The 72,089-nt window shown below is 43.7% G+C and overlaps 1 pseudogene; it reads left to right on the top strand.

The window, feature by feature from the left end:
* Window positions 1-18,939: 18,939 nt before the first annotated feature.
* On the top strand, window positions 18,940-52,268 carry LOC147888702 (putative aldehyde oxidase 2; annotated as a pseudogene).
* Window positions 52,269-72,089: the final 19,821 nt, after the last annotated feature.

Genomic DNA, 72,089 nt, shown 5'->3' with positions numbered 1-72,089 from the left:
ATACTCAGACATTGCGGTTACCAATAAGGGAAGTACCATCTCTGATTGAACCATCTCTGGTCATTCTTAATTAAGGTACATGGAAAATAATCCATATACTCTTTTTCTATCGTTGCACCATTGCAATGACAGACACACAAGAAACTCTACAAATGCCTTCCCTTTTTGTATTAAACTTTCCATCGCTAATATGAATGGTGGTGTCAACATTGACTTCATTATAGTCTTCTATGATGACTTTCTTGTCATTGTTGCATTAGATTAGATCTGGTGATTTTCTTTTATCCTTGAATCAATATCATATTGATTGCATTGTTTGCATATTAAGAGGTAACTATGTGATAACTATGTTATACTGTCAATTTTGCATATATCATGTTTATATTGTCTTGGACTTTTTGAATGCACTTTTGTGCATGAGACACCCATGACACTGGACCACCTACAAAGGTGAACACATAACCAAAAGTGGATCTCCTGCTATCCACATGCACTACATAGTTTGAATCTGTGTACCCAAGTACTTGCATCTCTCCTCTTCCAAAGCAGATGCACATCTCCTTGGTACCCTTCATGTACCTCATGATGCACTTCACTGCCTCCCAATGCCTCTTTCCTAGATTAGCCATATACTGACTAACAACTCCCACTGCAAATGCAATGTTTGGTCTAGTAGCTATCATAGCATACATAAGACTCCCAACCACTAATGCATAAGGAACCTTGGCCATCATGGCCCTCTCCTCATCTGATTTGGGACTATCTGCCTGACTCAGTTTCACATATAGAGGCAATGGAGTACTTATTGCCTTCCCCCCCTCCATATTGAAATGTTGCAACACTTTTGTAACATACTCCTTCTGTGAAAGCCAAAGGAGTTTCCTACTCCGGTCACATGTGATGCACATACTAAGAATATGACCTACATGTCCCAAATCCTTCATGTCAAAGGCCTCATGCAACTTGGCCTTCAATGCATCTAGCTCATAAGTGTTCTTGCTAGCCAATAGCATATCATACACATAAAGTGCCAGGAGTATCAAGCTATTATCCTTAGCCCTTTTAGTGTAGACGCAATGATCAATCTCACATCTTCCAAAACCTTGGGACCAAATGAAAGCATCAAAGTTCTGATACCATTCTCTAGGTGCTTGCTTAAGGCCATAGAGACTCTTTTTCAGCTTGCAAACCAAATGTTCTTTGCCATTTTCTTCAAAGCCTTCCTGCTATACCATCTAAATTTCCTCATGCAGATCCCCATGCAAGAAAGTTGTCTTGACATCCATCTGCATAAGCTCCATATCCTCTCCTGCAACAAGTCCAAGTACACATCTAAGTGTGGCCATCTTCACAACAAGAGAGAAGATCTCATCAAAGTCCTCACCCTTCTCTTGCTTGAATCCTTTAGCAACTAAACAGGCCTTGTACTTAGGCACATCATCACCTATGACCTTTATTTTGTAGGCCCATTTACATGGCAATGATTTCTTTCCATGTGGCAAAGAAACCAAGTCCCAAGTCTTATTCTTCATGAGTGAATTCATCTCTGATTGCATAGCATACTCCCACTTGCACTGTTCCTCGTGCATCATAGCCTCTCTATAGCAAGAACACTCCCCGTAATCAGTAAGCATCACATAGTCTGCCCCTGGAAGAAATGTCTCGAGTGGTCTAAACACTCTAGCTAATCTTCTCAAGGGCATTTCAGCTTGTTATCTAGCCTGTATATCAACCACATTTGGCTCATCATTTCCACCAATAGATGATCCATCATCTGCCCTTGATTATGTACCTGTTGTTGAGATATCGAGCTCCACTCGTGATATGCCAAGGTGACCATTGTGCATTTATGTCACCGACTTGTTAGCTGTAGATGCGGTTGGTACACCGCTCATGAATAATAGCTGGATGACAGCTATCTTTATGTACTCTAGTTAGTGGCTCAGTTAGTATGCCACCTTAGTTAGCTAAGTTTGGTTTGAGACCTACATATAGGAATCACCTATTCTTTTGTACTAAGAGAGAGTTCTATTGGCTTTCACAACTAAGAAGAGGAAAACTGTTTTGAGCCTCCACCTTTGTGTATATTCCCCCATTGTGTATGTGAGAAGGCTGCAAGTGAGACTCCTTACTTCTCTCCCACTCTCTTCACATGGTATCAGAGCTCGTGGTAAGGAGCTCAAGAAAGCAAACCAAGTTTGCAGTGTCTTGGTAAGAGGATCAGTGTTGCCTTCCTTTTTCAATTTTGGGAGCAAATCTCTACAGGTAGCACTGCCGAAAAGTGCAAGAGTGCACTGTCTCAGATTGGGACGCCCTTTGCAGTGCGGCGAGAGGGCCTCAAAATTTTGGGGTTCGTTTTGGTGGCAGAAGTTTTCCGCAAGCACTTAGAAAAGCGCCTTGTTTTTGCTGTTCGACCACTGTTCTGCAGGTTGGTGAAAAGTTGCCACAGAAATTGCATTGTATGCTTATGCACTGAGATATTCGGAGTGACAGAATCATTCTTATTTCCTGTTGATGCTAAATCATCACTAGGAAGTGACTATATGGTCAAATACCACTTTCGTCAGTTTTGCAGATTTGCCCTTGTGAGGCAGAAGTTGTGTGACATAATATTTTTGCAGTGTTCTATAATGGCGTCTGATGCTCTTTCATAGATTGTCACTGAAAAGCTTGACAAGAATAACTTTCAAACATGAAAGTTTAGAATGACAAATTTCCTTAAGGGAAAAGGCTATTAGGAGTTCATTACTGGAGTTGAACAAGAACCAGTTATTCCTAATGTTCCCAATCAACAGGAGTTGCATGCATTTAAAGGCTGGCATGAGAGACCCAGAAAAGTTATATACTGACTATCTATTAGTATTTCAAATTCTATGATTGTGCATATTCAGGATGCAAGCATGCCGAAGGAGGCATGGGATACTTTGACAAAAATGTATAGCACAAATATGCAAGCCAGGAAAATGTAGCTCAAGCAGGAGTTGCATAATGTGCAGAGAGAAAATATGAGCATCAATGACTACCACATGAAGGTGAAGAAGATTGCAGATGCACTTGCTTCCATTGGGTCGTGAGTGGAAGATGATGATTTAGTTTCTATGACCTTGAATGGTCTAGGAAAGGATTATGCACAGTTCCGGACATCCATTGCCATCCATGAGAATTTTCCTGATTTTGGGGAGTTGATTTCTCTTCTAATTTCTGAAGAGTAGAGAAATGGTGGTGCATTTTCTTCAGGAGGAACTTCAAAAGAAACTGTCTTCTACTCAAATGCTGGAAGAGGTAGAGGTAGAGGAAGAGCAGGCCGATCTGGAGGCCATGGCAGAAATCAGAATATGCAGCAAATTCAAGAAAACCAGTCCTATGGAGGAGGACGTGGTAACTTTAGAGGCAAGGGGAGCCAAAGAGGTCGTGGTGGATGGCAGAGAGGCCAAAATGCAAACAGCAATGTTGAATGCTACTACTGTGGTAAAATGGGTCATATGGTTAAAGATTGCTATAAAAAGCAGAATGACATCATGATTGGAAAATTGCAGCAAGGCAATTATGCATCCTCTAGTAGACAGGGTGATGACAGAAATGAGCATTTGTTTATGGTGCAGCACATGACCAATTCTATGACAAGTGTAGAAGAAAGTAATGATGTGGTATGTTGATTTAGGTGCATCAAACCACATGACAGGTCATGCAGAATGGATGCAGGATGCAAGGAAAATGGAAAGACTAGGATTTGTGGAGACTGGTGATGATACTCCACATCCTAGTGTGCAGATTGGTAAAATTCCCTTGTCTATGCAGGATGGGAAAAAGAAATACATGTCTGATGTATTTCATGTCTCGAATATCACCAAGAACCTGGTTTCTATTGGTCAAATGGTTGAGCAGGGCTTGCAGGTCAGATTTTATCCTTATGGATGCTTTTTTGAGGATATGAAAAATAAAGGTCACTTTATAGCAAAAGGAAAGAAGAAGGGCAGGATGTTTATGTAAGAAAATAATACGACGTCTGTGCTTAACAGATAATAGGATCTCAAAAATAAAGGTCACTTTATAGCAAAAGGAAAGAAGAAGGGCAGGATGTTTATGTAAGAAAATAATACGACGTCTGTGCTTAACAGATAATAGGATCTCGTACGCAAGAGAGAAAACAGATAGTATGGAGAATCAAAATTTTGATTACTGTAGAACTGATACAATAGATGGGGCTGCCTCCTAACCATGCGCTCCTATGAGAGAAGCTTCGATGGCATGCTAGAAATAGTAGAGGACAGAGGCTGGATGCTAAGGAATCAGGGTTGCTATAGCCAGTGATTAAATGGGCTTCACAGGCTTGCTCTTATATAGCCACCAGTCCTAGTCGGTTGGGCTCAATTGGGTGACCGCCGACCCAGTCCGCCCAAAATGGTAGACTGGGGGTCGGTCTCGAAATAGGCCACCGACCACATGATAGAACTGGTGCGCAAAATAGAGCAACTAACCTAAGGTCTCCATTCCGCCCACAACCATCTGAGATCATCTAGAACTCCAAACGGGCCCTGTAACTCGAGAGTGGGCTACCTCAAGAAATGCGCCATCTACCCTCAATGCGGTCAATCATGGGATGCCTTCCTGCACTTGCATGTAGCCTAGTTGGCAGTGTGCCAACTCCGTCCAACCATCAAGCCACACATGGCCCCCATCTGGTGTCCAAACCAGGACCTATTGGATAACCGAGCTACTCAAATGCCTTCTCCTCATATGGGGGGCTTACAAGTAGAGTTAGTTGGTTCCCACGTAGTTACATGAGAGTGGAGCATTGATATCTAACACCCCCCCTCAATGTCCACCCGCAAGTGAACTTAACTTTTCGGTCCAATGCCAAGTCGATGAAGATGCCTCTCCAGCAAGTCTCTTCCAAGAGCCTTTGTGAAGATGTCCACAGCATTCTCTATAGTCGGACAGTACACCAAGTCGACCTCTTTATCCATGATGAGCTCGCGTACAAAGTGATATTGAATCTCAATGTGTTTTGTGCAAGCGTGGAACACAGGGTTCTTTGCAATCACCATGCAATTCTGATTGTCACATGATAACTGTGTAGGCTTGTTCTGCACTGCACCCATGTCCCCCAGAATCCTCCTCAACCACACTGCCTCGCAAGAAGTAAAGCATGGTGATTTGTACTTAGCCTCTGTAGAAGAAAGAGCAACTGTGGGTTGCTTCTTGCTGACCCATGACATAGCTCCAAATCCAAGTGAGAAACAGTAACCTGTCACTGATCTCCTACTGTCCACGTCTCCTGCCCAATCTGAGTCACAGAATCCGGTCAAGATGTTGCCCTTGGTATAGGTGATGCCATAATCAAGTGTGCCTTTGATGTATTTTAGCATCTGCATCCCTGCCCTCCAATGGTTCTCCTGAGGCTTATTGGAAAACCTGCTTAGTACACCAGTTGCAAAGCTGATGTCCGGCCGCGTGTTGCACAAGTAAATCAAGCTACCCACAAGCTTTATGTACTTCGCTTCGTCCACCAGTGGTGATGAATCCTCGTTTGAGAGCTTCACATCAACCTCCATAGGGGTACCAACTGTTTTGCACTCAACATGCCAAATGCCTTCAGTATCTCTCCAGCATACTTCAGCTGTGAAATGAAGATCTGTTTCGGCTCTTGCCAAACTTCAATCCCTAAACAGAAATGCATCAGTCCGAGGTCTATCATTTCAAACTCTCTTCCTAGCAAATACTTTGTCTGCGAGATCTTCTCTTCATAGTTCCCTGTTATGACAAGGTCATCCACATAAAGGACCACGATCATACACGTGCCTCCTTTGAAGAATTACAAATTTGCATCTGATGGGCTCCTCCTGAACCCGTTTTGCAGAAAGTAGGCATCAATTCACTGGTACCACGCTCGTGGGGCTTGTTTCAGCCCGTAAAGTACCTTCTTCAGTTTACAGACTTTACCTTCTGAACCGGGGATCACAAAACCTAGTGGTTGTTCCACGTATACCTCCTCCTTGAGATCCTTGGTACATCAATAGCAGTGCATCATCTCATATGACAAATTATTAGGAATGGTTCACAGAGATGAAACCATTAGAAGGTCAGAAGAATGTCATCTACACGGTAGATAATCCACCAAATCTAGTTCAAGTGACAGGCATTATCCCTATGAACAATTTCACTGGCACGAAAGGATTGGTGAAAGGTGTACTCTATGTTTCGAATCTCACCACAAGAACCTCTTGTCTCAGTAGGTCAAATGACAGAACACAACTATCGAGTCATCTTTGATGGAGATGAATGCACTATCAGAGATAAATCTAGAGGATTTCAGCTAATAGGAAAAGCAATCAAGGAAGGACGTTTGTTCAGAATGCTAGCTCCAGTACTAGATTCGCATGCCATGTCAGCTCAACCCCAACAGATGCCACTATTCGCAAAATGGCACAAGAGATATGGTCATGTCAATTTCAAGAGCTTGATAGATCTCAAGAAAAAGAATATGGCAATTGGGATTCCTAAGCTACACTTTCTGGGAAAAGTTTGCAAAGCATGCTGCTTCAGCAAACAAAAAAGCACCAACTTTGGCAGAAGCACCTCTCAAGCACGAGGTATTCTTGATTTGATACATACAGATGTATGGGGTTATGCCTAGACCCGCAGCATCAATGGTTCACTTTACTACTTGACTTTCATCAACAACTACAGCAGATATTGTTGGGTCTACTTTTTGAAAGACTAATCTGAAGTATTTTCCAGATTTCAAGAGTTCAAAGCCATGGTAGAAAACCAAACAGGCAGAAAGATCAAAGTCATGAGATCAGACAGAGGAGGTGAGTACATGTCTTTTGCATTCATGAACTTTTGCAGAAGTCATGGCATTCAAAGACAATTCACTTGTGCAAATACTCCTCAATAGAATGCAAGAGCTAAAAGGAAGAATGGTACTTTAGCAGACAGTGCTAGAGTAATGCTTAGTGAGAAGCATCTTCTGAATCAGTATTGGACAAAAGTAATAGCCACTGCAAACTACTTGCTTAATCGGCTTCCAACAAAACCGATTCAAGGTATGACACCTTGTGAAGCATTCACTAGACACAAGCCACGCATTGGGCATCTCCGCATATTTGGCTGCATAGCATATGCCCACATACATGACAATCATCATAGGAAATTGGATGCAAAGTCACGCAAATGCATCATGGTTGGTTATAGTGAAGAAAGCAAAGCATACAAGTTGTATGAACCCATCAACCGCAAGGTCATTATCTCCAAAGACGTAATCTTTGATGAGGAATCAAAATGGAAAACCTTAAATACACAGGAGATAGACGCACCGATTTCATAGTCATCTACAAAAAAGGTTGATGAAGAAGAGCAAGAATTGCTAGAAACACCTCAAGATGAACCACAACAACTCCAATGGTTTACTAGGGAAAGCAGACCTCCAACCAGATTGACATATGCTCAGAAAGGCAAAGCAATTCAGGTTGAAACCACCAACTATGCTCTTATGACTACCATCATGGCTATAGAAGAGCCAGTGTACTTCGAAGATGCAGTAGACAAGCCAAAATGGCAAACTGCTATGAATGAAGAAATGGATGCTTTATACAAGAACAATACTTGGGTATTATGCAACCTTCCACTAGGAAAGAAGGCCATAGCAAACAAATGGGTATACAAAGTTAAGTACAATCCAGATGGAAGCATTCAAAGATACAAAGCCATACTAGTTGCAAAAGGATTTGCACTGCAATATGGTCAATACTATGATGAGACTTATGCTCCAATAGCAAAGAAGGATTCCATACAGTTCTTGATATCACTAGTGACACTCAATAGATGGAATGTGTACCAGCTCAATGTCAAGAATGCATTTCTCAATGGTTACCTAGACGAGTAAGTCTACATGCAACAACTAGTAGCTTATGTTGAACCAAGAAAAGAGAATCAAGTTTTCCATCTCAAGAAAAGTCTCTACGGCTTGACACAAGCACCCAGAAGTTGGTACAACAGAATTGACAAGTATTTTGTTGATCTGGGATACATGAAATCCAATGTAGATCATACTCTCTACTACAAAGTTCAAGGGGAAGACATTACTATGTGTTGTTGAGTTTTCTCATAAGAGTCTTTCAAAAGCTGTCATTTTTTCCTTCAAATGAGTTTAGAGTTGCGTACATATATTGAATGAAAGAAATCACAAGTGTTGTGCCTCTCACTTGTAATGAAATGAAGTGGTCTTTGCCACCTTTTCAGTATCTAAGGATGTGGACTCTCCAATGAAGTAGATCCCAGTTATAGAGATCAATTGTGACTAGTAAAAGGAAGCCCAGTTCTTTGAAACTAGAATTAGAGGAGGCAGTAAGAAACATTGTCAAAATTGGTTCCTTATATTTTTCCAAGGGAGTTTCAGTTGAAGCTAAAAGCAAGAAGCCTAAAAATCTAGAAGGAAAGAAGAGGACAATTATAGAGTCTTAAGCAAGGGAAACTAAGGGGCCAAAGAAGAAGAAAAAGCCCTAGGGAGAGATTGGGTCATATCCAAGCTCTAAAGATGTGGAGAAGGTTGATATTAAGTTTCTTGAAAACTTCAAGTATAATCAAAACTCAACAGAATGCCTTGAGGGAAGAGATTCCTTAGACAAAGTTAGTGGATGTCAAAACCTTTTTACTTCAGGTGAAGAAGTCCACAAGCCTCCTGTGGATGCAAACACTGGACCCAGACACAAGAAGGATACCACTTGAGGCAAAGAGCTACATCATTTACATGAGACCAATTTATGGTCAAGAATGAAAATCAATCCATTTGCTAATGTGTTTCCCTTCCTCGTTATGGTGGATCCTTCATTTTATCTATACGAGCAGTTTTGACTTTACAAAGACAAACTCATATATTTGGTGATTGCCAAGAGGCAATTATGCACAAATTATTATGACTCTGAGCATTTCAAAATAGCGATGTGCAAGATATATGTAAGCCTGACCAAAAAGGAAAACACTCTTTTTTATGGGATCACAACAATGATAATGACTAATCCCAAGGTATGTCATTTATTCAAAGGATCCATTTCTTTCATAATGAGTACCTTGATATCATGAGGAAAAATGACAAGGTAAGTTTATAGTTTAGAATCTAATGCTGCAAAGAAATTGGATTGATTTTTTATGAATTAAAGTGCTCGGGTGTCATGAGACAATATGATCAATCCTTTTAAGCAGCATTCAAATCTAGCCCTATATATAGGATTTATAGGAATAAAATTTTGGGATGTGGAATGAGGCAAAGTTAAGGGACATAAGCAATTGGAGACAAAGGATGAAACCAACATCCTCTTGAAAGGCAAGAGCAAAAGTTGTGATGTTTCTTTAAAGGCACTATTGAAAGAGATCAAGATCATAGTCTAGAGATCAATGCAAGGGATTAAAGAAATTAATTCTTTATGCATTGAATCGTGTTAAGGAACTAGAGTATAGCCTTGTAAAAATGTCTCAATTATTTGAAGAGTAAGTTCTTATAGTCTATATATAAGTAATTTTGATATTATGTATGTTTTTATCATTCTATAAGATGTATATGAATAATTCTATGTTTCTCCTTTTGTATGCAATCACAAGACATATGCAAGAATAGATAATGGTTTGATTGAATGTACAATCATTGGAATAAAGAGTAGCAGATTATTCAATCTCTAGCTCATTTGAGTCTTTGAGGCCATTCGTATTGCTTTCTTTAAAAAATTGTAAGTATATAATCAAATATCTTTTTAAAAAATATTGTTTAATTGAATCTATGCATTATCTAAATTTTATTTTATTTGTTTTGTAGAAAACAAGAGAAAAATACAATAGCTAGGAATTCCCTTGTCCAATGTAACTTTTTGACTCATATTGTAGGGCTAAGCTTGAGAACGAGAGGAGAAATGGTTTGCAACTTTTAGAAAAGGATGAAATATGAAAAGATTCATTGTTCTCTCCGATCCTTTATGTATTAATTATCATAACCCGTATTGCTATGATATCATAGATTTTACAACTAACATCTCCAACTTAATTGTGATCTTTATGCATGTCTCCATACAATGACATGTGCACCTCCTTGTCACAAAATCCTCCACACAAGAGCCAATTAGCCTTTTTTGGATAGGAGGACTACCCCACCTGAGCAGTCTCCTTCTTGTCAAGGGATGCAACCAGAAGAGGCTCACCCCTGCCATTCCTCTTAGGACCTTTAGAGATCGAGCTCGTTGAAAAGCACACCTCTAGCTCCAAGCCACCATCTTCGTCACTCACAATGGGGTCCCTTGGCCGTCACTATGAAAGCTTGAGTGGGGTCATGACAATCTCTTCCCACAACAAACTCAAGCATGCACTACCCTCCTACCTTACCTTTTTGGCCTTTCTTTCCTCAGTGTTTTTACTAACCTTTTATACAAATGCTTATGTAGATTTTAGAGAAACTCCATAACCATATTCTAATTCTTTTAGCGATGCCTTTTGTTTTGGTAATCATTGGTTCTAAGCAATGTGTGAGTGTAAGGGGTATTTTGAGGGATGTGTCTGATGAGAGAGGGAGGGGGGACGTGAGAGGGGGAGAGAGAAAGGGGATTGTAGAGAGAAAGGGAAAATGATGACACGAACATGCGAATGGAATGTTATATTTATGAAAACGTCACATTGAAGAACCATAGTAAGATGATTTATGTATGGTTGAGAGAGAGAGAGAGAGAGAGAGAGAGAGAGAGAGAGAGAGAGGAGTCCCACTCAAATTTTTTGTAAGACCATTTCAAAAAAATAAAATAACAAATTTATACATAAATGTATTAAAAAAGAGTTTGAATAGGTATGCCAAACTTTGTAAAATTAAAATTCAAATCATTAATTGGAGCGTGCCTCATAGGGATTTGATAGAGAAGGGGAAGAAGGCTTGGTCTTGTAGATTTTAAAAAACTTTTAAAATGATGCATCGTTGCAATGCATTGAAAATATCTCATTTTTCAAAATAGCCTAGACTATGAGTAGAAAAGAAGGACCTTGCATGATAAATTGCAATTTATCATTTTTGGCCCCAACTTTTGACTTCTTCTTCTGGTTGCAGGTGATCAATAATTTTATTAAATTATGTTATCCAGTATATCTGCAGAATGTAAGAGCTACTTCCTAGTGGTAGTAATCACTATCCCTCTTACCTCCGCCTCCACACTCGCTTCACCATAAAGGGACACGGATGAGAGGGATTGGAAATGGATTTGTGAGAGAGAGAGAGAGAGAGAGAGGGAGGTAGGTAGGTTAAGGTCAATATGTAAAGAGTTGCACTTTTCGTTGTAGTAGAACATAAGTCAATAAAAGAGTTCCACTTAAACCTTTCCTTGTTGCATCCATTGGCCAATGTAAGGCCTAATGCCCAAAATGTAGGAGCCATAAGTCAATGTAAGGCCCAATTTGGGAATATATATATATATATATATATATATATATATATATATATAAATACATTTAAAAAAGTGAACTTTGAATGGGCACTCCAAACTTTACAAACATAAAACTCAAGTCATTAGTTGGAGCATGCCTCATAGGAAATCCAATAGATACTTTTGATTCCAATACAGAAGGGGAAGGAGCTTTGTTTGGGAGATTTTTAATTGGCCAGCACTAGGACGTTTTTTCAAATTCTAAAATCCTGTGCTTCCACATGGCACAATATACACCCTTAGATTTTTTAAATTCTGAAAGCCCAAAAGCTTTGAAAGCTTTTGAAAAGCTGCGTAAAAAGCCAACTGCGTAAAATCCTGTGCTTCCACATGGCACAATACACACCCTTAGATTTTTTAAATTCTGAAAGCCCAAAAGCTTTGAAAAGCTGCGTAAAAAGCCAACTGCGTAAAAAGCCAAGGCAAAACCTTTAAATATAGGCAAAACGGACGAACGAAATCCTTGCTCACGTTGATCACTTCGACAGGCGAAACGGACGAACGAAATCCTTGCTCACGTTGATCACTTCGACAGAAGGTGAAAGCATTGAAATAGTGTTCTGCTCGTTGTCAACCAGCTGTATTCGGGCTTAATTTGCTAGGTGTTCTGCTCGTTGTCAACCAACTGTATTTAGTTCATCGTATCGATTGATCGCTATTGAAGCCCGTCTCGGTTTGTATACCTTCGATACATACTCGACTATTCATTGCTCTCTTTCTTAAGAACAATGGTTTTTCAGCTCGTCTTCGCTTTCTGTTGTGCCTTGTTGTTGTTGCTATTGTTGCTCTTCTGCTCCTTCAGCTGCAATCAATCACCCCTCCTCGTGCCTCTTCCGCATTCATCTCAGTTTGCTGCCATCATAGTTTGTTGTGGAACTAGTCGCAGTTTGTTGCTCAACAGCCCTCCTGAAGCCTATAAGGCCTCCCTCCCTCCCTCCCTAGCCATGCTTCCTCGCAATCTCCCTCTCCCTACACACAAATCAAGCCTATTTGCTTCCCCCTTCCCTCTACCTCTGTAGCTTGTGCTTCTCCCTCAGATTCGGCCATGGAATTCCGCACCACCCATCTTCCCCTCTGACCTTGACAAGCCCACAGTAGGAGAGGATCATCAAACAGAGCTGCCAAGCAATCACAAGAAGAGAGAGATGTGCCATGGGCAACAGTGTGTCGCGCGTGGTGGGGTGCTTTGTGCCTGTTGCTTTGGACGAACATAGCAAACCAAAGGATCGTTTCTTCGCAAGGCATAGGCATCTCGAGCCACAGCGCCGCACTCGAAAACACGATACTTTTGGATACCTGCGAGAATATGGGCATGCAAGTGACTTACTAGAAATGCCAAAGCTACACACGGGATGCCCAGCGGAGCAGATACATTGTGCGGTTGATGCCACAGTACTCTCGGCAGTTGCTTAAAACAAACCACCTCCACACGCAACTGCTAAGCATCATAGATATATCCATTTCAGTTACCACGATTGCAAATGTGATTGCTCGTGGCACACTCGATCGAAGGTCACTTCTAGACAATCCTCTGATATCTTGGCGAAACGTCCCACTAAGCTCGGCTCAAGAAATCGTGACGAACGAGCTGTCAGGTGTGCTCGCATACAACATCGAGAACAATCCAATATTGCGCAAGTACAATTCTTTAGCAGAGCGTGCGGACATCAAGATGGGTATGTGCATCTTGAGTCCTCAAACCATTGCAAGTATCTTGGAACTACACGATGAGACAGCTCCCTTCGAGTTAATGTCAATAGCGGAATCTCAGCCTGAGCTCCTGCTTTTGCAAAACATGGTGGACCCTGCGAACCATCGCGCCTTTGATGCAAGGGACAAGCATGAGTTTGCCTCCATACAGCTACGGGGTACAGAAATGCTTTCAGAGAGGGTCGCTTCATTCCACGTCAACGGAGTAGCAGCAGCTGTCAGTGCGTGCGTTGACATAACCATGGAGTCAGCAGTGTTCCCCTTCCTGTTTCCTTTCGGACGGGGCTACTATGATGGCTGCATACAGTTCAGCAATATGTGAAAATGAGAATATGCACCTTATTCTCTATCTACACGCTCTACAAGCCGTACTTGTTGATCATGTTCCAGTTAAAACAGGCAGTGATGATTGCCAATTCAAGCAACTCTACATGCTTGCAATGAGACATCGACCAATATAGGAAAGCCAACCCTGCCACGACCGATGAAGACGCAATGAGACACGTGCTTCGCTATAGCATGCCATCAACAATGCCGGGGTCCCCATCGTGGCATCGACGGCAACTGAAGGACCTCATAACGATGGTCGATGCTTCGGGCCTCCCAGATTTCTTTCTGACATTCACTGCAGACGAGGTCACCGATACACGGTGGCAAGAAATTAATTTGAGCGAGAGCATCGCAACACATTATAATGCGCAATTCACTTGGAAGGACTGTCCTGTTGAATGCGTGGCACTTTTCCACGCACGCTTCCACATGTTCATGCGCAAGCATTTGCTTTCATCCGATGGTCTGCTTGGCCAAATACAACACCATGTCGTTCGTTATGAGATACAAAACAGGGGCTCCCTACACGCCCATGTCATATTGTGGGTCCACCATGATGACCGTCAGCGAATTGCAAATGAGATTGCAGCTTACGTCCCTAGGGACGAGGCCCTGGATCCTCGAAACAAAAGACTGCGAGAACTAGTTCTCAGGAAGCAGTTGCACGTATGCAGGAAAGTGTGCTATGTCGGACCGTCACACCACAGTTGCAAGCACAGCTTCCCTTTCGCAACACAGCCAGAATATGAACCCATCCTCGACCCTCTGACACAACGTTGGTTGTATTACCGGCCGGGACATGAGCACCGAAACATCGTCCCTTACCACCCTTCCGTGTTACTGTTGTGGGGTGCACACATGAACATACAGCGGGTGACAAACTCTTCAATCTCTCACTACCTCCTCAAGTACGCGATGAAATCTGAACCAATGGGAAAACTGAACATCCGTTCAGAAGACACGTCGCGTTTGGGGTTGCAACATCTCGACGAAGTAAAGCTGAAACTCATCGCCGCAAGCCTCCTATCAAAACCAACCTCTCCAACAGAGGCCGTGCTAAACTGCATGCAGAATACCAACAATCACAAGGAGCGAGACCGTTCACTATGTCGACTCCTCGCCACCATCTCTAAGACAACGCATCATCTCGCGAAACAACAATGTCACCCTGCACGTGGTCGCCATATACTGCGGGAGACCGAGCGTCATCGAGGATAGCACGTTCTACGATTACCATAGGCAATATGTGATCCGAAAGCCCAAGGAAACGCAACGTGGAACGGTCGGTCTTGACCTCTTAGGCAACAGGATCGCAAAATGTGAGTGAGTAGTCAGATTCACTGACTACCACCCTGGACATCAACCAGAGGGGTACTTCTACAACGTGCTCTTGCGAAAACTCAGCTTCAGGAATGAAACGGAGCTCATATCACCTGCCAACACAGCTGGATCCTACTTTGTCGAATGCCAAATGCGCGGCCTCATATTGAGCAACGAGGACCTCGAGATGTATGTGACCGAATACACGCAAAGGAACTTGCTAGCGACTGACCACATGGACCAGTTGATCAATATGATATTGCAAAAGGTTGCGATCATTCGAGACTGCCCGATGGAAGCGCCTAACATCGACTAGCAAACCGTCGAAGGGCCAACACGCGCGAGGATGTTGGAAAAAATGGCCGAGTTTCGCACCGTCGCCAATGCCGCATTGACAGTAGAACAACAAAGAGTCTTCGAAAGCCTAGCTTCAACAAGCTCGGGGCTGCACGTTGTTTGTGGAACACCAGGTAGCGGCAAAAGCTTCTTGATACGGTACTATGTTTCACATCTGGTAGCGCAAAACAAAACGGCAATACTCTGTGCATCAACAGGGGCGGCTGTGACGCGGCTGAGCGGGATTGCAACCACTGTACACTACCAATTCAAGATCCCTGTGCGCAGCAGTCAGTACCCACTGAACATCCATGAGACGGATGAGCGACACCTCGCAATCAAGGAAGCCAACGCGATCATCATTGACGAGATGTCCATGCTAACAAGGATGACTTTCGATCTCGTGGTAAGACAAATCGTCAATGTGACTAATGGCACATTGCATGAGCCATTCAGACACAAAATGCTCATAATTTTTGGTGACCTGGCGCAATTACCGCCAGTCTGCAAACACCGCGAGGATCTCTGCGAGCCGTGCCACATCACGTCCTCTGCGCACTGGGTTCAAGCGAAAATGTACCACATGCAATTCTCGGTGCGACATGCACGAGACATGCCGTTCCTGGCATTCTTGCATACCATAAGACTCAGGACGCCCACAACTGACGAGATTTCCGACTGTTTGGGGCAGTGCATTGTCGACAAGGAAGGTGCATGCCACTTCATCGATGCCGAAACAACCATCATTTGCACGCACAGAGTCGATGTCGCTACCTTCAACGATGAGCTTGTGGAGAAATTCAACACTCCCGAGATGATTGTGCATGTTCAAATACACAGTAACGCCGTGAGCGATCTAGCTCTCAAAGAATGGTTGGAGGACAAAAGCTTCAACGAGATAGGAAAAATTTGCGTGGGGGCGAAGGCAATGATAACGGAAAACATTGACCTCGCAATAGGTGCCGCAAATGGAGCAATGTGCAAAATCAAGAGCATCAATGCAACTACAGGGGAGAAATCAACGGTATCACTGTCGTCGTGGACACAATAGCGGCCGTGCTCACATTACGACGCTCGAAGCATCAGCGAAAGGCAATAAATGGAAAATGGTTCCACAAGTCCACATTTCCACTAACCCTAGCATACGCTATCACGGGACACAAATCCCAAGGCGCAACCATATCCAACAAAGCGTTGCTCATATTTCGAGGAGTGTTTGCCCTTGGCCTAGCATACGTGATGTTGTCCAGAGTGACTGAGAGAACGAGGATGCACATCTTACATTGCCCACATCCAGACATATTCAGACCAATTCCACGAGAGTTCTCACAGCCGACAACACAACCACGCGCATAAAGGTATTCACTACCAGAGATTGAAAAAGGCAGAGACAAGTCATGAATATGTTACGTCAAACATGCATGCAAGGAAAATGGTTTTAATATCTTGTCTGTTGTTGAGAACAGGTGCAGAGAATCAGAAAGCTCGAGACATTGTAGCATAAGACATGGACGCAGACAAGGTAAATTCCACCAGCATGAAAGAATGTTTTTTTCTTAAAGATTTAAAAAGACGGCTCATTTGAAAAGACGGTGTAATAAGTCGTGCCTGCAAGCAGCTATTTGAGCTATACAAAAGCAACGCGAAGGCAACAAAACCTCCACCAGCAAAGAGGAGGTTCTTCTTAACCACAAAGCAATTCCGGCTAGCAAACAATGCAGGAGAACGTCCGGGAGCTTACATCAACGGCTTCAACACGTATGCGGAACTACGCGACTTCATTGACAACTGCAATAGGCGTTTGCCAGCTAAAAGAGAGCCGGGAGGCTTGAGATTCGCAAATGGTACGTAATGCTTCCGAAAATTAAAAAAAACCGCAACAATTGAGAAAAAGAATTAACGAGATGCAAGAGCAACAAACTCATCATGGATTGCACTTCTCCTGCAGGACTCCTCAAAGAGATCCTTGTCGAGCTTGACATTGAGTTCGATGAGACCGATAGGATGATGGAAAGTTTGGAGGGGCAAAAGCTACTAGACACGAAGACGAAAGGGATCACAGCGTATGCATGCGAGCTGCTGCATTACGGGTACAACGTATCCTTGGAGTTGCTGAGGGACACGACGCGCGATCAAGGAACGGCTATACTCGAACAATTCATGGAACAATTTGGAGGGACGCACGACGCGATGCACCCGGTGACGACAATGGAGAAGCTTACGTATATTTTCGACAGGGACTTATACGAGGAGCGCTTCAGTATTGGAAACGATCCTTTAACGCCAACAGAGAAAAACCAGGGCAAGTAAATAAATGCATTCTTTTATGGACCTCAAACGAAAAAAAAAAGATCGAAAACCTCGATGACTAACGTAATTGTCAATGTTTACGCAGGTACGACATTGAAAGACGCGAGCCTCGAGATGAAGGAGGAGCCTCCACTGAAGCGCCCGCGCAAGGGAATCGTGCGAGCCTCGTCGTCTACTGCATCACGTGCAAGCCCAACAACAGAAAATACATAGGGAGCATGACGGACCTGCCACGGAGGATCAAACAGCACAATAAAAAACCACCGGCGAAAATGAAAGAGGACTTGCAGCGTTACAAGCCCTTCAAAGAAAATTTCGAAATCAAAGTTTTGGAAACAACAAACACTGTAGACAAAGCACGAACTTTAGAGCAGTACTACATAAGGAGCCACAACACAGTAGGTCCATTAGGTTACAACACGCTCGAGGGCCATCCGGCTAGAGCGCGGAAGTACTATTTTCTAAAGCGTAGGAACATAATTTGACCCAAAAAATAAACATTTGTGCCTTCGAAAAAAGGGATCCAATGAAGTTGCAAATGGTGCTGGAACTTTTGTCGTACATGCAATGCAGCTTTGGGTTTGGATTATTCCTGTCACAGTTGCATGCTTCTGTCTCAATTTGGTTTTCATTTATTATTTATACATTTCTGAAATACATCTCCCCGTCGTTTGCTCGAAGTGGAATGACAATAGATTTGCTTACAGTGCAAAGAATAGGAATTTGTCTTCCTCCGAAAAAAAGAAAAACTACGTTTTACTGTCGACATGAACAACATCAAGTGCAAGCAGGACTGGATGATAACGAAATCTCTAGAAAAGGTTGCATGCAATTGAACATCAATCTTCTGCATCATTTCTGACAACGTGACTCATGTGAACCTCAACAAGATAGCAAAAGAGAGAAGTATTCATCAAGAGCCCAGCTGGCCAAGCAATCTAGTTTAAATATGACGCCTTGTTGGAATGTGCTGAAGGTATGTACTTGTCTCCCTTGATGTTTAAAGATCTCCAAAGATCTCCCCTGCCCCCCCTAGTCTCTCAAATTTTCATACGATCTTGGAATGCATTAAAGGTATGTACTTGTCTCCTATAAAAGAGGGACCTTGCTTCTTAAATTAGGATGTGTAAAGATCTATTAATTTTTGCCGTAAATTTTGATGAGTGTGATGAATAATTTTAATAAATTGTGTTATAAGGGATGCATTTTCAATGGAGGATGCCTTAATACACATAAAAGCACTGGGCTATAATTGGCTAATGCTCCATAAGGAAAAAATAGCCGAGCTTAGCAACAATCACCATGGCCGACAGGAAATAGGTATATCCGGTATCCTCTTAAAGAGGGGGACACCTGTCCATGTTGGGCCAAGTTTTGTATAAAGTTTATCTCAGTCGGGCTCAGCTGCTTGGCTGGGCTGGTGGCCGTAACCCAAGCTCTTCACTGCAGCAATCGCCATAGCCAACCTCAAGCTCTGGCTATGGCGCTCCCACCTCCTCCTCCTCCTCCTCCTCCTCCTTCTTCTTCTTCTTCTTCTTCTTCGCCATCCCGCCCCCTCCTCTTCTCCGTCAATGGCTCCCCCTTCCTCCTCCCCTCCCCCGATCCCTCCCTCACCTTGCTCTCTTTCCTCCGCCTCCACACTCGCTTCTCCGGCACCAAACTCTCCTGCTCTGAAGGTAATTCCCCCCTCCCTCTCCTTTCCATCCAGCTCCAAATCTTTCTTTTGAGACATTCCTCTTTCCTTTACCCCTCACAGGTGGCTGCGCCGCTTGCCTCGTCCTCCTCTCCACCTACGACGTTTCCTCTCGCCGGGTTGAAGAGTTCACCGTCAATTCTTGCCTCACCTTGCTTTGCTCCCTCGATTGCTGCGCCGTCACCACCATCGAAGGGCTCGGCAGCACGCAGAAGGGATTCCATGCAGTGCAGGAGAGAATCGCCGGCTTCCATGGCTCTCAGTGCGGTTTCTGCACTCCTGGAATGTGCATGTCCATGTACGGCTGCTTGCGCCGTGCTCAATCGAAGAAATCCGATGGCCAACCTCACAAGGACCTGCGCACGCTGCCGAACCTTTCCGTGGCAGACGCACAGAAGGCAATCGTTGGAAACTTGTGCAGATGCACGGGCTACAGACCTATACTCGACGCTTGTAAGAGCTTCGCTGCAGACGTCGACGTAGAAGACCTGGGCATAAACACGTTCTGGACATCTGCTAAAGACGCCGATGTTAATCTTCTGCCTGCGTACTCTCCGGGGAGAGATCCTGTCTTCCCGCAATTTCTGATCGACGAGCTGAATTCGAGAGCACTATCGGCTTCCTGCGACCGTGGACTGGCTGCTCTGAATATCAAGTATCTAGACGCAGCTCCAAACGGCGGCGAAGAGAGGCTCTGGATTGAGACTCCTACTTTAGAAGCCGTTTTCGAAGCTTTGCGACTGCATCAGGGGCTCGATCACGGCAGAACTGGAGTGAAACTGGTCGTGGGAAACACGAGCTCCGGCTACTACAAGGATCAGAAGCCGAAGGTGTACATCGACATTAGCCATGTTCCCGAGTTGCTAACACTTGCAGAGACGAGCGATTCGATAGAGGTTGGATCTGCTGTGAGTATCGCGAAGCTGATCGATGCACTGGAGGACAAGTCGCGGACTGCACAATCTGCCAATGCTTCGGTGTTTCGAGGGATCGCTTCCCACCTGGAAAGAGTGGCCAATCCTCATGTGCGCAATCGCGCCAGCATCGGCGGTAACTTGATCATGGCTCAACAGTTGTCGTTCGACTCGGATCTGGCGACTCTGTTCTTAGCTATAGGTGTGACTCTCAAGCTGAGAAGTGCCAATGGAAAGGTCTCCGTTTTGCGCATGGATGACTTCTTACAGAAGGGTTCGCTAGAGCCTGGTGTAATATTGGAGTCGATTTCTATACCTTTATCGCGTGATGAACGTGAAGAATTGGCAGAAGTTCTTGGTGACAGAAATCCTCACGATAATTCCTGCACGACGCGCTGTTTCAAGAGCTACAGGGCCGCCCCACGTCAACTGGGAAATTCTTTGGCACTTCTCAACGCTGCTTTCCTTGCAGACGTCTCGGCCTCATCCGAAACAAATCCATCCGGTGAAAAGCATACGATCATCGACGTAAAACTGGCGTTTGGTGCATTTGGACAGAAGCACGCGATTCGAGCACTTACAGTAGAAAGTTTCCTCATCGGCAAAACGATGAGTTCGGAGGTTCTCCTTGAAGCTATCGAGATGTTAAAGACTGAGATAGCAGCTCCTTTGAAAGGAACAAGGAAAGCCAGTTTCAGGTCTAGTGTCGCCGTTGGCTTCTTATTTGATTTCTTCCGACCAATGTTGCCGGAAAAGCTGAGGCACCCTTTGGCCAATGGTTCACTCGATGTTTCCAATGGAGATGAAGTAAGGCTTTCCAACGGAAAGCAGAACGCCTCCATAGAGTCCAACCATTCAAAAACATGCACTGATGGGATTCACATATCTGGGAAACAAACTGTACCACCTTGTGAGGAGAACTATTCAGTTGGCAAACCGATACAAAAGTTCGAAGCTAAAATTCAAGCAGCAGGTAGATAGCGCCCTATGTTTTCTTTATTCTAGACTCTCCTCGGGCTTTGATGGCTTGTCTGTTCCTTCAAACAAATAAGCGATTCGATTCCTTTTACTCCAACGTAGCCACCCTGTATTTGGATCGCTTATCAGCATCTTTGACGCGGGACTTGTGAAGCAGATTATCCGGACACTATAATTTGTTTGTGCATTTGTTCAACGATAGGTCGTGGGATTGATGGTTCTTGTGGTTACAGGAGAGGCAGTCTACGTGGATGACATCCCTTCTCCAGATCATTGTCTCTTTGCAGCATTTGTTTCAAGTGAAAAAGCTTATGCCAAGATCAAAATTGTGGATCCAAAACTCGCACTTGCATCTCCTGGTGTAGTAGCATATATATCTGCTGATGACATTCCCAAATCTGGGGCAAACGTTGGAGCTACAATTTTTGGTTCGCCAGAAAACCTTTTCGCAACAGATCTGGCAGAGTACGTCGGCCATCCCCTAGGTGTTGTGGTATACATTCAATCCATCTTCTGGGTTTTCAATACGTATGGTAGAATTTCACAGCGTCTAATGGAAGTATGAATATGCATTTTGAGCTTCTTTGCCCTATATAAAACTAGAACGAAAACAAATTATGAAAGGAGTTGAAAGCACAGGCTAAAATACAAAGTCGGAGGAAAACATTTTCTGTGCTGTGAATTTTAAGAAGAAAGAACAATCTTGTTCGACCTAAGTTCTCTGTATCCAAAGTATAGAATTTCTGTGCATTTGGTTATCCAGATTGCAGATTCTCCACAACATGCAAAAGATGCTGCAGAAAGAGTGAAAGTGGAGTATGATTTGGATAGCTTGGGATCACCTGTGCTGTCTATTGAAGATGCAGTGGAAAATAATGCATTCTTTCCAGCTCCACCTTACTTTGACCCAAAACAAGTAGGAGACATTGATAAGGGATTTTCTGAAGCAGACCACAGAATCGAAGAGGCTGAGGTAATTGTTTTGTAATAAGTAACATTATGAATTTGCATTTCCTCAGAAGAAAGTGTCCACATTGATCTCTTTTGGAAATGCTCACCGCTCAGGAGGAAAGCGTTCATTGGTTGGGGCACATGCAACTAACACTTGATTTTTATAGGTGAGGACAGGGTCACAATATTTTTTCTACATGGAAACCCAAACAGCTCTAGCCATTCCAGATGAAGATGACTGCATGCAGCTCTATAGCTCTTGTCAAAGCCCTGATTTTTTACAAGGATGTGTCTCTGCTTGTCTTGGTCTTCCAGCTCATAACATCAGGGTAATAACAAGAAGAGTAGGGGGTGGTTTTGGAGGGAAAGTATTCAGGAACATTACGGTAATGATTTATTTTCATCTTTGTTAAATAAGCCATGCAATCTTAGTATTAATTTTCAAGACACTCCAACAGTCTTCCCTCTTATTTGACTTTTGGAGTCTCAGGTGGCAGCAGCATGCGCAGTCGCAGCATATAAGCTCAGATGTCCTGTGCGAATGTATATGGACCGTAACGCTGACATGAGCATGATGGGTGGACGACATCCAACTAAGACAATTTATTCGGTTGGCTTCACATCTAGTGGCAAGGTGACTGGTCTTCAAGCAAAGGTTTTTATTGATGCCGGCTGGTCAGCAGACTTCAGTCCACTTATTCCCATTTTGGTTCATGGGGGGCTAAAAAAATACAACTGGGGATCCCTGAATGTTGAGTACAAAGTATGCAAAACAAATCTATCTAGTAAATCATCTATGCGAGCACCAGGTCATGTTCAGGGATCATTCATTGCTGATACTGTGCTTGAGCACATTGCGGCCGCCTTGGGTTTAGATGTGCACACAGTGATTGAAAGGAACATGCACACGCTTGACAGTCTCAAAGTTTTCCACAGTGATTCTAATATTGATAGTTCTGAAGGATACACTCTACCTTCAATTTGGAGTACACTGTCAAAGCGTATGGAGGCAACAGAAAAAGCTGTTCGTAATTTCAATCTAACCAAGAAGTGGTTAAAAAGGGGATTATCAATGATACCATGTATATACAATGTAGAGCAAGCGTCCAGACCTGCAAGAGTTAGTATCTTTGCGGATGGTTCTGTGGTGGTTGAGGTTGGAGGAATCGAGATAGGGCAAGGCTTATGGACCAAAGTGAAGCAGGCAGCTATATATGGACTTTGTCAGCTGTTTCCAGCAGATAGAGCATTCTCAGAATCTTTGAAGGTACGCATTGTGCAGGCAGATAGCATTAGCCTGCCGCATGGTGGACTAACAGGAGGCAGCACTGCCTCTGAAGGAAGTTGTGAAGCTGTGAGTCGCGCATGCCAAATACTTGTCAGCAGGCTTATGCCACTGAAGTCAAAGAAAGAACAGGAGTCCTTGGGTGGGATTTGCTTGGAACGCGCTGATAAAGGCGGTATGTTTGAAAGCTCTTGATAAACCTAGTAAACTTCTACACTATCAACCATCTTGTGTCATATTTCTGCAATACATGTTCTTGAAAGAAAACAGAGTGGAGGCCCAGATTGTGATGCCCTCCACGCACATACTAATCTGAATTACTGAAATGAAAAATGCGAACGCTGCCTACAATGAAAGTACCAAAACTGAAACGCAGCAACTAACTGCAAAATGAAACAATGAACCCAATACATAGCAAACCCTATTGAGGAAGTGAGGATGTGTGAGGGTGAAGCCACCCGGAGGCTTCTCCCCGAGGCTAGGGCCTCAGCCACTTCTCCCTGAGGCTAGGGCTTCAGCCTCCTCATATGTGAGTTTTTTCAATCAGAATGCACTAACAGACATGCATAGATGCTGTGTGACACTTTGCAAAGCAATGAGCTAGATCATTGATTTAGTACCATGTGGCACCCATCCCCTCCATGTTGCGGGTACACCACATCATGTGGCCCCTTAAAACTCTAACCACCAGTCGATGACATCTCTAACCACCAGTCAATGACATAATATGGGTCACAAGGTCTAATGAGGAGTCTTTTAAATAATCCTAACCCAAAACCAGCCCAGGAGTGATTTAATGAATTATATCCAAGTCTGTCACAAGGTTTTCCAATACTCTCCCTTGATGAACAATGGATACGGTTTTACACCGGTCATGTCCTTTGGTCATTTGGACATCCTGCCCTATCAGTATGAGTTAATCATGATAGTTTTAAATCATTGCTTCTTTTATGTTCTATTAGAAAAGTCGGTCTTCCCTTGACATACCGAAGAATCTTGGCTGCCTTCCAATGGCATTTCTTTGGATCAGCTGTATATTGGGACACTGCAATAGCTAAAAAAGCTATGTCCAGTATGTTGGTGGTCGAATATATTAGGCTACCTAGGAGTTTCCTATATAAAGTTCTATCCACTCTAGGACTATCTGATTCTTCGATAACTTCTCACCAAGATTCATCAGTGTATGTATTGGCTTGTAAGCCTCCATGCTGAATCTTTTGAGGATTTCATTTGCATACTTTGTTTCGGATATGAATGTTTTATCCTTGACTCTTGAGACTTCTATTCCAAAAAATAATGCATATAGCTAAGGTGTTTCATGTTCAAAGGCTTTATTCAGGTCCTCTTTGGTAAGTTTCATCAGGTGCTTGTTATTGGTATTGATGACTATGTCATCAATGTGTAACACCACAAGGATTATATTGCCTTTGCCGTCAGCCTTTGTGTAGAGATTATAATAAAAAGAATTTTATTGAATCCCTTTTCTTGAAAATGTTTTCTATTGGTAGTACACCATCTCTTCTAAATCAGAACTTAAATCCCATCTTCAAGTTCTGATTTCTCTTGATGCTGAATATAATCTACAGTACGAAGGAGGAGGTGCTTATCTCAATCCATAAAAGAGATGACATGTATAACACCGCAAGGATTATATTGCCTTTGCCATCAGCCTATATGTAGAGATTGTAATAAAAAGAATATTATTGAATCCCTTTTCTTGAAAATGTTCATCTACAGTACGAAGGAGGAGGTGCTTATCTCAATCCATAAAAGATTTTATAATTTGCCAACATCCTTCTCCTTACCTTTAACCTCAAAGCAATGTGGCTTATCCATATAGACCTCCTCTTCCAGACTGGTCGAAAAAGGGCTATGATTCGAGAAGCTTTTGCCTTGTCAGTTGTCCCTCAAGTGATAACGAGTTTTCGCTATGTCTGTTCGAGGACAACAAGCCAAGTCCAGAATTTTGACATGGTATCTCCATGGTATCAGAATATATCATGGTTTCTGACATGATATTATAGCCTAGTTGCAAACATGGTCTCATAGACAAGTTGCTGAAATTTTCAAAGTCTACATCAACACTAAATGAAGGAGTTCGTCTTGAGTTGAGGAAGTTTGATGTTGAGTTAAGTCACAAAGCTCGTCAACTCACTAAAGGTTTACCTCAAGGTGGCTAGATCTCGAGGAGACCGACAAGCTGAACAAATCCAACTATCAACTATAGAAAATGAAGGTCCAAAGTCATCTTGTTGTAAGAGGCCTCTCGTAAATCACTATTGAAAAAAGTGGAGACTTGGGGAAATCAAGAACTATAACATGCTATGGTTAATGATTGTGTAATTGCAGCAAGACCTTCTTTAAACCTTTAGCGAGGTGTCTTCACTTATGCACCACAGAGAAAGAGAGAGGGAGAGTAGGAGATAAGGGTAAGCGAAAGAGAGCTGACAATTGATTGAGCCCCTCACCCACTCAGGGCCCCCTCCCAATGTAAGGGAGAATTGGCTTTTAACTTGGAAAACTGGAAATACAAAAGACACTCTTCTAGAGCGCACGGAATGCAACTCTGAAGAGAACGCTGTGAACATGAAAAGACCTGAGAGGTAGCTCCAATCAATAGCAAGACCTCAATGCTGCTCCCATTGATGATGGACACGTCTACGAGGCTAGTGCTGTCCACGTGCATGGAGAGCTATGGAGCATATGGCTAGTGTGGCAGGTACAGTCATCCCATCAGGTGCTAGAATTTCCTATGCTCAGTCACTTGTTGGTACAGGTGTTACGAGAGTCAGACTCACTTCAGAGTTCCCCCCTCCTCGACCTTTGCCTACTTTGATTTCGTACTCCACGGGAGATGGGGTCCAGATTCAGCAGAGGGTTTTGTATGAGGGTCTTCCTGATCAGTGTCTTTCCTGTCGGAAGAGAGGTCACTTTATTAGGGATTGCCCCAGTCGTCGGCCTCGTTCAGGGACTCTGGATCCATCTCATCCTACGGGTGACCCAGAGCCTACAGTTCAGCCTTCAGGGGTCCCTGAGCCTGCTTCAACTCATTCTGCAGAGCGATAGGAGACTCCTCCGGGAGAGTCTACAGTGGACTCGGAGGGCTTGGAGGTGCCCCCAGTGGTATAGCTTTCATGGAGAGCCCGGAGGAGACGGAGATAGAGGGAGAGCCAGCAGCACGAGCAGCCCCAGGTACGAGGTCAGAGATGGCAGAGAGTTGAGACACATGTGCAGGAGACCCCGGAAAGGGGAGATGTAGAGGACCATATGCAGGCAGGTCATGACACTGTGCATGAGACGGTAGCCTAGGGAGTTGAGACACTTGTGCAGGAGACCTCGGAAAGGGGAGATGAGGAGGACCATCCGCAGGCAGGTCATGACACTGTGCAGGAGATTGTAGCTCAGGATTTGATGACTCTTGACACTACTATCTCGGAGGTTCAGATATTTGTTCCTGAGACAGTTATCTAGCAGGAGATTGCTTAGGCTGCTGTTATTGTGATGGATGCCTCTTCCCAGCAGTCGATTGAGAGAGTGGTATTTTACGACACATGTCAGAGTCAGAGCCCGTTTTAGGATCTCACGCACTTGTACGAGGTTCCCTCGAGACCTCTTTCTCTTCCCCGTCGCACAGTACCTTCCTTTGTTGCTATGCGGAGCGTCCTTTTAGACACCCATCCTAGTATAGCCTCGTCCTCGCAGCTTTTCACTCCTGGTTTATCCAGATCTTTTGCGAGTGCGGTCACAGATTTCGCTCAGTACCAAGACAGGCGTGAGGATTGGGAGATCCTAGCAGATAGAGATCGAGCGAGATTATCAGTCACCCACGCTGACAGGCACATCGTCGCAGATTCTTCCTCTTCCTCTCACCTATTCCAGGAGCAGAGTTAGGACGGCTCAGCCCTTTTCAGCTCTTCTGGCTCCTAGACCTGACCCCAGGATGGTTGACAGAGATCTGCCCGTTGAGTTTTGGCCCTTCTTGGCTCGAGGGCTTACCACAGACTCCCTCACCCGATTGGAACTTCTCTCGGTGTTTTGCCGATGGTCAGAGGAGGTAGAGGAGTACTTGGGATCTGTTACTCTTTCCAGAGAGGGGCACATTCTTCGTTTCTTCGCAGGCAGCTTCCGATCTGGGGGGAGCGAAAGCTGGTCAGCTGAGTTACTTGACAGTGAGATTGCTAGACAGCTCATGAGCATGACTCAGTTCTCACCGGTTCACTGTATTGTCGGCTCACAGATTCATTTATGCCCTAGGACTCTCCGACCAAGCTTCGATGGCAAGCCTTTTTGTTTCTGTTCTTTGAGGTTCAAGGAGATTTTGATGTGCCCAGGAGTGCTGGTTGGTTTGACTTTCAGCTCCTCAGTACGCCAGAGTACTATTCCCTTGGATGGAGCCATTTTACATGAGTTGGGGCAGATTTGGAGTTTGATCAGAGACCGACTTTGGATTGCGCCGTCAGAGAGAGATTTGTGTCGTTGCCACTGGCACCCCCTCACTTCCATCCGATGTCTAGGTTGTCCATCATTTCATGGAATGTGAGAGGACTGAACGGCGGCAGATTTACCTCAGATGCAGATGGTCGTAGATCGGGTGTTCCTAGATTGCAGTTGCTTAGGGACTCCCTTCGGTTTATTTCCTCAGGGTCCCCTCCAGACATTGTGCTTATCCAGGAGCATAAGCTCTCCTAGGACAGGATTGACAGATGCAGATCCTTACTCAGAGGACAGAGCCGGACATATTGGAGCCCAACGGATGGCAAAGGGGAGGAGTTTGCATTTTAGTTTCAGCCAGGTGGGCCTCAGAGATCACCCAAGAGGGTACACTAGTGGAAAGCAAGGCATGTTATGTTATTCTTCAGATTGAGAGCATAGCAGTTGGTGTTCTCAATGTGTATGCTCCCACGGATCCAGCCCACAGACGTGCTTTTTGGAGACAGCTCAGAGAGTCCCTTCCTCAGGCCGACACCTGGAGTGTTGGAGGAGATTTCAACATGGTAGAATTCTTTGAAGAGAAGTCGGGTCAGATAGAGGGTGGCCTTTCTGACAGGGAGAGAGTGGAGTGGGATAGTTTTGTTTTGCACGCTGGACTTCAGGATGCAGCTCGATTGGACGACTTTCGTCACTTGGCTGATAGTCTTCAGCTCTCTTGGTCCGGGGTTTTCCATGGCTCTCTTTCTTTGGTCAGATTTGACAGACTTTATGTTGGCCAATGGGGCCAGGTCAGAGGAGGATGGATTGGGATCCCCCCGGGTTATGTTTTATCTGACCATGCTCTAGTCCTATTGCAGATTTTCCCTACCTCTCGTTTGGAGAGCACAGGCTCTGTGAGAGTTCCGGACTTTGTTTTTCAGGATGCAGAGTTCGTGGAACGGTTGAGAGGAGACTTGGTTGTAAGAGGACACTCCTGTGGATGAGGGCTGGTTGATGTGAGTAGAGAGGGCTTTGGCTAGAGTCAGCATGGCCTACCAGTTGAGGGCAAAAGAGAAGGAAAAGCTCAGAATCAGAGATCGGAACTCAAGAGCGGGGTATCCAGAGTTACAGAGATTGATTCAGAGTTTTCCTCATTCTCTTTTCATTAGAGGGCAGCTTTTGTTAGAAAATACCCAACAGAGGGTACACGCAGCGGAAATAATGCCCAGGAGCTCACACAGTGTGCGGTGTGGGTGTGGAATCACAAACTTCTTTACTTATGTGCATTCAATAGGTTTGCAGAGTCATCAATATGAACCAAACTAGATAGAGAAACCACCATATAATATATTTCCGTCCACAACTATGAACACAATACAAAAGAGACAGATCCAGAGCCCCACCAATGGTGTGGTCCTCTGATCTTACCACAAGTCCTTCTCCTATCTGCTGGCTATCTCTAGACTGAGGACTGGAACTGAAGGCAGAAGAGGCGGAGGATAGAGATGTCATCATGCAGGATATGGAGCAGCAATTTGTGGGCAAAATGACGTCATGTGAAGGAGAAGAGGGAATGAACAGCAATGGCACGCATAATGATGCCAATGGTCGATGTAGAAGCAGCTCTCTTCAAGTAGGTTGTTTCTTCAAAAACGGGTTCCAAATGAGGTCGTTTTTAGGATGGCCAGTAGTAGAAACATCTCCACGATAGTAAGCAACGATTTAAGCAAAAAATGGGCTGTCCTTTTCCTCTATGAAGACTCCCACAAATGCCCACAACTATGGTGACCGAGTTGCTTCTTTTCAGTGGCTTAGCGATAGGTTCGAGAGTGCTCGCCTTGAGCTTCAGGACACAGAGATTTGGCGGGTTGAGTTCTCCTATCACTCTTCCCGGGCCAGGTGGGTACCGCAGGGGGACAGGATGACGTAGTTTTTTCAGACCACTGGGGTCCAATCGGCAGGCACACGGCTGCAGCGTCTCCGAGATCCGCAGGGCATGATGCACACTGACTCGCAGGAGATTTTAGACTTGACCACAGGTTTTTACAGCTAGCTCTTTCAGACAGAGAGGATGACTCCAGTTGGTCTTGTGGCCCGAGAGGTAGCTTAGAATCACGTTCCAACAGTAGTCTCGCAGGATTTTGCAGCAGATTGGAGGAGCCTTTCACAGATGAGGAGCTCTGGGAAGCCCTCAAGGCTCTCCCGACCCAGAAGTGTCTTGGCGAGGATGGTTTGACTCTGGCATTCTTCCGGAACTTCTGGGAGATTATCTCCACCCCTTTCCGACTAGCTTGCCAGGAGATATTTGACACGGGCTCCCTTCCTCTGTCCTTGAGCAGGGGGTGGGTTTGTTTGATCCCGAAAGAGGGAGATAGGTCAGACATTCGGCAGTGGAGACCGATCACTCTGCTTGATACTGCATACAAGATCCTTGCCAATGTCTTGAGCTTGCGGTTACGGCCCCATCTTACTGACATCATCCACGACACGCAGACCGGGTTTGTCCAGGAGTGCAGCATCGTGGACATCTTCACGTTCTGGGAGGAAGTGGATTGGTCTAGGGAGGAGTCATAGCCGCTGGCTGTCCTTTTGGATTTTGAGAAGGCCTACGACATGGTGGAGTGGTCCTTCTTGGAGGATACTATGTGGAGATTGGGTTTCTTAGACACACGGGGCAGAGGAGTTTCTGCGCTTTATGTGGGGAGCTCTAGTCAGATGCTTATCGGAGGACACACAGGTGAGGCCTTTCCTCTCTCTCGCTCAGTCTGCCAAGGCTGCCCACTCGCTCCCTTCCTCTTCTTGTTCGTGGCGGAGGCTTTGGGTTATTGCTTCAGATCAGAGGGGGCGGGCCTCACAGGGTTGAGGCTTCGAATCAGACAGGAGAAGGAGTTGCTTGATTGGGAGTTGCAGATGACATGGCCTTGTATGTTGAGGGTACCACAGTGAATTTGGAGAGAGTCAGGGGCGTCCTTGCTATTTACAGCAAGGTCTTGGGTGCACGGATCAAGTGGATAAAGTCCATAGGTTTCTTCATAGGCTATGAGGAGGCACATGAGATTCCTAATTGGGGGAGTGACTTTGGCTTCAAATGGATACCGAGGGGCCAAACAGCGAGATACCTCAGATGCTAGGTTGGTATTGACATTATAGTAGAGCAACAGATTGCCCCGGTTCTTGAGTGTTCGGCACAAGCTTCTCTACTGGAGCTTGGCCAAACTCTCCCTAGCAAGTCGTGCCTTAGTGGCAAACCAGGTCTTTCTTGCCACGGCGTGGTATATCGCCTCCTGCTGGTGCTTTCACAGAGGATGCATTGGGTAGCTTCGATGGTTGGTTCGGAACTTCCTTTGGGCAGGTTCGGACGGCACGAGGAATACTAGAGCTCGGGTTGCTTGGTGGACGGTGATCATGCCGTTGGCAATGGGAGGCTTGGGTATCATTGATCCGGAGATGTAGACCAGAGCCCTCCTGGGCAAGTTGGTTGTTTGCGGCCTCACCCCAGGTGCAGAGCCTTGGAAGCTCCTCTTATAGCGAGGGCTTCTCAAGAACACCCCACACACTGGGGGCAGTGGCAGCTTTCACACAGATGGATCTTCTTAGAGGCCTTGCTTACGGGGAAGGGTTCCTCCTTAATGAGGAGCCTTCACAGGGTCTGGCAGAGACTAGTAGGAGGTGTCATTCGTGCTCCGTCTAGATGCAGAGAGGAGCCCCTTATGTGGCACCCAGAGATCAGAGATCAAGAGGGGCGTATGCTCGAACAACGGACTCACATTGATTGCGCACAGTGGGATAGTGGTCCGGCCGGGTCTTTTGGTAGATGGAGCAGATGATCCATGAAGGCAGAGGCGAGACTTGACACCGTAGTGCATCTCCGAGGGACAGGGCAGTGGATGGGAGAGATTGACCTAGCCATCCCTGAGTCCTCGTGGGAGGGACTTCGCGTATGGAGGGACAGCAGATGGTTGGGGCAGTTTTCTCGGACTGGTGTTCCCTTAAGGATGATGATGCAGCGAGGCAGCACGCACCTCGGCTTCTTCCGTGTAGGACCTGGAGGCCTACTTCAGCCACTCACTGAGAGAGACCCTGAGATGGATGGGAGTCTTGATGGGATTCAATGGTAGATGGTCAGAGTGGTGGGACGTTTAGGGAAGGAGTGGCACATTGACCCTCCCGGTATCTCAGAGCAGGATGCCCCCAGATGGCGCCTCTGGCTGTGGGAGGGTAGACCCTTGAAGGAGGTCCAGTGGGATTCGGGAGAGTGGTTCTGGCCCTAGAGGGGTGGCCTATCCGAGCAGGTGGACGAGGTGCCTTCTTTTCCTACATCACACGGATTGATAGGAGGCTTCAGATGGAGTCTTTGAGGTGGACCCCCTCGAGGGAGAGGCATTGGTGGCCTAGAGAGTGCCTCGGGATGTCCGTTCCAAGTTTTGGACGCAGTTATGGTCCAGCTTGCGGTTGAGGAAGATATCCCACTTCTTCTGGCTGGCCGTCCACAGAGGCTTGCCTATCGGACTATGGTTGGAGCAGATGTGAGTGGAGAGGCAGTGCCATTGTTGCTTTGCTCGTCTCCTGGAGACGATCCCGCACTACCTTTGGAACTGTTGTAGCGCAGCGAGGATCTGGAAGCCCTCAGGGTCATGACCCATATGTAGTCTTCAGAGGGACTACACCTTGGGGATTGTGGCCTAGTTGACTGAGGGAGGACACGCATTCCAGATTGATGAGATCTCCCCAGCCTACCGGATACAAGGCCAGAGCATTCAGAGGATAGCTCTCCATGAGGCAAATCCTCCTGATAGCCTAGCTTCTCCTCCTCCGGAGGATAGTGTTTGGGAGGTGGTAACCAGTATCACTGCGTGGAACATTTTGGTGGCTCGTTGCAGTCTTGTGATGGGTGAGCACCCGGCTCCACCTTGGGCTACCTTGGTCGCCATTTGGTAGGATATCATCTACACACTATGCTCCACCTGGGAGCGTGGGACTCCAGGCTCTAAGGTGACTATCGAGAGGCGTGCTCGATTCTATAAGGCTTGGCCTGCAGGAGTTTTCTACATCTTCACTCCGCGAGGGATTCGCTAGTTGTATATTCTCTCTACTTGGTTGTTAGCCCTAATACTAGAGATCCCCTAGGCAGTGAGCTGGGTTTCTCTGGAACAGGCCGGTCTTTTCTTTAAGCCTTTTATCGTTTTTTCCATACTCAGTACCTTTGGGGCTGCTGTTTTGTATGAAGTCTTTCGAGCGTTAATAGAAGGTTCCTTTCTTTGCCAAAAAAAAGAAAGAAAGAAAGAAAGAAAAAAAAGCCTTGTAGGCTTGATACTTGATTATACAAGTACAGGTCTTATATAGAGCACACACACACATGACCACCAATGCATATGGGATAACTCCCAATGTGACACGTGGCATCCATAAGACACACTAGACTAGAACTCACACTAGAACACACCAAACTGACTCATCTTGACTCCATTTCCTAACACCCCCCCATGGAGGAAAGGTGAGTGACTATTGGAATGGAACCAAGAACAAAACATGGCAATGACGGTCATCAAACTGTGCAGTGACGGTGTAGAACTAGACATGGATACCATGCTAACTTAGAGGCAAGTGAGCATGGCATAGATTCAGAGGCTTAACTAACATGGCTTAGAGGTTCATCATGCATGGATGCATGGCCAACTCAGAGGTCTAGGAGACTAATGTACCAACATTTTGGAACTCACATGCCGGGCCTAATAAATAGACCTATCAAAGTCAATGCCTAGCTCCCACAATACATCCCCCTCTTGGCTGGAGGGACTAATTAGGGACATGGATTCATCGTCACTTTGTGGCGGCTGCAACCCAACTGGCATGGCCCTTAGTTTGCTGTTTGGCAAGCTTCTAGTAGCATCTATCCTTCGTATGACCAAGCTTGTTACAAAAGGTGCACTTGAGAGGCTTGAATGGCTATGACTTTCCATGTGCTGGTGCAGGCTTGGGCTAGTGGAGGCAAGAGCCTCTGTATTATCTAAAGAAGAGATCGGAGAATCTTTGTTCCAACAATCTTTTTGAAGAAGAGGAGTCACCATATCATCAAACGTAGTTGTGGCAATTCTAAGTATTTCAAGAGTATGCTCAAGGCGAGTGACTCCTTCTATACTCTTCATGAGGACAACCATTTTGTCCTCGTTGTCTGGGGGACACTTCAGGCACAAGAGATTGCATTTTTGCTAAATGTGCACTCAAGGTATCACTATTGTCTGTTTTCAATTTATAAAATTGGAACTTTAAGAAAACCTTGGAGTTTGTGATTTTGTTACCAAAAAGATTCTCGAGATGCGCCCATATCGCCTTGGCTGTTGATTTCAAGTCGATGTGATGAATCAAAGTATCATCGAGGCAAACTCTGATGATAGCAATAATGCTTGAGTTGTGTTGCTTCCATGTCTTGAGTTGTTGAGGATCTGTTGTGTGAGCGTCATCCTCAATAGCATTCCATACATTTTCTTTCATGAGGAGCAACTGAACCTTAGTTTGCCAAGTAGGGAATCCTTCCCCCTTGAACTTCTCCACGAGCAATGAGTTTGAAGAGAGAGATCTCATTGTTTACCTTGGCAAAATGCAACTTCAGCGTTCAGCACTTTAGGAGCGGGAAAAAGATGAAATTGAGGACTGGAGCTGAGGATAGAGATTTCATCATGCGGGAGATGGAGCAGCAAATTGTGGGTCAGCTTATGTGAAGGAGAAGAGGCAATGAGCAGCAATGGCAGGCATAGTGATGCATATGGTCGATGTAGCAACAACTCTTTTCAAGTAGGTCGTTTCTTTATAAACGGGTTCCAAATGAGGTCGTTTTTAGAGCGACCAGTAGTAGAAACATCTCCACAATAGTAAGCAACTATTTCCTTCACAAAAATGCCCCCAAAACGGCAAAAACGAGTGTTTTTAGCAAAAAATGGGTTGTCTTTTTCCTCTATGAAGACGCCCACAAATGCCCACAAGGGTGATCGAGTTGCTTCTTTTCACGTGGGCAACAAACCAAGCTCCATAGCTTCCGAAGATGAGGCCAGGGTAGGACAATAGAACAAGATGGGGAGAAAGGAGTGGAAGGGAGCTCAATCATGGAGGATATGATGGCTTCCATTTGCGGGCTTTCCTCGGTTTCTAGATTGAGCATGGAGAAGGGAAAGGTAGGAAAGGAGACTCTGTTACCACATGACGGTGCATGGTGGAGAGGGAGAGAGAGAGAGGGTAGGCTAGGGAGAGAGAATAATACTCAAAGAGAGACATAATGAAATGGAAATGAAATAGCAAGAGCAATGAACAAAATGAAAGTACTCACTTGTAGACCAAAGGGCTTGTAGCCTTGATACTTGATTGATTTGACACTAAACAAGTACTACTCCTATATAGAGCGCACACACACATATGAACACCAATGCATATGGGATAACTCCCAATGTGACATGTGGCAACCATAGGACACCTTAGACTAGAACTCACACTAGAATACACCAAACTGACTCATCTTGACTCCATTTCATAACACCCCCCAATGGAGGAAAGGTGAATGACTATTGGAATGGAACCAAGAACAGAGCAGGGAAATGACGGTCATCAAACTGTGCAATGACGGTCTAGAACTGGACATGGATCCCATGCTAACTCAGAGGCAAGTGAGCATGGCTCAGAGGCTAGTGAGCATGGTATAGACTCAGAGGCTTAACTGACATGGCTCAGACGTTCATCATGCATGGATGCATGGCTAACTTGGAGGTGTAGGAGACTAATGCTCCAAGATCTTGGAACTTACATGCCGGGCTTGATAAATAGACCTATCAAAGCCAATACCTGGCTCCCATAATACATCGCCGTCTTGGCTCTAGGGACTAATTCGGGACATGGAGCCAAACACCATAAATATAAAAGCAATAATCATTTTAGAAGGACTATCCAAGATAGAGAACCTTATTGACTCAACACACATAATTTATTCCATTCATTTTTTGAAACAACTCAAGGCAGAGTACCCAAAATAGACCATGCTTAGAAAATATATGGATCATCATCTCCATCGTCCTCCTCTAGAGGGAAAGAGAGATGTGGGTTTTCAGCAGTAAGAGCGTGACCTTGTATTGGAGGGCCATCATCTTCATTGTCACTTGTGGCGGTTGCAACCCAACTGGCATGGTCCTTAGATTGCTGTTTGGCAAGCTTCTGGTAGCATCTGTCTTCTATATGACCAAGCTTGTTACAAAAGGTGCACTTGAGAGGCTTGAATGGCTTTGACTTTCCATGTGCTGGTGTTGGCCTGGTTTTCCATCTGATAGTGGAGGCAAGAGCCTTTGTAGTATTTGAAGAAGAGATTGGAGAATCTTTATTTGACGATCTTATTCGAGTAGAAGAGCCACCATACCATCAAAGGTAGTCGTGGCAAGCCTAAGTATTTCAAGAGTATGCTCAAAGCGAGCAACTCCTTCTGTACTCTTCATGAGGACAACCATTTTGTCCTCGTCGTCTAGGGGACACTTCAGATTGGAAAGTTGTTGCACAAGAAATTTAATTTTTTCTAAATGTGCACTCAAGGTATCACTATCCTTCATTTTCGAATTATAAAATTGAAACTTCAAGAAAACCTTGGAGTTTGTGATTTTGTTCATATCGCCTTTGCCGTTGATTTCAAGTCGATGTAATGAATCAATGTATCATCGGGGCAAAGTCCAATGATAGCAATAGCTTTTGTGTTGTGTTGCTTCCATGTCTTGAGTTATGTAGGATCTGTTGTGGGAGCGTCATCCTCAATAGCATTCCATACATTTTCTTTCATGAGGAGCAACTGAACCTTAGTTTGCCAAGTAGAGAATCCTTCCTCCTTGAACTTCTCCGGGAGCAATGAGTTTGAAGAGAGAGAACTCATTGTTTACCTCGAAAAATGGCAACTTTAGTCTTCAGCACTTTAGGAGCGGGAAAAGAGACGAAACTGAGAGTTGGAACTGAAAGCAGAAGAGGCAGAGGATAGAGATGTCATCATGCGAGAGATGGAGCAGCAATTTGTGGGCAAAATGAGGATAGCTCAGTTCATGTGAAGGAGAAGAGGCAATGAGCAGCAATGGCACGCATAATGACGCCAATGGTCGATGTAGCATTAGCTTTCTTCAAGTAGGTAGTTTCTTCAAAAATGGGTTCCAAATGAGATCATTTTTAGGGTGAGCAGTAGTAGAAACATCTCCACAACAGTAAGTAACTATTTCCTTTACAAAAATGCCCCCCCAAAATGTCAAAAACGAGTGGTTTTGAGAGAAAAACAGGTTGTCTTTTTCTTCTACGAAGACGCCCAGAAATACCCACAAGAATGGTGACCGAGTTGCTCCTTTTCACATAGGTAGCTCAATCATGGAGGAGAGGATGGCTTCCATTTGTGGGCTTCCCTCATCCTCTAGATTGAGCATGGATAAGGGAAAGGTAGGAAAGGAGGCTCTGATACCACATGAAGGTGCATGGTGGAGAGGGAGAGAGAGAGGGTGGGCTAGGGAGAGAGATAATAATACTCAAAGAGAGACATAATTCAATGGAAATAAAATAGCAAGAGCAATGAATAAAATGAAAGTACTTACATGTAGACCAGAGAGGTTGTAGGCTTGATACTTGATTGATTTGACACTAGACAAGTACAGCTCTTATATAGAACACACACACACATACGAACACCAATGCATATGGGATAACTCCCAATGTGACACGTGGCGTCATAGGACACACTAGACTTGCAATGAACAAAATGAAAGTACTCACATGTAGACCAGAGAGGTTGTAGGCTTGATACTTAATTGATTTGACACTAGACAAGTATAGCTCTTATATAGAACACACACACATATGAACACCAATGCATATGGGATAACTCCCAATGTGACACTTGGCATCCATAGGACACACTAGACTAGAATTCATCCTGGAACACACCAAACTTACTCATCTTGACTCCATTTCCTAACAGTGTGAAGGTGCCCTTACAACTCAGGACAGGAGCAAAGGCAAGGAAAAGGGTAAGGCTAGCAGTTGCAGGCCCAAGAAGGACCAATGATGGAGGGGACTCTTCAGATGAGGAAAACAAGAAGAAAAGAAAGAAGAAGAAGAATTGTTTCAAATGTTATACGCCGGGACATTTTGCAAAGGATTGTAGAAAGAAGAAGGCTGATAAGAAGAACAAGAAGGGGTCCAACTCACATTCAAAGGATATGGCTAATGTCGTAATCAATGGAGAGTTTTTCGTGGTGACATCTCTAGATGTTGCTGAGGTAAGGTATGCAGATCTCACTGTCACAATCAGGATGTCTGACATTGAGGTGTGGTTAGATGAGGGACAAGGACTGGTAAGGCATGTGCTTGACATTGGTTGCTTGTCCTCCTTGCTTCTTTGAACCACACCCCAATGGTAACGGCCAAGCTTCCCCTTTGATCCGTCCTTGTTGCCTTAAATGCTAGCCCAGGATGAAGACTTCTTCTAAGGTCTTTGTCTGCAACAATCAGCCTCCTATGCTCCAAGTATCGTGGATGAAGGTTTGTATGCTGCTCAATCTGCTGCTGAAGTGGTGCTTCCAATGGATAAATGGAAAACCTCAAACACATAGGAGATAGGTGCACCGATTACTCAGTCATCTACAGAAAAGGTTGATTAAAAAGAGAAAGAATTGCCTAAAGCACCCCAAGCAGAACCACAGCAACTTAGACGGTCTACTAGGGAAAGCAGACCACCAGCCAGATTGACATATGCTCAGAAAGGCAAAGCAATTCAGGTTGAAACTACCAACTATGCTCTTATGACTACCATCATGGCTACAGAAGAGCCGATGCTCCAAATGCTTCTAGCAGCTCACAGCCTCCTTTTGCAGCCAATTGATAATCATGGCATTGATTAGGCAGTTGATGAGGAGCAAGCTGTCATTAGACAACAGAAAAGAGTTCCAAGGTGGATCTTGGATACTCAATGGGATAGCCCTTGGCTGCCCGCAACAGAGGTGCACAAAAACAAATGCAGGGCAATTTTCTTCATGTTGCTTTGATTGCTATTGCTTGTAACGAGGAACCTCTCTGTCATAAGGATGCATTTGATAGCAGAGAATGGATGGATGACATCAAAGCTGAACTTAATTCCATTCATGCAAAGGGCACATGGGAGTTGTATGACTTGCTAGTAGGCAAGCATGCCATAGGCACTAAGTGGGTGTACAAATTGAATCGTAATGCTGATGGCATTGTTGACTGCTACAAAGCCCACCTTGTTGCGAAAGGCTATGCTCAACAACATGGCATTGACTGTGTATACTCCCATGTCACATATTATGACCATTCGGTGTGTCATTGCTCTTGCATGCATAGGCATTGGAAGGTATACTAGCTGGATAATAAGGCTGCTTTCCTTCATGTGGATTATTGGAAGAGGTGTAAGTCAATCAGCCTCCAGGATTTGAAATGGCAGGTTCTGAAATTAAGGTATGTGGGCTGAAAAAGGCCCTTTATGGTTTGCAGCAGGCACTGTAGGCATTGTATGCCAAGATACATACTTTTTTGTATATTTCTTGGGTTCCAAAACAGCCCTACAAGGGCCACTCTTTATGTCCGGAAGAGACACGCAGAAAATTGCAGATTTCAAGGCAGATTTGCAGAAATAATTTGCAATGTCAGATGTGGGCAGGTTGCACTACCATTTGGGCATCCAGTTTGCTAATGTTGAGGGGGGCATAGTGATGAGTCAGTCCAAATAGCTCTTGCTGTGCTTCCAATTCGACGATTGCAAGACGGTTTCTACTCCATTGGAACTTGTCTTCCGTTTCTCCTCCGAAGATGGGACCCCATTTGATGCCACTCTTTATCAGCAGGCTGTGGGCTGTGTTATTTACTTATGTCATGCCCAGCCTAATTTGCAGTCTTCCAGCTAAGTAGGTACATTCCGTAGCATTGGCAGGTAGTGAAGCGAGTCTTCTATTACTCGAAGGCCACACATCATTTGGGATTGTTCTATAGTGATTAGTCTTCACTAGATTTGCATACATTCACGGACAATGATTGTTGCCAGTTGTTGCGACATGAGGGTGTCACACATTGACAACTGTTTCATGCTTGGCTCTTCATGCATCTCTTGGTTCAACAAGAAGCAGCCTACAATTGCTAATTCTTGTTGTGAAGCTGAGTACAGGGCAGCCTTCACAGCTATAGTAGAGTGTGTTTGGCTCCGTAAGTTACTCTCATAACTTCATGTCAGCCAGGACACTTCTGCGATCATCTACACTAACTGCCAAAGTACTTTAGCCGTTGCACGTAATCCAGTGTTTGATGCACATATGAAGCACATGGAGGTGCACTATCAGAGCGCGTGTTAGCCGGAGTATTCAGTGGTCCTACATGATAACTTAGTAGATTTCTTCAGGAAGGCTCTACCACGACCTAAGTTTGAGGTTTTTTGACATGCCTTTCACTTGGCACCATTTATTACATGATGTTGATCTTGCTGTACCATCATCAGCTCATCTTGGACAAATATGTGCAACTATGATATAGTTTCCAGGTATACTCGAGATGTATCCAAGATACTTAAACCATACCATGGAGGGGGGTATGTTAGCACTTAGCCCTGGTATGGCCTTGTAGTTGAGTTAGGATCAATCAGCCATTAGGTTGAATGAATTAGTCAACACTTATGGTTGACTTTGGGGCCTATATTGGCCACCACTTGTACTTTATCATTATCCATTTACAAGTACTTCGTGTTCTCTCAGTTCTTGTCTGCTCGTTCGCATTCTATTTGCATTCCATTGCTCCCCGCACCCAAGGTGCCACACCAAGCTTAGCGGTTCAACACACGATTGGCGCGCATGATTGCTTCCATCCAAAATTTGTGTGGCAGCCCCTCTGCATTAATGATGCATCTGGCCATCTCCACAAGTGACTGATTTTATGTTCAGCCATACCATTTCGCTTTGAAGTGTAATGTACAGTGCATTGATGCTTTATGCCCTTTGCAGCCAAGACATCCCCTATGAAAGCACCAGAAGAGGTGATACACAGGGCATAGCCAAAGAATGTGGTTTACTTCTAGGGCTCTTAATGCCAAGGAAAGTATGCAGAACCCTCTCTAGCACTAGGGAAATCTGCTGCTCTACTAAAATGTCGAGACCCACCTTGACAACAGTATGACGTGGTTTGTCCCTGGGGGATCCAATGGAAATCTAGGTCTGTCCTCCAATCTTGGATCATCTTAATCCTTGTGGGAAAGCCCACTGATTTGTTCCAGGTGATTTTGGCACTCTCGTGAGAGCCGAATCCTTTCTAGATTCTTGGATGAACCTCCAAAAACAGGGCCCTGTCATTTGTGAATTCTGAATCCAACAAGTACTCCTTGTTAAAAAAACAGAGGTGGAGGTTGCTTGCTACTACAGCAAACAATCAAGCAGTGGAATATTATGAAAAAGTATGCCCAGAAATCACACTAAGCTATTTCAAATCTTTCCTTAATGTGTACACAATTGGACAGAGAGAGATGCAGACTTACATCTTTGAACAGTACAACAACAGAGTTGAATAGTAGATCATGCATTATAGAATGTTTCAAACAAATAGACAAAACCTGACACAAACGAATGTGTTTAGTGTGCCACCATCTACCAGATAGGGTTCTGCCTAGATGTGGACCCCTGACCACTCATAACTGTCATCTACCTTCTGGCTGCACCCTGCAATCTCTGTCAGCTTGCATGCCCTCCTAAAGCTTCAGTGGGCTGCGTAGTGATGCCGTACAAACAGACTTTGCTGCTTCGGTGGACAGCCAATGGTGAGACACTATTTGTACCCTAGTCCTTGACCTCCTTGGTGCTTCCGTTTTTGCAGCCAAAGGTGAGGCTGTATCATTGAGACCTCCTGCTGCTTAAACTGCTGCCCACCAGAGGCTCCTTGACCAAATGGGTAACTGCCCCCGCAGGGCCCCTTAATCTCAACACTTCTGCCAGATCCGGCGGTTCATCCCAACTAGGTTTCGCCTTCGACGAAGGAAATACCCTAGTGTCTTTCTTTGTTGCAAAGAAAGGGGTGTGTGGGAGTCCTATCAGATCTTGTGGATCTCCCATCAAGGATTAAGGAAAGAGGGGAATCATGGAGAGGCTACCTATATATAGAACATCCTGGTGTCTTGATGCCACTCCCAATCCCCCTGCTTATTGCCCACATTCGTTGGTGTATAATTATAATTCAAATCAAATAGGAGCAACTTTTAGGATGAATTTGTATCACTATAAGAAAACTAGCAATGGCAACCATATTCCATGTTCTTTGCTTTGATAAAAACGAGATGAATGTCTGGCGTTTAGGCGACGTAAATAATATGGAGTTTGAAAGACCAAACTTGTGAGGTATGTCCATATTTATCCTATGGGATATCTTTGTTTTTTCTAAGACGAATGACAATGTCCATGATTGATTGTTGACCTGTCTCTCATATCTCTTCCCTGAGTGGTTCATCCTCAATTGCTTTTCTAAAAATGGTCAGAATTCGAAACAGATTAATCAAAGGCTTAGAGCACAAACACTTAGCTAAAGGCTTGTGATATTGAATGTGTTAATGAGATAGGATTATCTTCCTTCCTGAAATGCTATAAGTGAAACATCATTGGTACTAATGATGCTGATGGGAATCTTGTCGTTTTGCTAGTCCCTGCTATGTGTGAAAGAGTTTAATGCTTTTCAACTTTGTGAGTGACTATCATCAGATTCAAACTGCACTGTTTTTTATTTGTATTTATAGCTCATTTATACAGAACCTAAGAAATTGTTGATGTTATATTTCTTTATTTTGCAGGCAAAGTTCGATCAAATTGATTTGTCAGCACAGATTCACTGGTTTCCAGATGAAAGCACGAAAAGATATCTTAACTATGGTGCAGCAGCAAGTGAGGTAAAAGGTCGGATATTATCAAAATGGTATTCAAGATGCTGCATTAGTTTATAAATGTGGAATTTCTGCTGCAGGTTGAAATCAATGTTCTTACAGGAGAAACAAGGCTAATCCAAACCGATCTTATTTATGACTGTGGAAAAAGCTTAAATCCTGCAGTTGACATTGGACAGGTTGTCTTATTTTTCTTTATCATCCATTGAATCAGTGTTTTATATTCGGGCTCCGTGCAAATGTTCTTCTGCAGCAGGAATAAATGTTTAATGACCCGAATTTTGGAATGCATTTCATAATATGCCTCACAACATTGCTTGCAATAAACATACGGAAAGTGTTTCAGAAGTTTCTAGATATTTTACCAAAGTAAGATGCTCCATTGAGCAGATGCCCTATCTATCATTACACCTATGCGCTGCCAATTTTTCCAGATGAGAGGGATGCTTTATTCAGAAACCTAGATACTTTAAATACATCTACCACCTGCAAGAGGAATCGGGATGGCCCTCGACTGATGTAGGTTTTACTACAAGAATCATGGTATTATACCCATCCCTTAAGACGATATGTAGGGTGGCCTAGCTAGCTGCCCTTTAGAGACCGCTTTGCTTTATGGGGCAACTGTTTAGGGTTATCCTTTCCCGATAAAATGCAGCATTTCTAGGCCACCTATTCTGAGTAGGAGGGAAAGGGCAGCTACAAGTAGCCATGCTTTTTTTGCAAAGTTGCACACCTTGTCTATTGCACTTTGAGGACTTGAATCCAAGACCTTGTGCTCATGTTTCACTGTCTATATCAATACACCAACTTCATTTATTGACATATACTATGCCATATCATACATCATGTATTTATCTTCTAGTTGTTGTCGTTGTCATCGTCCTCCTCCTCGTCCACTTTTGCTTCCAGATTCACCTCCATCACCTTCTCCATCTCACCTCCACTTCCACCTTCTAGGCCATCACCACTACCACCATCATCGCCACCTTCTTTGTCATCACTACCCCACCTTCTCACTCTCACCAACATGACTACCACCACCACCATTACCATTTCCACCTCTGTCTTCTCCACCATCACCGCTATCTTCTCCACTTTTCCCATTTTCACCGCCGCCGCTCCCACCAGACCATGACCACCTTCTCCTTCTTTTACTTCGCCTATTCTTCGTATTCCTCTCCCTCCTCTTCTACCAAGACCCCACCTTCCTTGTGCGTACTGCCAATACAATGCTAATTTATGTGCATATAGTTTATATGTATATGTACATGCTTAGCTACTTATATATTTATATATAGTATATTTTATGTAATTAATTATATACATCATATCACTATGTGTCGTTTGGATGACTTTGGGTATGCTCATCTAGATATACAACAAGAAATGCTCTCTATGGGTTAGCAAGTTTGCTAAAAGGGACAATTTTAACAACATTATAGACTTCTTCGTCTTTGACACATGACGATGATGCAATCTCTCTCTCTCTCTCTCTCTCTCTCTCTCTCTCTCTCTCTCTCTCCCCCCCCCCCTCCCCCCCCTTTTCCCCTTCCTTTGACTCCTATATGCTACTATTCTGTCCCCCTTCTCTAAGTTTTCCCTCTCCGTTTTCTACAAAGAGCCACAGCCATGAATCAACAGTAGAACAATAATGCACGTCACATATTCCAGTAGCATTGTTAACGGCAACAACTCATGAAATCAATGTTATTTACAAGTGTAGATTGCAAGCTTCAATTTTGAGGACTAAAAATAGTTGTGGAGTGAGCACCTTGAAAAAAGTAACTTCTAACTTGTCATGGTTGTAGCCAATGCCACCACTTCTCTTGATAAATATAAAGCAGCTTCATTCCCGATTGGAATATGGCATCCCTTCAATCTACAATCTACGATAGTATAAAGTGTCTAGAAAATTGAGATAGGTAAATATGCTCAATCACAATTAAGCAAATAAAAGCATGGATAACATGTTCTTAAATAAGGGCAATAAAAAAAGTTTGTTTGCTTAAAGTAGAGCATTTACACAATATACCAACATAGACAATATACTAAGTAGATAGTATATGAGGGAGGAAGGGGGCTAGCCAAAAAAATCATAAAATTCCTCTTTTTCCATTGAAAATCACTTTCCTTGGGATAATTATGCAATGGTATTTTGGCTCGTTAATTGGCTTATGTTTGCAACAAAGCACTTCTCCTAGTCAAGTCATGGATTTTTAAAGGTTTATGTGGCATCCAAGTTTGCTAGACTTGTAGATTAACTAATGACAAATTTATGTGTAGATTGAAGGATCCTTTGTGCAAGGAATTGGATTTTTCATGACCGAGGAACATGAAGTGGATAGCGATGGAAAAGTAATCACGAATGGCACTTGGACATACAAGCCTCCAGCAATAGATAATATACCACAACATTTCTCAGTGGAGATCTTGAATGGAGTTGCTCATCAGAATCGTATACTTTCATCCAAAGGTGTGTGAGTGTGTGTCCCCCTCTCTTTAAAAAAACCACGCATGTAGGCAAAAGTACATGCATCAATGGGCGCACATGCACATGCACACACATGCATTCAACACCCACGTGTGCACACAAATGTAATATATGAAAATGGTATGCATAGATACATATGTATGTGTGTATATATACATACATATGTATCTATGTATGTATATGTGTATGCGTGTGCTTGTGGTGGGTGTGTCTTTGTCAATATTATACACATAAACAAACACACTCATGCAAGCACATTATTCTCTTTGTGTAATTTTGTCTAAATGAGAAAACTCATGCTGGATTTCAGGCTGCAGTTTATGATGAACTAGGATTGACATTGCCTACCTTACTACTTTTGGGCTCATTTTGGCATACACTAAGTTGTGTACAGGTTTTAGTAATTCTATGAGTCGCTTTGCCAAGGGACCTGATAAATCATTGCTGATTGTTAATGAATATCTTTGTCCCCAACGTCTTTGGATGATCATGCTTGGACATATTGTGGCATAGGTATGAAGGCATAATTTAGAGTCATACTAAGTGACATAAATTTAGGGGGACTAATCCCTAGCACACCAAAGCTCCATGCCTATAGATAATGAAGAAGACAAACATGACGAGCAAAAGCACACCAAATCTGAAGTTCTAATATGTAGACGGGAAGGTTTTTTCCAAAGAAAAGAGTCTTCTATTTTAGAGAATTGAGAAAACAACACAGATCAGCAATCCATGGGATGTTTGACCAAGCGAGAGGGGAAGCTGGCTGCTATGTTACCTGTTTCTGAGGATTCCAACTCAATGTTTGAATGATCAACTCAGAAATAGAATTGCAACATTGTTGATACGACAAAAGACTCCACATTGAACGTATGAAGAAGACTACACAAACCTAGATTGGATCGCCTCAACTCTACCGAGTTTATTGGCAGTTGCATCAATCATGATGACTCAAAAGACTCTCTAAGGACCCTAAGAGAAGCTGCTCCATACATAGAATAATACTAGATATTAACTTTCGACAAAGAGAAGGAAAACTGCCTCGCCATTGATCTTTGTAGAAGAATTGTGAACCGCCAGTGAATCTTGCACCGCCCCATGCTGCGACCTTGATTGTTCCATGCTCAGCACCGCCATGCAACACATAAAGCACCCAATCATATGCACATCGAGCTGTTATAAGCATGGAGAGCTGCCACATCACCCAACAATTCCCCTTGTGAGCTGAGGAGGTAACATAGAGAACTCAGAACCAGAACACAAAAAGAAAAAAGTCACCACCCACACAGGGCACAGTGATGAAACATCACCCATACAGGGCACAATGTACCGACTAGGTTACCCACACAGGGCACAACCCATAAATAAAAGCCATCGTATACTGGTTCCTTGTTGGCTGCAATAAGTAAGTCCTGCAAAATCTCCACTTGGGGGAGTTTCCTCGGCTGCTAACACCTTTTCCTTCTTGGACTTCAGGTCATATGCTTTCTTATAGCAGTGACGATCATCATGGCCTTCTTTCCCATAGTATGAACATGCCGTAGACTCTTTCCCTTTGCTATAATCCTTCTTTTTCTGTCCTTTGTTGCTGGACGCTATATATGCGGGCTCCCCAATTGGAGATTGTAAACTTAGCCTTCTCTCCTCGCTCAGTAAAAGAGCAACCATGTCGACAAAATCCATTTTGTCTGAGCTGACTCGCAGGATTTGCACTAGATCAGGAAATCTTTGAGAGATAGCAGAGACAAGTATAGTTTTCGCGTCCTCATCATCCACCTTAGATCCCACAGCAAACAATTGCTTCAGGATAGATTGCAAACGATTCAAATGGGCACCCATACTCTTACTTTCACCCATTGGAAAACTGAAAATCCCTGCTTTATTTTTGTTGTGAAGAGATTCTCCAAGATGGTCTAGTTGTCAGAGGTGTTCTTGGTGACATCCAAATGATGAAAATAGTACGGCTCGAGTGCCTTACCTAAGATGCCGATTGCTTTTTCCTTGTGTTGTTTCTAGAGAATGAGTTTGTTTGACTCACTATCCTTTGGTTTCTTGTTTGTGCCTGAGATGACGCCCCACAAACCTTTCTGCAGGAGGTATAGACGTGTGCCCGCAACTGCTATGCATCATAGTTCTTGCCGTCGAATCTGAGAGCTGAAGCATATGCTTTGTCTTTCTTCGAGGATTTTATTTGGAAACCAACAATTTTGGCACATCTCAGACCCTCTCAACCAGATATGCTCACAAGCCCTCTCGTTTGCTTTGATACCAATTGTAGGATTTTAGTGCAAGTGCATGCATCCATAAATTGATGCAGTTGCAGGGAAACCAAATTTTTGCACGACTTTAAAACACCTCCCTCGAATTATCAACTCACAAAAAAGAATTGCAACTTTGTTGATATCACAAGACGTCATATTGAACATATGAAGAAGACGACACATGACTAGATTGGATTGCCTCAACGCTACCGAGTTTGTTGGCAGTTACATCAATCGTAGAGTGTTGCCATGATATTTATGTGTATTGATTAATATGTTGTTAAATCTTTAAAATTGTGAGTCATGACTTGCAAGCTCTTGAGCCGGGACTCTTAACTTGCAAGCTCTTGAGTAGTGAGTCTTGCATTGTTACTTCTTGCATTGTTTAAGTGTAGCTTATTGTACTTCTAAAATCAAGCAGCTAGCTATGCTAGCAAGTTGTACACTTGTATACTTATACATATATTAATTAAATATTTATTATTACAATGACGTGTCTTACATGTCTTATCTTTAAGACACTTTAGACACTCGTGTCTGAAGCGTGTCTAACGTGTCGTGTCTTAACGTGTCTTACAACCATGATAGAGTCTATGGCCCATCACCCGGGTTGATCCCTCGCTCTCCATCTAGAGTAATCCAGTCAAGTCAATATGAAGAAAATCGGGTAGGGGTTGTCATGCTCTTGGTGTAGGTAGAAGGAATTGATGTCTTGGAGAACTACCTGTACCAGCCTAGAGGTTCTGTGACATTTGGGGGGATGTCAAAATCCCCTGCATGTCTTTAGAATGGCCTCCTTGATCTCTTGCATCTTGCTAGTTGGCCCTTGCAAGTGTGCTTAGCCTCTCCTTAGGCTTATTGGAAAGGTGACTCCATGCACCTAGGGATTGCAGCACCGGGTTGTCCCTCTGTGCCCACCTAATATGCCTACGTTGCCCAAGCATATGAGCCTCTTGGTCTTGAAAGTTTGGGTGCCAAATTAGGGGTTGTCTCTCAAACTCATCTTTGCCCTAGGGGGTGGCTTGGATGAGGCTACCTGAGAGATGCTGGCACATTCTCATGAAGCTCCACATTAATGGCAACCCTTTGTAAGAGAGGACGCCTTTAAGATCCATTTGTGAGATTGTTGTCACTGTCCTTCTATGTATGGAGTGTTTCTTATGAGCCCTTGCCAGAGCAAGAGCTTCCAAGGTTAGAGCTTGGAGCTAGACCCCTGACAATAAGCTTCCCTAATATGGCTCTACTCTACATCTCTGGATCGATGATACCCAACCCTCCCTCTTCTTGGTGAAGATCCACTGCCTTCCCTATTACCTTAACCTGAGTGTTTCGTGTGCTGTCCAAGTCTGCCCAAAGAAAATTATTCACCAATCTTTGCCACGAAAAGAAACAAAATGGGGGCCAAGGGGAAGCCCTATTGAATAGAGAAAGAAAGAAAGAAAGAAAGAAAGAAAGATGTATTAACGTTTGCGGGAGTCCTCACGGGCCTATGGGACAAAGTTCACCAATGAGAAGGATACAAGCCTTAATGGGCTGGAGCAAAGGGCACGCTAGGGTGCTTGCTGGCTGCTATGCTACGCTAGGCTAAAGAGCTTAAGAGCTCAAACAAAACTGGAGCTGGAAAAAGATTGAAACTTAGAAGCCAAAACCCAACACCGTGGTGGCTCTCCGGTGGGCTGCAAAGACATCTCGGATCTGCGTCTGTCAAGTTGTCTCTCGTTGTGGCGGAGGGCGTGGTCTCCTCAACCTCTGTATCCAATGGGCTATGTCAAGAGTGATGCTGCGTTGATGAAGGAAAAAAAGAGAGGACATAAAGCATGAAGGAAACGCTCAAGAAACGTTTCAAACCTTTAAATGACATGGCAATCTATCTTCTATTGTCTGTAGGTTGTCGTGACGTGGAGTTCATCTTTTTCTGTGCAGGTCGAGTCGCAGTTGCTACAAAGGATCACTTTGCTTTTTTTTTAGAGCTTACTATAGCTCCTAATCCCTCTTTGATGCATGCTATGAGCACGGTTGCAAAGTGGTCATCAATGGCCTCTTCTTTGCTTTCCTTTGAAAGCATTTGTCTCCTTGCAAACCATGTGAGGTCTGCTTCTATACAAAGATCACGTTGCACGACGTGACTGATTTATCTTTGTACGTCAAGTTGCAGATGAGGTCGCAGCCTTCATAAAATGCTGTGTGGAAGTCGATCTTGTCAACAGGGTGCTCACTTGCCAGTTACAAAGGTCGTCAAATTTGCAATCGTCGCCCGGTTTAAGAATCCGATATGCCGTTGATTGTAACAATTTTCAGAGGGTTAATACACGCTATTAGTTTAGACGATCCTTTCAGCCAACAGAAACGACGCTTTGAACAGCTTCATCAGCGGGCGTGTCTTTGTTATTGTCGATGGAGTAGAAGGTAACGACTATTTTCACCAGCAGCTTCCATTCGTAATCAACAAGTTCTCAGCCTTCTTTTCACCCACTCTGATACCAATGTGTAAATTCCTAAACAAGAGGGATCTCTCGGCTGTTTACCACCCAGTCACGAGTTCCTGATGATGAATCTCCCCGATTCCATAGAGATATCTCTACCTCTTTTGCACCCTGGAGAATTCTCTCTAGAGCTCTCTTCCTAGCCTAGTGCTTGCCAAGTGTCCTCCCCTCTTGTTGCCATGTGTCCGCTATGGACTCCTTCCATTTAGCCCCCTCTTGAGCAATTCTTTGCACCTCTTTCGAAAATGCCTAGGCCTAGGGTGACCCTAGACCCAAGCTCTCAAGGCCCTATCTTTACAAGCACTATCGACCCCTCTGGTTTCCCACCTTACCATAAGCAAGCCAAGGGGCTTCCGTAATTATGGTTGACGTAACAAAGGGAGAGAATAACTTTATGTACATGTTGTTTGTCCCCTAGCGAGAGGGAGATCCGGTTGGTTGAGAATGTTCAAGGTGCTGCTATCTGAGCCCTCGAAAGGTCACCTTTTGAATCCTTACCCGTTTATTTAACAAAACCACCGCCTCCTAGCAAGAGAAAGAAGAGGGAAAAGGAAAAACGAAGGGGGAGAAAGAAAGAGGAAAGGAAGAAAAGTTGCTTCCTTGCCAAAGCTGTTTGTGGTTGAGTGGGATGGCAGAATGACCAAAATCTCAGACGAGGGCCCTAAAACAGGTTAAAATAGGAGCTGCTGCAGCCCTAAAAAAGGTTTTGAATGCCCGTCTCGCTGCCAGAAAACCCTAAGAGGGGTTCGAGGAAGTGAAACCAAGGGGCAGAAGGCAAGAGCCCCTTGTGAGATGGAGAGGGTGGTATAAGAACAAGACCAGTCCCTTGTGAGAAGGCGGGGGCAGTATAGGAAAAAGAACAGACCAAAAACAAACTGGTGTGGGCTCACAAATGGGCTGAGATCCTGCCTGACAGAGCCTGGGAGGGGAGGGGGACAGAGGAGAAAAGGGGCGAGCTGGAAGAGGGAGGCGTGGGGAAGAGAGGGGCATGGGAGGGGAAGAGAGGCAGGAAGGGGGGGACAGCCTAGCAAGGGAGGAAGCGGAGCGGGCAGTGCTATGCGTCTATGTTCTACAGAGACTGAAAGTTAATGTCTTTGTAAGAATGTGGTAGTCAGGTGTCTTTCAGATTAATGGAGCACATGCGAAGCAAGGATGCTTCTTCTCCCGATATTTAAAGGTTTTACTTTAACTTGTGTTGAGAAACTCTTGAGATCCCTGCACTGACCCGTCAAGTATGCTTCCTCTTCTTTGTGTGTAATTTTACTTGGCTTCTACTGTGATGTGACATGAGAGTACTACAAGCCCATCTTGGGTATTCATGGCCATTGAATTTTCTTTATCAAAATCTCTGTTGAAGATTCCATAGTGTGCCTCATACACAATCAAAGGCAAGCAGATGTAGAACCCAATTTACCCTGATACCAATTGTGGAGCAAAACTTCTCAAGAATTATACCAATACATGACACAAATGTTGATATACTCACTCAGATATCAGCATTGATGTATAAAAAACAAATGCAAAAGAACAGTTGTTGAGCATGAGACATATAGAGTATTTGAGTTCATGCTTAATACTCTGTTGTTGCTCATGTACAAAAGGTCTTCAGCATTGTCTCTCATCTACATGGTCTTTAAAGGAAATACAACACACATTACTGTTGAAAGCACGGTGACCAGTCACCATAGTCTGCCACTGCCATAGCTCTTCCAAGCTTTGAAGAACCACCATGCCCGTCAAGGTATCTGGAGAAGTGGTCTATGGTGCAGGAGCTCCATGAAGGTCGGTGAGAACCTCAAAATACTCACAACGTTCTAAGCTGGCCAATGCATGCTCAGGGCGAGGTATAGACTAACTAATTAACTACAAACACAATTAACTAGCTACACCACTCTCAGGTTCCTCGCAATAACTCTTAACAGGCTTTGCATGCTCATCATAAGATACCTCTTGTAAATTTTCACGGACTTTTATTTTTGGACTAAATTGGGAAGTTCTTAGTCGTCTTTCTTAAGGTTGTGGCACACTGGTTCTAATACTCTGCTTGATGTTATAGCCTCTGGAGAACCTCCTCTACTCCTTGCTGGTTCAGTCCATTCTGCCATAAAACGTGCAATAGAAGCAACATGGGAAGATCCTTTTACTGGTGAGAGGTACGCTACAGGGAGGTACTTGAGGCTAGATACACCAGCCACAATGGAGAAGGTGAAGAATCTCTGTGGCCTGGACAGTGTAGAACAGTATCTGAAGTACCAGTTAACCAATGCTTGAGTATCATTGTTCGTTAAAAGGGTTTCAATCTACTCTATTCGAAAATATTGGTCATGTATGTCACATGTCATACTTGGATTGTGCCCGAAGCAGCCCCTATGTTACGAATTGGTTCTTCATGTCAGCAACACAACTCTGTGTTGCACAGGCTGTGCACGGGAGTACTAGATTTTATGTATCACTGCAGCAACATGGTAGTTCAACACTTTGATTCAGACAGAGAGGAAAACAAGCAAAGCCCATTTTACTGATTCTGAAGGACATTTCGAGCAGATCAGAATATGAGCTGTTTTAAATGCAGTGGAATTTGAATTGTATGCACTTTATTGTAATGAGACTCTCTCTCTCTCTCTCTCTCTCTCTCTCTCTGTGCACGTGCAGTGCATGTGGATGTGCCTCTGTTTGCGTGCTGGAAGCGCATGCTTGTGTGTGTGTGTGTGTGAGAGAGTGAGAGAGAGAGAGAGGGAGATTCTCGACTCTTGCTTTTGGGAAATTGTATTTGGCTCTTTGGTTTTCATCCACGCACTCAGGAGTTTGATCTTTTCTTTATTTGGGTTCGTTATTGGGCACTTTGGACTTTGTGAATAAACAGGAAACTTAAAGTCTTTGGTGATCCAGCATTTTCTTTATTTGCTTTCTTCAAGCGTTCTCTGTAGCAATCTTTTTTTGACTGCTTGTAGACTCGCTACATCGATCACGATGTATATTTAGCATATACAGAGATTTCAGCTGATGTAATTTTTAGCTCCTCGCTTTGAGGTGGCTTTTCTTGTAATATAAACAATCATGGCTTTCATTGAAAAAGTGTGTGTGTGTGAGAGAGAGAGAGAGAGAGATTCCCACTGCTTTTGATTTTTCAGAATAGTCTGTTTTCTAGGCTATTGTCATTGTAAGAAGTTTTTCTTATTATAATTTCAGTGGTTTCACCCAAAAAATGAAAGTGTTAAGTGTGTGTGAGAGAGAGAGAGAGTGTGTGTGTGTGTGTGAGGTGTGTAGGGCTTTTTATGTGTGTGTGAGAGGTCACTCATATTAGTATTTTTGCGTTTGGTCATTGGCAACTCGATCATTGGGATTTCTTATTTGGTTGCATTGATGGCACTTTGCCTAGATGCTCTTTTGTCTTCCGCTTGCTTCTTGACTGGAAGCATGTTCTTTCTCATCTGAAATGGAATAGACGGTAATCGTTGCTTGGGAATTCTTTGAGAGCTGAAAGCATTCACTGGTCGAAAGTCTTTTAGTCTCCCTTGGCTTTACAGGAACCTCGACGTTTTTACTTTGTCTCGTTTAAAGGCATCACCTCGGTTGTTGATGTTATAGATGATGTTGGTACTGTGCTTCCCTTTTCTCTAGTAGCCACTACATATGGATTGGGCTCTCATTATCGTCCTTTGTGGCGACAAATTATTTCCATCTTTTCGTCTTTTGTTCCGATTCCTCCTTTGGAATTCGAGGATCGTTGGAAGATTGGACTTTGACTTCTTCAGGGTCCTCTTCTTGTTCTTTGAGACTATCTCAGATTACTGTACTTGCATTGTATAAAATCCTTTTGCCTCAACCTTGGGTTTCGGTGATTTTGTTTGGCGAATGCATCGCCTAGTCAAGTAGTGGAGGAAAAGATTACAGTAACTTTGGGCCTATAAAGTACCGCTTTGGTAACAGGTTTTCTTTTGGCGAGTTCTTTTGGGAGTGTTTTCATCTGGACAGGTATTAGCTCATTGACACATTGCTCATGTACTTTGTCACATCTGTTCTTCTTCGGAGACTGTTCATCACTTGTTTTTGCATTGTCCGTGCTCATGAGTTTTTTGATTTGCTTTGACAGCGCCTGCAAGCGAGATTCCCATCTGTTCCGTTTCGGAAGTTCTTTTGGCTATTTGGGTTTCATTCATCCAAACTGGAGTTTCATCTTTTCTTCGTTTGGGTTTGCTACTGGGCACTATGGACTTTATGGACATATAGGAATTGTAAAGTCTTTGGTGATTTTACTTTCTCTCTGTTTGGCTTTTTCAGGCGTTCTTTGCAGCAATCGTTCTTTGATTGCTTGCAGACTCGTTGCATAGATCATGAGGTCTTTTTGGCATATACTAAAATTTTCATTTGATATAGTTGTAGCACCTTATTTTGAGATTGCTACTCATATAATATAATCGATCAAAGATTTCATAAAAAATTAAAGTATGTGTGTGTGAGTGGAGATGGAGGTTTCTGTTGCCCTCTTCTGTCTGTACCTTTGTTCTCAATCGTACCTTTGCTCTCCTTCCTACTGTTCGTACAGCTTGATATCCTCGCGTCTGTACCTTTGTTCTTTTCTGCTCTGTTCACATAGGTTGCGTTAGTTGTATCTTTTGTACTTACCTTCACCGTCCATTTGCTTTTTTCTAACCTGTTTGTACAGCCTGGGGTTGTACAACTCGTACTCTCTGCACAGTCTGTCTTTAGTTTCACCAATTCTATCCAGTCTGTTGCAACATTTGTATCTGTTATACGGTCGTCTGTACAATCTGTACGGACGTTCGTACATGTCTTATCTCCTCTCCTTTTTTTCGTTGCTCCGACTGATGGATTGTTGGTGCAAGCATGGAGAGGTAGACAAGAGGAAGAGACAATGGCACAAGTATGAAGGTAATGAGCAATTGATTCATTCATAGAATGGGGTACATATAGGCAACTGACCATGAGTAGGTGGAATCTAGATTCACAATCATCTCAATCAGGAAGACCACCAATGTCTTTTAGAATCTCTCAATCACACACCACACTACTATATTCGCTCAGTCACACCTATTGATTGACACATCATCAGTCACACCTAACTCAGGTACACCTATACACATACATGTGTTGACACACTCATTCACATGATCACTCACAACCATACACCTTGGTATGATCCATTACATCAATTTGTCCTTCATATCTCTCCATAAATTGATGACCTCAACCCTTGCAGTAGTCCATGGGAAACCTCATGGCTTGCCCACCTTTCGTGACAACACACATGATCCACAACCTGGTACTCACTCTAGTTGCATCAGCAGTAAACTCATTTGGGCATTCTCACCTCAACATGATCTCACTCTGACTTTGGTCTCTTGGTTTACAATTTGGAAGACTGGACAATGACTATGCATGGGAAGTTTCCATAGGTCTAACAAAGTAAAACATAAGACTAATAATCATTTGAGGGGGACATCCCAAGGCAGAGAACCCTTATTGATCACACAAAAAAAAATTCTAAATGAAGATGTGGGGAAATTTTTTCCTTTGATGGCATATCTTATTATTTTCCTCCTCTTCCAAGCTATCATAGTGTGAGGTACATTGTCATTGGAGAGGTTCTTGGTGTAGCCCTTCTTGTAGTTAATGCCTTTGCCCATTGATCTTGCTTGCATCCTTCTTCTTCATAAAAGAATCACTAGCTAGTATAGCTAGTATATCACCATTGAGGCACATAATGTCTTACTTGATCTTCAGATCTATGCTCATCAAATCACTACTCAAGTGAAGCATATAACCTTTCACCATTACATGCATTTTAGGCAAAGCCAAGGTAGAGAACTTATGAAGAGTATCCATCATATGCTTCAATGTCGCATAGCATAGTGTATGAAACATAAACCATACATAATTAACGTCAAACTTTTGTAGTATGCATAGAGCATATCATCCGCATAGAAAAGCAAAGGGGTTGCATACATCACTGAACCAATTTGAAACATCATGAATGATGCATTCTTGTGACCAATATAACCTTTCATCTAAGCATATGTCTTGAAAAACATGATTTGCATAGTGATAGACCAACTTTGGAGCATTAAATACTTCATCCATCTACTTGTATGACCAACACCCATCAATGCCAAGAAAAAACATTAAAATATTGAAACTTTTGAGCATCTAACCACTTGCAATGCTTCAGCCATGAAGGAGATTTGAGAGAAATCCCCAAATCGAGCAAACAGAAATTTGACCTATCCTGAGTAGCATCCAAGGGGCTTTTGGGTGGAAATGAAAGCCCTTACTGAGGCCTACTAGCAACACAAAGGATGGGCGAAATAGTGTGCACAGTAATCTGGCATTACATCAGGAAAGTTGGCCAAAGAAACAGTGATATCTCCCTCGTCTATGGTGACATTGAGCTTAAATTTTGGCAGTAGCTAGACCTAAGTGTTGTCCAAGTGCAGCTAATAGGGTAAGTCGAAATTGTGACTGTAAAGGCGAAAATTTGAGGAATTTCAGCGATCAAAGAATAGGGCGGCACGGTAGCTCAGAGTATAATTTTGTCGATTCCAACGGTGAAAAGGTGCGCCCTAGTGTGTGAAAGCTAGAGTCGGAAGGATTTTGAAAGTTAACGGTCGGATGTGGAGAAATCGATGTTGCAAGATTCGGGCAAAATTGAGGAAAATGGGATAGACATGGAAGAAGGTTGAAGAAGATGAGGAGGTGGCACTAGGACATGGGTGGAGGCTCAAGGAGGGTGGAAAGGCTCTGATACCACATGTTGGTGCAAGCATGGAAGCATGATGGAGATAGACAAGAGGTAGAGACAATGGCCCAAGTATGAAGGCAATGAGCAATTGATTCATTCATAGAATGGAGTACATATAGGCAACTGGCAATGAGTAGGTGGAATCTAGATCCACAATCATCTCAATCAGGATGGCCACCAATGTCTCCTAGAATCTCTCAATCATACACCACACTCCTATATTCCCTCAATCACACCTACTGACTGACACATCATCAGTCACACCTAACTCAAGCACACCTACACACACACGTGTTCACACACTCACTCACATGATCACTCACAACCATAGACCTTGGTATGATCCATTACATCAATTTGTCCTTCATGGATCTTTTGTGTTCTCTGCATCAGTTCCTCCTTCTGCCTCTCCTCCTCTTGCACGTGTCTTTATTCGGAGGAAGCGTGGTAGTTTGGTTCCCTCGCATTTTGTCAAATCTGAGAAGCTCGATATTACGGATGGTCCTTCACTCCAGCTGGGCCTTCTTCGCCAGTTGTGTTCTGCTTCTTGCATAGATATTCCTCCATCGGCTTCCCCTTCGGTTTGTTCTTTGGATCCTGTCCTTCTGGTTTTCGGTCTTCGACAGGCTCAACAGTTTGGGTTCTTTCTCTATTTTATGGGTAGGGTTTTATCTACAGCTCAACTTCGTCGTTGGGATTTCCCTATCGGTGGCTCAGGTCAAGAAGGCTATTCGATCGTTCAGGACCTTGCTCATCAGTCTTTGAGCATCACGCTTCCTCAACTAATAGCATTAACCCCTAAGGTGAGACATGAGCTGCAGCAAGGGCTCTCAACAAGGAGGAGCAAGAAAAAGGGAAAGGTACGAGAGGTTTCTTCTATCTCTAAAGAAATTGATCGGGCACCCGCATACAGTAGCTGTCATCATAGATAACTGCCATGTCAAAAGTGTGTGTGTTGATGGGGGAGCTACATGTAATATCATGGTGCCCCATATCATGAAGAAGTTGAATTTGAAATGCACAAGGCATTCCTCCACTTGAATCAAGCTAGCAAATGGTCGATGATTTTGTCTTTCTGGGCAAATGTTTTTATTATGCCCACTGCTCTTCGTTTGATGTGGTGGAGAGACTTGTTACTTGTGCTAGTATTCATGGGGTTGGTTTTTTCGCTTAGGTGATGCCTTGGGATCCGCTTTTTGATCCGTCAACCTCTTGTCTGACTCACTGTCCAATTTGGATTACCCTCAAAGCGTTGCCTGTGCCTCTTCTTCAGCATCTTCCTACTCTTGCAGCGCTTTTAGGGAGGCCTCTTTATGTTCCGAGATAGGAGTTTTTGTAGGCTACCTGAGATGTTCGACTTTGTATTTTATGGGATATGATGCAGCCTGTGCCCTCTACTTTGGATCTTGATTTGGGTTTTGCTCATCCGATGCGCATCAAATTGCATTTTGTCTCTTTTCCAACAGCATGTTATCGGTACTACCAGGTTGGTCATTTTGCATGTAATTGTCCTTTTGCATCTAGGACCACTCCTCCTGCTCCTTCTTCAGCTGTCAAGGTTACTCTTCCTTTTCCTCCGGGTTTTGCTATCTTCTACTGCTCTGAAGCACTAGTGGATTAAGGTAGATTAATCACAGGCCAATCTATCTCTTGCTAAAGAAGCTTAGGATTGCATCCTTCGTGAGCACCATTAGCCTCCTTCTCCTTAGGATATGGATGTGCCCCTTGCAAAGGGGATCTTATAGGATGTTGCACATGCTCTCTCTGGTTAATACCCCGACTGAAGCTGACATGATGAGTCATGACATATTTGATGCAGCTCTTTCGTCAGATGCTCCTTCAAAGAGCACAGAAATTGATCTAGTTCTTATGCTTGTGAAGACTATGCCAGAGTCTCTTTTTGTTCACGATGCAGATGTTTCTTTTTCTCTGGAGCCTTTTCATACTATGTTGCAACAGGTTTTGGACCCTGTGATTCAAAAATTCAGGCTCCCCGCTTATATTAAGAAGAATCACAAGGGCAAAAAACAGGTGGTTTTTATTGACGGTGTAGTTTCTTCACTGCATCAATTTTTACAAAGCAACAATCTGAAACTGGAGGATGTTGTGTTTGATCCTCCTTCAGTTTGATCTTATAACTTTTTGCTTGGTTGCCTCATGACTTTTGCTCTGAGGCTTTACTTGTAAATTTTTCCTTTGTAATTATTGGTGGGTTTCCCACACAGAAATAAAAGATTTCACTAAAAAAAGTGTGTGTGAGGCATGTGTGTGGTGAGTGTTGGTGGTCGTGAGAGAGAGAGGGTGTGGTGATCTAGCCTCCTTGGTTCTTCACGTAGGCGATACTTCGCTCCTACAAGCCATACAACCTCTTGTTCATCAGTCGTATAGACGAGTCTCCTACACTTATTTTTGGCCGTACAGTTTGTATAGATCATCGATACGTTTGCTTATGTCAAGTTGTCCCTCCGTACATTCTCAGCGTAGCCCTTCCGTTTTGTTTGTGTTTTGCTGTTTGTCATCAGCCGTACAGCTCCATCACCTGTTGTTTTTTGCCGTAGAGTTTGTATGGATCTTCCGTACTTTTGCTTTGCTTCACGTGGGCCCTCCCGTACATTCCCTGCGTAGTCTCTCTGTTCTGTTTGTGTTTTGCTGTCCACACAAGGATTCCTTACTTACACGCAGGGACTCTATACTTGCATTCAAGAACTCTATACACGCATGCAAAAATCCGTACAGGAAGAGAACGTTACTGTACACTTTTTGTCCTTTTGCACCATATAGCTTCCATACTATAAGACCTCTCCGTATTTTCAAGCTTCCTCTCACCTTTAAATGGCGGTTTGTCCTTATGAAAAAACTTTTCAGAAAGATAGATCAGTGCAACACAAAAAACAAAAGCAGGTTATGGGTTAGGATGGCCCTCTTCATGGCTCAACTTGTCTATGAGGTGATGCATGAGGATTTTGAAGACACTCAAAAGAGTTGGAAGGATCTAGTTTCCACCATGGGCATCATGGTGGAGGTGGATGATATTTTTGACCTTGTTAAGGAATATGCCAAGCATGCCATTATTATCTTTTTTCCAGGACGTATGCCTGCTGCTGCTATAGATGTTGGTAACTGGTTGACTAGAACCCTGGGTGGGTGCTATGTCAAAAAAGTTCATTATGCAGCAAGGGGCTTTTTTGAAGTGATCATGGCAGATGAAGAGCATAGACAGATTTTATTGGAGCACTCTCCTCTCTTCTATGGGCAGCAGATGGTTCATGTGTTGCCCTGGTCGCCTACCAGAGATTATCAGGCTTTGATCAAACATAGATGCCCTGTCTAGGTGGAAGTTGCTGGCTTCTCTTTAATGCCCCACAATCGGGAGATAATACCTCAGGCCACACTCACATGGCTTCTGAAAAGCAGGCATGGTCTAATTTTTTGCTTCAGTTGTCTCTGGAAGGAATTGCAGCCCATGCTTACGGGCTATACCTTTCAGCATAATGCTCAATCTTCATATCAGGCAAACTTGGATAGATGGTATCAGGTTGATCCGTAGCATTCTGATGCCTTCACTTGTCAGCTTTGGATTGACCATGCTTTCACATATTCGGATCATGCACCTCTTTGGCTGAGGCTCTTGGTTGAGGCTCTTATTGCATGACTTTCCAGATGATAGATTGGCTTGTAGACACCTTTTGCTGATAAATAATGGGTACTTTGACCATGTTGATTTTAAAGCCATGGTTTGTGATGCCATTCAGCCTCTTTCTCATCAAATGCACATTGATATGGATTATGCATGGTAGGCTTTTGTTGCAAGAATGCAAGCAGTTATTCGGGATTATGGTAAATCCTACATGCAAGCCACACGGGAGACCGTGAAGCATGCCAAAAACACTTGCCAAAGTTTGACTCAACTCAGTCATCTTCGACCTTTGTCTTCAGAAGAAAGCATGCTATTATGTTAGGCCAAATTTTGTCTCCAATCAAATGACTGAAGAAAGCTTGCTAAATGGGAAACCGGATCTCGGCAAAGGGCTTTTTTGAATAACAGTTGCTCTTCCAAGCAATTCTTTAAAAGTTTGCATTACAAAAGACAGGCTGCTAATATTTGTCGAATCAAGATGCCTCATGGTTCTTGGTCCTCATCTTGCTCAGAGCTTGCTACTTTTTGTGTGCAGGGCATGTGGACATTCTTTCTCCTCAGGTCCTGTCTGCCCACTAGCTTCTTTTACAGCATGTCCATCCCATTCTCTCTAATGCTCAGGCTTTGGAATTGGAAATTCCTTTCACTGAAAGATGCTGTTAAATCTTGTGGTAGATGGAGATCTCCAGGATGGGATGGTCTGTGGAATTTTTTATTGCCTTCTGGGATATCCTCAAGACTACTTTGCTATGAATGGTTAATCCAGCATGGGAAAACCAACAAATGCCTATGTCATGGAAAAAATGACTTGTTAAGCTCCTTCCAAAAAAGCAGCTAAGTGATTCGCTCTCACTGATTGGAGACTAATAACTCGCATGCTAGTCATTTACAAGATCATAACCAAAATGGTTGTTGATCCATATTAAAGGTTATTTGCATGATGGGTTGCATCCTTCGGAATATGGTTTCGTACTTCGTAGGCATATCACATATAATATTGCTAATGCTTATATTGGGAATAAATATGCCAAATACACGCAACAGGATGTTCTGATCTTACAAGTGGATATTGCAAAAGCCTTTGATATAGTTCAATGGGAATTCATCTTGCAAACAATGCGAGCTTTGGGGTTTGGAACAAAAATGTAGCAGATTATTTACTGGCTTTACAAGGACATCAATGCAGCTTGCATTCTTTCTGGAGATCTCTATGATGAGTGGACTCTTCGTTGTTCGGTCCATCAAGGAAGTCCCCTTAGTGCTTTATTGTATGCCATTGCTACCCATCCTATGCTGCAATATATTGATCACCTCATGGCTACATGCTCCCTTCATGGTTTGGAATTGGATGCAAATTGTAGCATGGTTGCTCAAGCCTATGCCGATGATTCTTTCTTTACCCCAAAGAATACGCAGAATGATCTTTCGGCTTTGATGCAGGCTCTCTCTATTTATGGTTTGGCAGCTGGTCTTCATGTAAATTTTCAAAAGTCTAAGCTACTCCCATTGCATTCTAAAGACTGGCACAGTCTTTTATGGCCCGAGGAAATCATTCCACCCACTCAGATTGTTCGTCATCTTGGTTACCCTTTGGGGTGGTGTCTCACATGCCATCAACAAACTGATTGGGTGATGGTCAAGCTTTGAAAAAAGCTAGAGTATTGGAAATTGGCAACCTGGCCTTTGCATGTTTGGCTTCAGATAGTGTAGTCCATCCTTGTGGCTTATATTCAATTTTATTTGCCATTGGTCCTGTTCGCCAAGGCAAATCTTGCTTCTTTCATGTCGACCATAATGGAAATCTTCTGGCATACCAAACATGGTAGAAAGAGTCTCAGGTTGCTTTCAGTGCATCAACTTTATTCTCCTAAGATGCATCTTTTTACCTTTATCCTATCCCACAACTCCTTACCCTACTTCATGCCTCCCTAACTTTGTGCTGCCATCTAGCTGTTGATGGTTACCTCCCATACTTTGTTGCTACTATCTGTCTTGTAGGTTGTTGTTCCCTGTGTTCACTGCCCGCACCCTCCAAAAGCAAGTTTTGATCCCTTTCTATCTTGCTTTTGATAAGCCCCCTTGTCACGCTACTCCTGTATTTGTTTTATCCCACTACCTTTCTCTCCCCCATAGTGCTATACCTTCCCTGTCGTGTTGCTGCTACCCAAACCTTGCTTTATTTCTCCATCCCCATGCCTTACCAAAAAAGTGCAGTTTCATAATTTTTAAGAATATAAAAATAAGAATGGAAGCTAAAACAATTAAGATATATGGTGATTTTCAAAAAACTTTAGAGCTCAGAGTATAACTTTGTTGAAAATGTTAAAAACTTTCAGACCACTAATACAAACATAAACATGCATACAGGTATGTTCCACATGTAGGTAGATGTGTTAAGCAAGTCATATGTTTTTCAACATTAAATTGTTTTGAGTTGGCATATTTATTTATTTATGTTTGTCAGAGATGAAAAATTTTAATTAATGCTTGGAAAAATTAGCCATACAAACCAACAATCTGTGTGGTGCAATCCAAGAGTCCATATCCGAGAGGCTCAATGTAAGCCATCGCCTCTAGATAGAGGGGTCATTGCTGTCGACAAACATGGGCATAAATGACCATTCTAGTGTAAGAGTCCATAGGCCAATCCAAACTAGCCTCCCTCCTATAAGATTTTCGTGATCAAACAAATTCAGGGCCAAATATTGGGCTAGTGAAATACAATTCCCTTCTTAGAGACCCAAACCTTTGGTCCTCTAAGGGAGTGGCATTGTTGTCTAATGTCCATTGCTATTGAAAACATGTGCTCTTAAATGAAGAGGATATTTACTGATCGTCCCCCACCATAGGCCTCCATAACTCATGTCAAAGAATCAGCTATCGTGGTGGTCGACATGCATAGTCATCACGAGGGTCTTGCACGTTTCAACTCACCACAGTCCAACTGATCGAGAGGTAGAGGTGGGTAGACAAGGCCTTCCTATGCATGGAAGCTTGTGTAACATTTGTGGAATATCATGATTTCAATGAAACTTTGGACAACGAATACTCCATGTTCATGCAGTGGCGCACCAAAGGCATGACTGGCTTCAATATCCACCTTTAGCACCCATTGTATGAGAAAAGGTGTCTCCACACCTAGATGGTTGTCGTACTAGATCAGCCACTAGTGTGTGGCTTGTTTGAGCTATTGCTTTGGTCTTAAGTTGATCATTGCCACTGCAAGACCCAAGAATCGTTTGTCGAGAGAAAGCTAGTTGGAAAGTAGCTATGTGCACTACCCTTGTTATCCCAACCACTCCTCAATCATCCTAAAGATGTATTTCCTCACCATCAAGTTAAAGAGTATGGGGTTCTACTATTTCTCTCTTGTGGATGTAGAGTTGAATCCAAAAAAAGTATGGGAGGGTCTCCCACGTGCACCAAGGGAACTCCCTTTCTAGGGCTATAAAACTCACGTGTCATGGGGTAGTCAAGTGAAACTTGAAGATAGTTCCATAGCCCCAACCACCCAAAATCAAATAGAAGGGGCCATCCTAGATGAGGATTTGCCCTCAGAGTTCGAGAGAAGGGGAAAGACTTGAATCATCCCTGGAGGAGGCTAGCTTGTGAGAAGGCAAGTTGGGACTGAGATGAAGAAGCCAAGCTTTGGCCATGAGGCTTAGGTAGAGGTGGGCGATGTTGGCAAGGTGGGAGGAAGAGGTTGCGGTAGGGGGGGTGTGTGGAGGGGAGGGAGAGGGATGATCAAGGCCCAGTAGTGAGGGTGATATGAGATGGTGGGGGTGTAGGGGACACCGGCGAGACAGAGACAGAGAGGAAGGAGAGCAAGGCAGGGAGGTGAAAGCAGGTGGCAGTAGAGGGGGGAAGAGAGTCGTAGGTGGGGGCGGGGCTAGATGATTGAAGCTAGAGGCATGTGGAGTTTGTTTATGTTAACCATTTGTTTTGGGATGTTATGTGATTGTGATCGACATGCACATAGTGGAGAGTTATTGGCCGACAGCTCACCAATCATTTATAAGTAGATCATGGTCCATTTGGCCAATCATATTTCCTACATCTCTAGATTTTCTGTTTGGTAAGGATTTGTTAGACTTCTTCCGTAAGAGGAAGAGAAAATTCAAAAATATCAGAAAGGCTACCATATACAAAGGGTTCAAGCTTAATGTAACTCAAATTGGCTACATGTGATTGAATGTTACATCTCTTTGAAGTTGCTCTATACAAGCACTACAAAGGCATGATAAATTCTTGGTTCTTAGAGTCATTATATCATGAACTTAGAACCTTAAAACTCAATGTAATGGTCATGACTCTTTTTTATCTCTACTCACATCACTCGTTTTTATTTCCTAAAATACTCCAACATGAGCCTTGGAAGGGGATGCCATTACATCTCTATAGGACAATGTTTTCTTTAGAAATCTTTGTTGGACATGAAGAGCATGTTGTGCTAGATTATTAGAAAAATTAAGAGTGTCGTCAAGAAAGACAAATAGAGTTTTATCCATTGAATTCCCTCATTCCCTATCTCCAATTCAAATTGATCCTTGGACCCCCTTTTGACTCATCTCATTCTCTCAACTAGTGGTCCCCCTCATCTCTCTCTCTCTCTCTCTCACACACACACACACACACACACACACACACACACACACACACACACACACACACACACACACACACACACACACACACACACACACACACACACACACACACACACACACACACACACACACACACACACACACACACACACACACACACACACATGCATGTGCGTGCACGCATGCATGCACACATGCACATCCCTATGGATGCTTGAAAACCTCCCTCTCTCCTCTTAGTACCACTCCTCCCCATCCCCTATCTATCTCATTACCCAACAACTCCTCCATTACTTCTCTCACCCCACTTCGTTGCTCCCCCCCCCCCTTTTCCCCTTCTCCCCTCTTCCTCACTTCTCTTATTCCAGTCCATTGGGGCAACCCCCCCTTCTTCACTTCTATCTCTCCCCATCAATTCTCTCACTCCACTCCATTGTGGCAAACCCCCCTTCCTCACTTCTAATTCTCATTCGCTTCCTCTTGTCTCCGTGGTGCTTGCCCCCTCACATTGCCTCTCCAAGTTGCTCCATCACCAAGCCCATTCCTCTTCGATCAGCACCCCCTCATGGGTGTCTCTCACTTCCCATCCCCTTTGAAACAACCCCCCCTCTCCCATGTTGTTCTTAGCCCCCTCATAGCTGCTTTGTGCCCAAACCCCCCTCTCAGCATTCCACCAAGACCCTCCATAATGCCTCCCCACATAGAGCCTGCTGACAACCATTGCCATCCAGCCCCTCATCCATGCTCAATGCTCTCTCTCTCAACACCCCTCCTCTCTAAACACTACTTGTAGCCCCTCTCCAGTGCTCAATGCAACCCCCTCTCATTCTACTACTCCTCTCGTGTTGTTGCTCACCCAACCTTTCAGTCTCTTAACAACCTAATGACCTCTCTCTCTCTCTCTCTCTCTCTCTCTCTCTATGTCCCCTTCAGCCTCCCACTACCGTATCTGCCCCCTCATTCTTTCTTCCTATGTGTGTGCGCATGCTAGTGACCCCCTCTATCACTCCTTGCCCCCTTGCATTCCCCATATTCCTTGCCCCCCTCCCTCTCAGAGCCTCTCCCTTCCTTCTCTTTGCTACCGTTTGTTACTTCTCTCCCAAATCGGCCATCTCCCTCTCCTATGTAGATCAATGGACAACCGATTCCCCCCTTCACTAGGTAATCTTGGATCAAAGGGGGTCCAGTGTGAACATCTTAGCTGATACTATGTGTTTACCACTCACATTAATATAGTGGGATTCTGCCCCATTGGTAGTTAAGATGGCCAAGATGGCTAGCTAGCACCAAATTGAGCCATTGGGTTGATCTGAGGATTTAATAATCCTAGTGTTTAGGCAGGTAGCATTGTGACATAAAAGGGAAATCTGGCCTCTCATGAAGCCACGTGTCATTTCATGAAACGATGTATTATTGGCAAGAAATTCTTCCAACTTCCAACTTCAAACATAATTCTTCCAATGTCTAACTTCCTTATTCTTCCTCGTAATTCTTCCAATGTCTAACTTCCTCGTTCTTCCTTGTCTTCCACTCTTGTCTTTCCTCATTGCAAATTAGATTGAAATTCCAATCTTGTCTTTCCTCATTGCAGATTAGATTGAAATTCCAATCTTGTCTTTCCTCATCGCAGATTGGTCCTTTCAATCTGCGTGCCCTTTTTTCTAATGTCTAACGTCCTCGTTCTCCCTCATCCTAGATTAGATTGAGATTCCACTCTTGTCTTTCCTCATCGCATATTAGTCCTTTCAATCTGCGTGCCATTTTTCCAACGTCTAACTTCCTCGTTCTTGCTCATCCAAATTAGATTGAAATTCCACTCTTGTCTTTCCTCACCACAGATTGTGAAGATAGTGGGAGAGAGGGAAGGAGTCTCACTTGCGGCTTTCTCACATGCACAATGGGGGAATACACACATAGGTGGAGGCTAAAAAAAGTTTTCCTCTTCTTAGTTGTGAAAGCCAAAAGAACTCTAGTACAAAGAAATAGAAGAACCCTATATGTGGGTCTCAAACCAAACTCAACTAACTAAGGTGGCATACTAACTGAGCCACAAACTAGAGTACATAAGGATAGCTTTCATCCAGCTATTATTCGTGGGCGATGTACCAACCGCATCTGCAGCTAACAAGTCAGTGACATAAAAAACCTTCTCCCGCACATAGTGATAATGCACCTCAATGTGCTTTGCTCTAGCATGATAGACTAGGTTATTTGCCAAGTGTATACTGCTCATGTTGTCACAATAAATGACAACTGGCCCATCCGTAGATTGATGCATATCATAAAGTAGCTTATGCAACCAAGCTACCTCACATGCAGCGATTGCTGCACCCCCGTACTCAGCCTCTGTGCTCGACAAGGCAACTGTAGGCTATTTCTTGCTGCTCCAGGTGACTGCAGCACTCCTAAAAGAGAACACATATCCACTGGTAGATCGTCTATCAGAAGTACTACCAGCCCAATCAGCATCAGTGTATCCATGCAACTGTATCTGAACCCCAGCTTCATAAAATAGTCCATACTGCAATGTGGACTTCACATACCTGAGTATGCATCTAGCCGCATCCAAATGCGGTTTCCTTGGAGCCTGCATAAACTGACTTACCAATCCAACAGCATAGCTTAAATCTGGCCTAGTAATAGTCATATAAATCAAACTTCCTACTATGCGTCTGTACACAATAGGGTCTTCCAGAAGCTCACCTGCATCTGTGCTCAGCTTCACATTTTGCTCCAAAAGAACTGAAATAGGCTTACAGCTTGTCATCCCATATTTGGATAGCATGTCCAATCCATACTGCCTCTGCAAGAGCTGTATCCCACTTGGTGATCTAATCACCTCAATGGCCAAGAAATAATGCAGCTATCTTAAATCCTTCATCTCAAACTTCTGCTTCAATAGCATTTTCACATGAAGGATATCTTCATCACTATCACCTGTGATGATCAAATCATCAACATAAATGACAAGCAGCATAATACCTTTCTCTATTTTTCTCACATAGAGTGAGAAATCTGCCTTGGAAATCTGAAAGCCAATAGTGACAAGATACTGTCCTATCTTGTCAGACCATGCTCTAGGTGCTTGCTTCAAGCCATACAAGGCTTTCTTCAACCTGCAAACAAACTCAGGATGAATAGCATGAACATAACCTGGTGGTTGCTCCATAAAGACCTCTTCTTGCAAATCACCATGCAAGAAGGCATTCTTTACATCCATCTGATGTAAAGACCATCCCTTTGATGCAGCCATAGCAATGACTGCTCTTACAGTTGCCATCCGTGCAACCGGACTGAATGTTTCTTCATAATCAATGCCATATGTCTTTGCATACCCCTTGACAACTAATCTTGCCTTGTATCTATTCACAGAACCATCTGCATTGTGCTTGATCTTATAAACCCACTTATAGCCAATTGCATTCTTGTCTTTAGGCAAAGGCACCAATTCCCATGTAGCATTTGCTTCCAAGGCATCCATTTCTTCATCCATGGCTTTCTCCCATTTTTCATTTCCCATGGCTTGCTCAAAAGAAGTGGGTTCTGGTTCCTGTATCACTTTGACCATATAGGCATAGTGAATGGTTGTAAATCCATCATATTTCAGCCTATCCATAGGATACCTAGCTCTGGTAGACCTGCGCAAAATAGGCTCACTTCTAGGTGCTCTCAAAACATCCCTGGTCTTCCTTACTCCAGGTGTAACAACAGAAGGAATACCCAACTCATCATCAATGCTCTGTTCTGAGCCACTGGATTCACCATCCACATAAGAGTGACCTGCATTCACATCAAACATGGGCTGATCTACCTTCTCTTTTCCTTTTCGTGATACCTGCATACCACTATCTGCATTGCTTTGAGGAGATTCTCCTGATCTCAATCTACCTATCCATGGCGAAGTATGTGAACCACTGCTAGAGGACACTATAGGTCCACTGATATTTTATGACTGTTGCATTGAATTCTGTGTAGCATTACCATTTTGTGCATCTACATCAATCATCACATTTATTGGTTTATACCAGCTACTCATCTCATCAAAAACAACATCTTTGCTCACTGTAAACTTACGAGTAGAAGATTTATAGCATCTATACCCTTTCTACTGCAAAGAATAACCAATAAAGATGCACTTCTCACCTTTTGGATCCAACTTGGACCTCAACTCATCTGGCACATGAACATAGGCAATGCAACCAAAAATTTTCAAATGAGAAATGTTTGGTTTCCTACCAGTATACATCTCCTCTGGCATCATGCCATGTATTGCTACAGTGGGAGTCTTGTTCATTATGTAAACTGCTGTAGCAACTGCTTCAGCCCAATAATAATCTGGTAGATCTTTTTCATTTAGCATGGCCCGAGATACCTCTCCAATATGCCTATTTTTCCTTTTTGCAAGTCCATTTTGCTGTGGGGTATGACTGCATGAATATTGTTGCTTTATGCCATGCTCTTGCAGGAACCTTGCAAACTCATTTGAGAGGTACTCTCCCCCTCCATCTGACCTTAGGCATTTTATTTGCAGGCTTGTTTCTTTTTCAACCATAGCTTTAAAAGCTTTGAAGTGCCCAAACATTTCACTTTTCTTTTTCATAAAATACACCCAAATTTTCTGCTGAAGTCATCAATAAAAGTGACAAAATAGTGACAGCCTCCAATAGATGCAGCTTTAGTAGTCCACACATCAGAGTGGATTAATTCCAATGGCTTTTTACTCTCTTGAACATGCCTAGGAAATGGTTTCCTTGCCTGTTTTCCAAATTGATAGGCTTCACAAACCTTATGCATTTCTGCAACCTTGAATTTAGGCAATCCTACAACAATATTTTGGGCTTGCATTGATTTAAGTCGCTGTATATTAACATGACCAATGCGTTTATGCCAGATATCAATATCTGCAACTACACCGGTCCCATGTGCAAACATTGCTGCACTCAATTCGGGCATGTCCGCATCCAACGTAAACATCTTGCCCTTCTTCTTCCCTTTTGCTATCAAGCGACCGTTATTTTTCATATCCTCAACAAAGCATCCATGAGGATTAAATCTGACCTGCAAGCACTGCTCAACCATTTGACCAATAGAAACCAGGTTCTTGGTGATGTTCGGGACATGAAATACATCATACAGGTATTTCTTTTTCCCATCCTGCATAGACAAAGGCATTTTACCAATTTGCACAATAGGATGTGTAGTATCATCACCAGTCTCCACAAATCTTGGTTTTTCCATTTTCCTTGCATCTTGCATCCACTCTGCATGACCTGTCATGTGGTTTGATGCACCTGAGTCAACATACCACACATCATTTCATTCTTCTGCACTTGTCACAGAATTGGTCATGTGCTGCACCATAAATAGATGCTCATTTCTGTCATCGCCCTATCTACTAGAAGATGCATAATTGCCTTGCTGCAATTTTCCATTCATAATGTCATTCTGCTTTTTGTAGCAGTCATTAGCCATATGACCCATTTTACCACAGTAGTAGCATTCAACATTGTTGTTTGCATTTTGGCCTCTCTCCCATCCACCACGGCCTCTTTGGCTCCCACTGCCTCTAGAGTTGCCACGTCCTCCTGCATAAGATTGGTTTTCTTGAGTTTGCTGCATATTCTGATTTCTACCATGGCTTGCAGATCGGCCTCCTCTACCTCTGCCTCTACCTCTTCCAGCATTTGAGTAGAAGATAGTTTCTTTTGAAGTTTCTCCTGAAGAAGATGCACCCCCATTTCTCTGCTCTTCAAAAATTAGAAGAGCAAACAACTCTTCAAAATCAGGAAATTTTTCATGGACGGCAATGGATGTCCGGAACTGTGCATAATCCTTTCCTGGATCATTCAAGGTCACAGAAACTAGATCATCATCTTCCACTGGCGACCCAATGGAAGCAAGTGCATCTGCAATTTTCTTCACCTTCATGTGGTAGTCATTGATGCTCAAATTTTCTCTCTGCACGTAGTGCAACTCCTGTTTGAGCTGCATTTTCCTGGCTTGCGTATTTGTGCTGTACATTTTTGCCAAAGTATCCCATGCCTCCTTTGGCGTACTTGCATCCTGAATATGCACAATCATAGAATCCGAAATACTGATAGACAACCAATACATAACTTTTCTGGCTCTCTCATGCCATCCTTTAAACGCCTACATTTCCTGTTGATTGGGAACATTAGGAAGAGTTGGTTCTTCTTCATTTCCTGTAATGAACTCCCAATAGCCTTTTCCCATAAGGAAATTCGTCATTCTAAACTTCCATGCCTGGAAGTTATTCTTGTCAAGCTTTTCTGTGACAACATGTGAAAGAGAATCAGACGCCATTACAGAACAATGCAAAATATTCTGTCACTGTGAAAAACACAACTTTTAACTCACACGGGCAGATCTGCAAAACTAACGAAGGTGGTATTTGACCACACAGTCACTTCCTAGTGACGATTTTGCATCAACAAGTAACAAGCATGATTTTGCAACTCCCAATATCTCTGCACACAGGCATACGATGCAATTTTTGCGGCAACTTTTCACCGACCAGTCGAGTAGTGGTCGCATAGCAAAAATAGGGCCATTTTTTGAGTACTTGCGAAGAACTTCCGCCTTCAAAATGGGCCCCGAAATGGCCTCGAATCAGAAAAATAAAGTCACTGAGGGCTTTGCCTAACCCGCAGCATATATTGCCCTCTCGCCACACCGCGAAGGGCGTCTCAATCTGAGACAGTGCACTCTTGCACTTCTGGTTGTGCTACCTGCAGAGATTTGCTCCCAAACTCAAAATAGGAAAGCAACACTGGTCCTCTTACCAGGACACCGCAAACTTGGTTTGCTTTCTTGAGCTCCTTACCATGAACAAGGCTCTGATACCATGTGAAGATAGTGGGAGAGAGGGAAGGAGCCTCACTTGCGGCTTTCTCACATGCACAATGGGGGAATACACACACAGATGGAGGCTGAAAATAGTTTTCCTCTTCTTAGTTGTGAAAGCCAAAAGAACTCTAGTACAAAGAAATAGAAGAACCCTATATGTGGGTCTCAAACCAAACTCAACTAACTAAGGTGGCATACTAACTGAGCCACAAACTAGAGTACATAAGGATAGCTGTCATCCAGCTATTATTCATGGGTAGTGTACCAACCGCATCTGTAGCTAACAAGTCGGTGACATAAATGCACAACGGTCACCCTGGCATATCACAAGTGGAGCTCGATATCTCAACACAGATTAGTCCTTTCAATCTGC

Source organism: Dipteris shenzhenensis, chromosome 21 (assembly GCF_047967505.1).
Source record: "Dipteris shenzhenensis isolate YYH24624 ecotype China chromosome 21, Dip_SZ_1.0, whole genome shotgun sequence".
NCBI classification, from domain to species: Eukaryota; Viridiplantae; Streptophyta; class Polypodiopsida; order Gleicheniales; family Dipteridaceae; genus Dipteris; species Dipteris shenzhenensis.
This window is presented reverse-complemented; position numbering and strand designations above follow the sequence as displayed.